The 72,089-nt window shown below is 35.2% G+C and overlaps 1 protein-coding gene across 1 annotated transcript; it reads right to left on the bottom strand.

The window, feature by feature from the left end:
• Nucleotides 1-57,429: 57,429 nt before the first annotated feature.
• LOC141706332 (uncharacterized) lies at nt 57,430-58,707 on the bottom strand. Its single transcript, XM_074509120.1, has 2 exons — nt 58,505-58,707; nt 57,430-57,798 (listed from the first exon to the last, which is right to left on the bottom strand). The coding sequence occupies exons 1-2, from the start codon at nt 58,558-58,560 to the stop codon at nt 57,609-57,611; spliced, it is 246 nt and encodes an 81-aa protein (XP_074365221.1). The 5' UTR covers nt 58,561-58,707; the 3' UTR covers nt 57,430-57,608.
• Nucleotides 58,708-72,089: the final 13,382 nt, after the last annotated feature.

Here is a 72,089-nt window from a genome sequence, read left to right as displayed (position 1 = left end):
TAGTGATCATCCGTCGAGATGAAATTTTGACTTAGCCAAAATTTCATCTATGACTGAAAAATCAATTAAATTTCTGGCTGCATTACAACTTGCAAATTAACTGAAAAGATTTAAGAGTAATTTAGCATACATAACTCACTTACCAACCTTGAAAAGGTAGATTCATCCAGTGGCTTGGTAAATATATCTGCAAGCTGCTTTTCACTTGGAAAAAAATGTAGTTCCGCAGTACTATTCATTACATGTTCCCTTATGAAGTGGTACTTGATGTCTATGTGTGTTGTTCTTGAATGTTGCACTGGTTTTTCAGTGATGGCAATTGCACTTTTGTTATCACAGAAAATGGGAATTCTTTCCACTTGCAGACAATAGTCTAGCAATTGGTTTTTCATCCACAAAATCTGTGCACAACAACTGCCAGCAGCAATATATTCAGCTTCAGCTGTAGAAGTAGAAACTGAATTTTCCTTTTTACTGAACCAGGACACAAGCTTGTTTCCTAGAAATTGACAGGTTCTTGTTGTACTTTTTCTATCAATTCTACAACCTGCATAATCTGCATCTGAATAACCAGTTAGATCAAAACCGGAATCTCTAGGGTACCAAATACCAAGTTTTGGTGTTCCCTTGAGATGTTTGAAAATTCTCTTAATAGCTACTAAGTGAGATTCTCTAGGATCAGCCTGAAATCTAGCACACAAAAATGTAGCAAACATTATATCTAGCCTACTAGCTGTAAAGTAAAGAAGTGAGCCAACCATGCCCCTATAACTTGAAATATCCACAGACTTTTCAGTAGTGTTTAATTCAAGCTTAGTTGCCGTGGCCATAGGAGTTTTTGCAGATGTGCAATCCATTAGTTCAAACTTCTTCAATAGATCATAAATGTATTTAGTTTGACTAATGAATATTCCATCACTAACTTGCTTAACTTGCAGACCAAGAAAGTAAGTTAGTTCTCCCATCATACTCATTTCATACTTACTTTGCATCAATTTGGCAAACTTTTTGCAAAGTTTTTCATCTGTAGAGCCAAAAATAATGTAATCTACATAAATTTGAACAAGTATACTAGAGCCATTAACATTTCTAAAGAAAAGAGTTTTGTCTACAGTACCTCTAGCAAAGTGATTCTCTAAAAAAAACTTTGACAAAGTGTCATACCAGGCTCTGGGTGCTTGCTTCAGTCCATAAAGTGCTTTCAAAAGATAGTAAACATATTCTGGAAAGTTTGGATCTTCAAAACCAGGAGGCTGACTGACATAGACTTCCTCCTCCAAATCTCCATTCAGAAAGGCACTTTTGACATCCATTTGATAGACTTTGAAATTGGCATGGGCTGCATAGGCTAAGAAGATTCTGATGGCTTCAAGTCTTGCAACATGAGCAAATGTTTCATCAAAATCTATTCCTTCTTGTTGACAATAGCCCTTAGCAACCAATCTAGCTTTGTTCCTGACTACTATGCCATTTTCATCCATCTTGTTTCTGAATACCCATTTGGTGTCTATTGGATTCTTTCCTTTAGGCTTGGGCACCAGCTTCCATACTTTATTCCTCTCAAATTGGTTTAGCTCCTCCTGCATAGCTAAAATCCAATCAGGATCTAACAAAGCTTCTTCTACCTTCTTTGGTTCTTCCTTAGAAAGAAAGCTGTTGTATAGACATTCTTCTTGAGTTGCTCTCCTTGTTTGAACTATAGAAGATACATCACCAATGATGAGCTCAAAGGGGTGATCCTTTGTCCATTTCCTTTATTGAGGTAGATTGGCTCTAGATGAAGAGGCCTCATTGTTGCCTTGTTGTGTGATTGAATTTTTATTGTTAGAAACTCCCCCTGAGTTAATGGATCTTTGATTTGAGAAGGGAGAGCTTTCTGTAAGTGATGTATTCTGACTTCCAGCTTCTTTTGATGACCTGACGGATGGTGAGTTTCGAGTACCGACGGATGAGGCTGGTTGTCTCCCGACGGATAAAGTAGATTGTCTCCCGACGGATGAAGCATTTTGCAACTCGACAGATGTTGAATTTTGTGCTTCATTGGTAGTGGATTTTTCTGCATTATCCTTTGATACCGTTTATTGATCACTTTTATCATCACTGTCATCACTAACCATCTCCACATTGTCAAATTTGAGGCTCTCATGGTAATTTCCATCGTGCAGTCCTTCAATCATTTTATCTTCAAACACAACATGTATTGATTCCACAACAATGTTGGTTCTTAGATTGTAGACTCTATATGCTTTACCAATGGCATATCCAACAAAAATTCCTTCATCTTCTTTAGCATCAAACTTCCCATTCTGATCAGTTTGATTTCTCAAGATATAACATTTGCAGCCAAAGACATGAAGAAAATTATTTAGAGTTGGCTTTTTGTTCTTGAACAATTGATAGGGAGTCATGCATTTTGCTTGATTAACCAGAGAAATATTCTGAGTGTTGCATACAGTATTTACAGCTTCAGCCCAGAAATATGTTGATAATTTAGATTCTTCAAGCATTGTTCTGGTAGCTTCAATAAGTGATCTGTTCTTCCTTTCTACCACTCCATTTTGTTGTGGAGTTCTTGCTGCTGAAAACTCATGCAAAATCCCATTTTCTTCACAAAATGCTCTCATGACAAAATTCTTGAACTCAGTTCCATTGTCACTCCTGATTCTTCTAACTTTGAAATCAGGATTATTATTGACTTGCCTTATGTGATTGATGATGATTTCACTAGCTTCATCTTTAGACTTTAGGAAATATGTCCAAGAGAACTTTGAGAATTCATCTACAATTACTAGGCAAAATCTTTTCCTTGAAATGGACAACACATTGACTGGTCCAAACAAATCCATGTATAGCAGTTGCAAAGGTTCTTTAATTGTTGAATCAAGCTTCTTTCTTAATGATGCTTTAATTTTCTTTCCCTTCTGGCAAGCATCACACAGTCCATCCTTAGAAAACTCCACTTGAGGAATGCCTCTAACCAGTTCTTTCTCTACTAGTTCATTCATGGTCTTGAAGTTTAGATGGGATAGCTTCTTGTGCCATAACCAACTTTCATCCTGACTTGCTTTGCTGAGAAGACAATTAACAGATTCTGCATTTGATGAGTTGAAGTCAGCTAGGTACACATTTCCTTTTCTCACACCAGTGAGAACCACTTTGTTGCTCCTCTTGTTAGTCACAACACATGCTTTTGAGTTGAAGGTTACTGAGTTGCCTTTATCACAAAGCTGGCCGATACTCAACAAATTGTGCTTGAGACCATCCACTAAGGCAACCTCCTCAATGATGACATTGTCTTTTGAAATCAAGCCATATCCCACAGTATAACCCTTGCTGTCATCTCCAAAAGTAATACTTGGGCTAGCTCTCTCCTTGAACTCTGTGAGCAGGGTAGAATCACCAGTCATGTATCTTGAACAACCACTATCCAAGTACCATAGATTCTTTCTATTTCCTTGCACACATCAAAATCAAATCAAGTTGATTTCGGTACCCAAGTTTCCTTGGGTCCTGCCTTGTTATCTTTCTTTTTCTATTTCTTAGGCTTTATCTCATTTGACTTAGGGATATCATATTCATCCTTAGTCATTTGAGTTGAACCTTTGAAACCATTCATTACAACATAATTATCATGCATATTTTGACTGACAGGAAATGGCATGCTATTAGTAAACATATTATTCCAGTAAGGCGTGCTAAATGGCATTTGTGGCATACTAAATGCAGCATAATAAGGATTAGATGCAAATGACATATTAGCAAACTGTGCATTCATATTCTGTGTAGACATAGCATTCATAGGCATAGAAGGCATGACATTCATGTTGGGAGAATGAGGTGGCACAGATGTGGAAGTAGGCATGGCAGTTTTGCAATTAACATACAAATGATTTACACTACCACACTTGACACAGATTTTTCTTGGTGCACATTTATCAGGTGTGTAGTTGTTATACTTGTTAATTCCTACTTTACCATCTCTATTTTTTTTCTTTTTAACCTCTATTTTAATCTCAATCTTTTCCAGTCTGTCACTCAATTGTTTGACAATCATATGACCAACATTAGCCTTTTTCTCCTTCTTCACTTGACTGGATTCTCCTGGAACAAAATTCTTGGAAACTGATCCATATTTCTCAATTAACTTGACAAGTTTGGCTTTACTTACAGGCTTGATCACAGTCGACGGATGAGGATTTATATCACTCGACGGATAACCCTTTTTGTTATCCGACGGATGACCATCATCATCCATCGAGTCTACATCTGTTAGAAATCCTTCAACCAAATTGGATTCCAGCTTCTCCTTATTCTTCTTCCAGGCTGCATCACAAAAGGACTCAATACCTTGAACTTTGGTGATTTGAGCATGAACATCTCTAGATGTTTTCCATGCCTTAATCACCTCATGTTCTCGTTCAAGCTGCTTCTTCAAGATCTCTTCTTTCTTCAAGGACTCAGTTAATTCATCCTTAGCAATTTTACACTCAATTCTTAATTTTTCAAATTCAATGAATGAGACTCTAACACATTATTCCTCTCACTTAGAAACAAATTGTTTTCTTTAATTTTAGCATTTTCTTTAGTAAGAGACTTAAGTGTAACACGCAAGTGATATAATTCTATAGACATGTCATTTATGGCATCATTACACTTAGCTTTAGATAAATATGCAATGTTAGTGGTGATTACCTGATTACTTGAAGAACTTGTCTCTGTTTCATCAGACTTGGCCATTAGGGCTAGATTGACATAGCTGACATCCTCATCCTCATCCAGACCATTTGCTGCCCAGTCATTTTCTTGTGTAATGAAAGCCCTTTCCTTTTGTTTGAGCAATTCAAAACATTTCTGTTTATAATCCACAGGCTCAAACTTTTTCTTGCTGGAATCTGACTTTCTACACTCACTGGCAAAGTGCCCTGCCAAGCCACATTTGAAACATTTGAATTTTGATTTATCCACCATGTTTCTATTTGGCTTAGCTGCTCCAAAGTTCTTCTTGAACTTGAGCTTGTCAAATCTTCTGGAAAGAAATGCTAGATGTTCATCAATATCTTCCATGTCATCTTGGCTCAAAGAATCTTTATTTTCTGCTACCAGCCCTTTGCCCTTGTTTTCACAGACCTTTGAAGTTGATTCAACATCTTCCATCTTCATCTCCTTCTCTTTCTCTAACTCAGCAACTAGTGCAATGGATCCTCCTTTTTTCTTTCCTCTCTCCATCCTCTCATCTTGCTCTATTTCAAGCTCATAACTTTTCAGGATGCCATACAGTCTGTCCAAGGTAAATTCCTTGTAATCTTGAGAGTTTCTCAATGAGACTGTCATAGGTTTCCATTCCTTTGGAAGAGATCTAAGAAATTTAAGATTAGAGTCTTTTGTCTGATAGACCCTTCCATGCAACTTCAGAGCATTTAGTAGTTTTTGAAATCTACTAAAAATGTCAGTGAGAGACTCACTATCTTCATTATGAAAGTGCTTATATTGCTGAATTAGCAGTTGCATCTTATTTTCCCTGACTTGTTCAGTGCCATCACAAATAATCTGTATTGTATCACACACTTCCTTGGCAGTTTTGCAATTGATGATGTTGTCAAACATGTCACCATCAACTCCATTGAACAAGATATCCATGGCCTTCTTATCTTTCCTGACTTGTTCAATATCAGGATCAGACCATTCATGCCTTGGCTTGGGGACAGATGGCTCATTTCCAGTTGCAGCTCTCATTGGTACATGATGACCTCTCTATGCAATCTACATAGGCCTCATCTTGAGAAAGTAAGTGAAGATGCATTTTTACCTTCCAGTGATGGTAATTATCTTTATCCAGAAAAGGAATCTTGACTCCAGCATCCTTCTTGTTCATCTTGTTATTTTCTTGTGATCTTTAAACTCTTTGTTTATCAAGAGCTAGCTCTGATACCAATTGTTAGTCCCTAACAATGCAACAAGAATTACAGAAGGGGGGTTGAATGGAATTCTTGAACCTTTTTCACAAATTATAAAAGTGTTCTAACTTAAAATATATATCTGTGTGAATTGGTTTGCAAAGTGCGGAATAATAACTTGGAATGGATCAAGACACAAGTAATTAAAAATACAAGTCTTTAAAAACTTTCTGGTAGATTTGAATGTATCCACCAGAGATATATATATTATATCTAGAGAACTCTGTGTAGCAAGATTTGCTCACAGCTGCTTACAAATGTGAACAACTAAGTTTACAGAGAAATGCTAAGAATACAGCTTACAAATGTTTCTCTGAAAAATTTCTTGCTTAGTGTTCTTGTTGTTCTATTTGCTACTTCTTGGTTTATATATCAACAAGATTACAAAGTAATAAGACAAGATAATAAAACAAAACCTATCAAGTCTAATACTATGCTTCTTCATTACTCTATTCCAGCATCTTTAAATATCTTCATAATAGCATGGAAATGGTAATGCTTCTTTGTTCTCTAAAACCCAGTTGAATAGGCTTCCACATTCCTTTTGCATACACTCGACGCATGTGACTGTGTTGTCACTGTCAACTGATGTTTGAATTGATTATCCGTCGAGTACATGATCATCCGTCGGGTTGCCTTGTTGATTATCCGTCGGGTGCATTATCTGGCACTTGACTTCATTTCATTTATGCAGAATTACAAGACATCATCTATGTACAATTAATCAACCTATTCTGCATATCTAATTAAAGTCAACATGACTTGAGTGCTACTACAGAAACTAAACAAGGTGTATGCAGAATTGTGCTACAGACTCATTATTATACAAGCTACTCACTCGATGGATAATTGATCATCATCCGTCGGGACTATATTGAGTCATCCGTCGGGACTATATTCCTTATTCGTCGAGTGCTACATTTTTCACTAAGTAAAATCTACTAAGGCATTTTGTTAATGAAATCATCAAGTTCACAACATATTCACAACACTTGTAACTGTGTAGTATATAAACACAGATTAGAGTTTACACTATATGTGTTATCATTCACGAGAATATTATTCATTGTAACCCTAGCAGCTCTTAGTGATATCATACATCACTGAGAGAGTAGATTAAACCTACTGTAACAGAATTTGATATATCGAATAAACTTGTTTTCTGTTACATACTTGTGTTTATAATCGAATTGATTGTAGATACTATATTCAACCCCCTTCTATAGTATTATTGAGGCCTAACAAGTGGTATCCGAGCCAATCTGTTAAGCTTACAAACAGTTAAGATCCAAACAAACAATCAATCATATCTGATCAATAAAAAACACAAGACCCTCAAGAACCTGCAAAGGTTCAACCCATTCGAAACACCAGTAGATAGACCATCAGGGTTCCTATACTCAGGGTGTCTGAGTACCCTGTATGGATTGTGAAGATGGCCATATTTTTGGAAGCTACAGATCCAGAATATTTAGACAAAATTTATGATGGTCCACACAAGCCCACAAAGCTTTCTGTTGCAGTTGGGAATGAACCACAGAAGATGATTCCCAAAAAAAAGAGAGAACTCACCACTTAAGACATCTCTTCACTAGGCAAGGATGCAAAAGTAAGACACTTGCTTCATAGTGCACTTGACAATGTCATGTCAAACAGGGTGATTGGATGTAAGACTGTAAAAGAAATCTGGGATGCATTGGAAGTGAGATGTCAAGGAACCAATGCCATCAAAAAGAACAGGAAGACAATGCTCACACAGGAGTATGAGAACTTTGACTCAAAATCTGATGAGTCACTAATTGATACATATGCCAGATTCACAAAGCTGTTGAATTATCTGTCACCAGTGAATAAGGAATATGATCCAGAAGATTCAAATCTAAAATTCCTACTAGCTCTTCCTGAAAAGTGGGATTTGAAAGCTACTACAATAAGAGACAACTATGAACTTGCTGATATGTCTCTTGATGAAATCTATGGGATGCTCAAGACTCATGAACTTGAGATGGAGCAAAGAAAGAAGAGGCATGGAGGGAAGTCTAAGACAGTTTCTTTAAAGACTGAAGAAAAACCAATTGTCTCTAGGATGGCAAAAGGAAAGGCTCTCATCATACAGTCTGATTCAGAGTCATCAGATTCTGATGATGATGATTCAGAACCTGAAAATTAATCTGAAGTGGATGTTGATGCAAAGATGATGCAACTGTGTGCTCTTATGGTGAAGGGTATCACAAAGATAGCCTACAAGAATTCAGAAAGGGTAAGAAGTTTTCCAGGAAAGGTGGAAGTTCTGATAAGAAAGGGTTCTGAAAGGTTACAGACATGGTAACATATATGAAGCCAGACTTTCAACAAATTCTGATGGTTCTGCAATCTGTCTGTTAAGCAGAGCATCAATTGAAGAAAGCTGGAATTGGCACAAGAGACTCTCTCATTTAAATTTCAACAACATAAATGAGCTACTAAAGAAAGATCTTGTGAGAGGACTGCCAAAATCAATATTTGTTCCTGATGGTCTCTGTGACTCATATCAAAAGGCAAAATGAAGAAAATCTTTATTCAAGAGCAAAACTGAATCCTCAATTCTTAAGCCTTATCACTTACTGCATGTTGATCTATTTGGTCCAGTCAATGTCATGTCTATTGCAAAGAAGAAATATGCTATGGTTATAGTGGATGAGTTCATAAGATACACTTGGGTGTATTTCTTGCACAAGAAGAATGAAACTGCATCTACTCTAACTGATCATGTCAGACAGCTGGATAAGTTAGTCAAAGATTCTGTTAAAATAATAAGAAGTGATAATGGCACTGAGTTTAAGAATTCAATCATGGAAGAGTTCTGCAAAGAGTAAGGAATAAAGCATGAATTTTCTGCACCTGGAACTCCACAGCAGAATGGAGTTGTAGAAAGAAAGAACATGACTCTTATTAAAGCTGCACAAACTATGCTTGATGAAGCAAAGCTACCAATCTATTTTTGGGTTGAAGCTGTGCAGACTACTTATTTTACACAGAATGTTACACTCATAAACAAGCATGGAAAAATACCATATGAGATGGTGAAGAAAAAAAAGTCAAATCTCAAATACTTTCATATATTTGGATGCAAGTGTTTTGTTCTTAAGACTCATCATGAACAGCTGTCAAAATTTGATCTAAAAGCTGATGAAGGAATTTTTGTTGGATATCCACTTTCCACAAAAACCTTCAGAGTCTACAATTTAAGAACAAGGGTTATCATGGAATCTATCAATGTATCTTTTGATGATAAAAAGATTACTGGACTTGAATATTTCAATGATCATGATCAGCTGAGATTTGAAAATGAAGATGTAAATTCTGATTCTGTAAATTCTGATGACCTAAATCCTGATTCTGTAAGTTCTGACGGGTTAAATTCTGATGTCATTGAAACTGTGATAACTGCTCCAAAGGAAAATGCACATATTCAGGGGGAGCAAGCTGATGATCATACCACATCTCAAGACTTTCAAGAAGCATCAGAACCTATCACTGGCTCTTCAAGTTCTGATTCATCAAGTTCTGATGAGCCAAATTCTGAAAATTATGGAAACTCTAATTCTTCAATTCCTGAAGGATCCAACTCAAATACTGGAATCTCAGAGAGCATAACTTCAGGGGGAGCATCAAAAAATGTTGATGGAGACAACATGGATCATGTGGGAGGATCCAGTTCTAGAGATCAACTTCCATCTGCAAGGAAGTGGACTAAATCACACACACCTGACTTAATAATTGGAGATCCTGAAGCAGGTGTCAGAACTAGAACAACAACAACAAATGAATGTCTCTATCATTCCTTTCTATCTCGGACTGAACCAAAGAAAGTGGAAGAAGCTCTTCAAGATGCTGATTGGGTGCAAGCAATGTAGGAAGAGTTAAATGAATTTGAAAGAAATAAAGTCTGGACCCTAGTACTAAGACCAAAGGACAGATCAATTGTTGGTACAAAATGGGTGTTCAGAAATAAAATTAATAATGATGGCATAATTACAAGAAAGAAAGCAAGGCTGATTGCTAAAGGTTACTCTCAACAGGAGGGTATTAACTATAATGAAACATTTGCTCCAGTTGCTAGATTGGAAGCCATAAGAATCTTTTTGGCTTATATTGCTCACAAGAAGTTTAAAGTCTTTCAAATGGATGTGAAAAGTGCTTTTCTCAATGGAGAATTGGAAGAAGAGGTATATGTTGAACAATCTCCAGGCTTTGTAGATCTAAAATTTCCAAATCATGTCTACAGGCTTGACAATGCACTTAATGGCCTTAGAGCATGGTATGAGACTTTAGCTCAATTCCTTCTGGAAAGTGGATTTCACAGAGGCACAATTGACAAGACTTTATACTACCTCAACCATGGAAATGACTTACTTTTGGTACAGATATATGTTGATGATATCATCTCTGGCTCTACAAATACAAAACTTTATGAAAGATTTTCCAAGTTAATGCAGTCAAGATATCAAATGAGTATGATGGGAGAGTTGAGTTATTTTCTGGGACTTCAAGTCAAACAAACTGAAGAAGGTACTTTTATCGGTCAATCCAAGTACACCAGAAATCTACTCAAGAAATTTGGAATGCAAGACAGTTCTACTGCATCAACTCCTATGGCCACTGTCACCAAGTTAGATAAAGATACTGGAGCATCAGTAGATATTACTAACTACAAAGGTATGATTGGCTCTTTATTCTATTTGACTGCATGTAGACCAGATATCATGTATGCTACCTGTCTTTGTGCAAGATTTCACGCTGATCCAAGAGAACCTCATCTAATAGTTGTGAAAAGAATTTTCAAGTACCTCAAGGGTACAGCTGATCTAGGATTGTGGTATCCTAGGGAATCAGATTTTAAGCTAATAGGTTACTCAGATGCAGATTTTGCAGGATGCAAAATAGACAGGAAAAGCACTAGTGGAAGCTGCCAATTTCTTGGAGGCAGATTGGTTTCTTGTTTTAGCAAGAAACAGAAATCAATTTCCACATCAACTGCAGAAGCAAAATATATTGCTACAGGAAGCTGTTGTGCACAGATTCTTTGGATGAAGAATCAGTTACTGGACTATGGGTTATAATTTTCTAAAATACCTATTTACTGTGATAATCAAAGTGCTATTGCTATGACAGGAAATCCAGTTCAACACTCAATGACAAAGCACATCAGCATTAGGTACCATTTCATAAGGGAACATGTGATGGAAGGTACAGTGGAATTGCAGTTTGTTCCAACAGATCAACAACTAACAGATATCTTCATAAAACCACTATGTGAAGATACTTTTACAAGACTGGTAAATGAACTTGGAATGGTTTTAGGTTCTTTCTCAAAATCTGTTTAGTTTTTGTTCTCATACATCAAACTTTATGATCAGTGTTTACAAATTTTCTTATCTCAATGTAATTTGTGCTTAATTTGTAACATATTAAACACTGCTTATTATCTGATGTGATTCTATAAACTCTGAAAGTGTTTTGAATGTTCTGTGACTATTCAATCCAATGAGGATTATCTTGTTAGATGCTGACTTAGTAGTCTTTAACAAACTATGTATCCCATGTTTGAATTAGTTATTTATGTGGAAATCAATAATACAAGCAAATTCTGATTTTGATCTTAGTCAAATTTACTTCCTGTATCTTATTACTAAGTCACAAACTAGATTATTGCTTCTTATCTGTCAAATTCTAATGTAAGTAAATCTTAAGGATGAACTATATGCTTGATAAGCCTCACTTATCTTTTGAAAATAAAAGAAAAGAAAAAACTTGAAATCAGGTACTCCTTTGAGATCTAGAGTAATTTATGTGAAAGGGAAGATCCAAGTGCATTATTGATATTAAGTTATATGCATTAGAAAAACAAATTAATTTTTCTTGGTGACTTTTCACATTCTCTGATTACTGGAGAAATATTTTTGATAACAGCATTAATTCTGATGGCAGTTGTAACTCATTTACACTGAGAAGCCCTTGTCAAAAGAATTTCAAAAGATGTATAAAATAAGCACAAACAGTTGAGGTGGATTCTTGCATAACTTTATTCTACAGTAGACTTCACAATTCAAGACAGATTTTCAGCATTTTTCTTAGTTATGTCTTATTTCTAAGATACACTGAAGTTTATCAGACTTTAATCTTTATCTAATCATTTGCACATACACACACTATCACTCCATTTGAATGATGAAAATTATTGTGGTGATTAAGTTGTTTCTGATAAACTGGTTAAGTATTATTTGCATAAATTCTGAGGACAAGTTCTAATTATGTTCTGATTATTAAACTATGAAGAAACCAGTCAGTATTTGTGTGAAGAAACACAGAAACAGTCATTCATTTTTTGAGTACAGAAGCCATGTTCTGATGACCGTTAAATTCTGATAATAGTCAAGTTCTGATGCAAATCCTGATGCTTGCGTGGCATTATTTTTTTACTTAACTTATTTTTGGTATTTACTGTAACGGTTATATTTCAGAGAAAAATAATTAGGTGAGATAAAAATAGTCATAATCATTTGTTAGTGGGTTGCGTGTTGGTTTTGGTATGTGCATGTGTGCAATAATTACTACATGTTTACCGTGCCCACTATTTATGTTTTGACTGATTACACGCTGCCAAGTGTAAAAACTGCCGGTTCTAATTCAAAAGAGATGTTACCATGTGAAGAGTATAAATATCATAGATAAAAGATTATACAATCTTTTACCCACTCTTTTACTCTATTCTCTCTCTCTCTCTCTCTCTCTCTCTCTCTTATTTTCTTACTCTCTTATTTTCTGACGTTCTCTTACATGCATTTTATCAAACACTTTGCAAACACAAAATTTTCACTTGATTTTTCAATAGAAATGGCACCAAAGGATGTTATTTTTAATGGAGCTAAGTTTGTCCCAAATAACTACTCTGCTATCTTGAACAAGGATGAAGCTCCTTCAGAACTTTACTTTGTTCAGGATTTCTTGGCTCACGGTGAGATTGGGTATGCTCTGACCCAACCTCAAGCTATCTCTGGTAAATAAGTGCTGGAATTCTGGAAGACTGGAATCTATGATGCTGGAGTCCTGATAAGCCACAAGTGTTCAGTGACCTAATGGAACCTTTTAAGTTACATAAAAGGGCATTTACTGACTTGTTATCTGCTAATAACAAGAAGGAAGTACTAAGACCTCTCCAAATACCCCAATCTGTCAAATAATTCTTAGTCAACACTATCCCAGGCACTTACACAACCATATTCCCTGATGTAGCACCATTACAACCATCTACTACTCAACAACCACAGTCTACCTCCCAACCACCAACATCAGCACCTGTTGTTAGCACTTCACAGTCCAGACCCAAATCCAAACCAACCTCTAGTACTTCTCAAAAGGTGCCAGTTGTAAAATCTGACACATCCTCCAGACCCAAAACCTCAAGAGCTAAATCTGTTCCTCAATCTCCACCAAGGAGAAAGATAAGCCTGATTCTGAGAGATGAAGCAGATGAGGAAGAATAGGTCCAAGTTCCTGCATCAGGACCTGTGACAGAAGAAGTTGAAGAGTCAACTATTCAGAAGGAGAAAGCGGTTGAAGCTTCTGGCATTCAGAAAAGAAAGAGGTCTTCACATTCTGATACAGATCATGTCACCCATCCATCTAGAAAATCAAAATTGAGGAAGGTGAGAGCAGGTGTGCATATTGCACAAACTCAATCTGAGGATGCTGAAGATGTTGAGGAAGGGGATCAGGAATCTCTGATCTCATCAGAACCTATTGTGATTGAAGCCCTTCCAGCAGCTGAAGAAGTTCTGATTCAGGAATCTGTAATTCCTAAGTCCACCGATCAGAACCTGTACAAGAATCTGTGATTTCTCCACCTCACTCTCAATCAAAGCTACAGATGATATTGAAGAATAAAAGACAAGTCCTGAAATAGATATTCATAATTTGAATATACCTACTGTTCTATATCTGGAAGCTCCAACTAAAAAACAACCAACTCATGTTACTTCTCCAATTTTACAGGCTGAGATACCAACAACACCAATTCTTGATCTTGGAACTGAAGATCAGAATTTAGACAAAGCTGCAACTGCTTCAGAGTCTCCTACAGCCACACACACCTTGGTGCTATCTGAAGATGAGGAGATTCTAGCAAGTTCTGGAGAGTCAGCTCCAGTAAACACTCCAGTGCCTACAGGAAATGAGGCATTATTCCAGTTTGAGGAAGAGGCTGCTCCAGTTCTATGGGAGGAAACCTTTAGAGGGGCTGAGTGGATGCATAAATGGAATGATACTGATTTTATTCCCAGCCCACATATTCTGACAGAACATGTTTTAAAAGTTGATGAGTTGCTGACAAGTTCTGACTTCAAGCATCAACTAAAGGTCACTGCTCTCAGTATAAGAACTCTACAAGGTCAACACTTCAAGACTAATGCAAAGGTTGATAAACTTCAAGAAACAGCTAATAAGCTAGCCATGATGCAAGATCTAGACAAGAAGAGGTTTATCAAACCAATTCAAGAAAAAGTGGATGTTATTGAGCTTGTTCAAGCCAAGCAGCAGGCCCAACTGGATGAGGTATTACAAAATCAAGCTGCTCAACAGACTCAGTTAAATGAGATCCAATCTTCAGTGGAACTCCTTCTTTCTCTACTCCTGACAGATGATGCCAAAAAGGAGGAGAAGGTAGTTAAGTGCAAATGCTCACCAAGCCAAACACTGAAGAAAAAGGATGATCATGGAGATGACCAGGGAAACTCTGAAAAGAGTAGAGGTCAAAGTCAAGGGAAGCAGCTGAGCAGAATTCCCACTCAACAGACAAGTTCTCATCAGAGAATGTCTGGTAGCAAGAACTCTGATAGATCTGCTATGCAAGGGAGGAATAAGGAAGGAAAGAAGCCAACAGATCAGGATGTTCCTTTGTTGATCACAAATACTGATACTTCAAATACTGATGATCAAGTTTTGACAACTACTTCTGATGTGATAGTCCAAGCTGGAAGCCAAGAGTCACAAAAGTTTTTGCAGACTTTGAAATTCAAAGGAAAGAAAGCAACATTATTCTACAAAGATCCCAAAATTCAATCTGTTGATGAAGAATTGGCCAAGAGACTATTCCTTAAGGATAATCCAGGAATGGATTTAGAGGAATTAAGAGAAGAAGAAGCTAAATTTACTGCTGAGAAGAGCAAACCCAAGTCAAAAGCTTCTGATGCTAAAAAGCCACCAAGGCCAAAAGAAAAGGGGATTGTGATAAAAGAAAGATCTTCCACAGAGATTCCTAGATCAAGGACTAGATCTCAAACTACTACTGATCCCAAAGACAAAGGAAAAGGAAAAGTTGGGGAGATAGTCAAGAAACAGAAGATGAAGATTCTTCAAATTCTGATGGATCATGTGTGCAAGATGGTTCAAGTCTTTGATGCTGCTGCTGCTGAAGATGAAACAGTTGAAACTCTGAAGAGAAAGAGGATGATAGAAGAATCTAAGACAACCTCTGATATAGCTCAAGTTGTTCAAAGTGAAGAAGTTCAGAACTTAATAAACCCTGACCAATTATCAAGACATCAACCTCTGACACTGCTCAAGTTGACATAGACAGCTTAACATTAGAAGACAAGAAGAAGCTGCTATGGAACAAGTCTATTCTAGTTCAGCCTAAGATAAATCAAATGTTGAATCAACTTGCAGCATTTGGGGTAAAAGTCAAGCAAGCTAGAGATACTTCTGGATTAGGTTCTGACAGAGAGAAATTCCAGACTGGGATAGAAGTTGATATTAGAGATCCATTCACATTGACTGACAAACCATATGAAGAGATCACACAGAAGCACCTTGACAAAGTGCTTTCTGCTCAAGTAGTGATGGATACTCATGATGATTATGAAGAAAAAGAGAAATTGATCTGATTTCTGATTGATGGTAGAACTTATAGATTATCTGACTCTGATGTGCTGAAGAAATCTTTCAAAGAACTCCAATATATTCATTATCTGATGAAGGTAAATTCTGATGTTACCAGGAAATGGTCAGAATATATTCTGAAAACAATAAGAGATTTACTCAGAATTTCTGGTGCAAGAATGACAGAGTATACTCCAATGATGACTAAGGATGATGGAAGAGAAATTCCTATGAGGAAGAATTCTGCTAAGGTAGAAGTAATTCTGAAAGGAAGATGCTTATGCTATAATGAAGATTCTACACATCTAAGGGTAATCAGACTGGGCGATGGACTTGAAAAAAATCCAATTTCTGCACTCAGAGCTGCCATATATCAGATTGGTGATACTGAAGATGAAGAACTGCAGCAAGTCAAAGCTCAGTTACTTGAAGTTAAAAGAAATGCAGAGACCAAGCCGGTATCAGACTTTGTAAGGAATCATTATGGATTCAGGCTGATTCATGGACTATAAGTTGTATTTAGTTGTACATATACTCTCATTGCATTTGAACTTAAATGTTTTTGACATCATCAAATCTATAAACTTGTATATTTTTATAATTTATAAGTTGGGGGAGATTGTTTGATATATTTGTGATGTCATGTCTAATCTGATTTGTTTAGTTTCAAAACTTACTATCAGAACTTAACTGGAAATCAGAACTTAGTGAAGACAGAAAGTTATCAGAACTTAAGCCATTAGGATTTACATCAGAACTTAAGTGCGGATACACTTCAGGGATGAAAAGCGGCTGATTTACAGGAGAGGATCTGGATTAAACAAAACAAGATATGCTTGGAGAGTTGTACAGCTAAAAGACTACAGTAGATAATCTCTGATTGATGTATTTTAGGAAACAGAACATATCATATCAATTAGGAGATATCTTGTAACTATGTAGTATATAAACACAAATTAGGGTTTACACTATATGTGTTATCATTCACGAGAATATTATTCATTGTAACCCTAGCAGCTCTTAGTGATATCATACATCACTGAGAGAGTAGATTAAACCTACTGTAATAGAGTTTGATATATTGAATAAACTTGTTTTCTGTTACATACTTGTGTTTATAATCGAATTGATTGTAGATACTATATTCAACCCCCTTCTATAGTATCATTGAGGCCTAACACAGGCAGTGAAATGTTGAGCTTCCCCATGATGGCCCCCAAAGCAACTGAATTCTGCATTTGAAGGTGCTTATGAGAGTCCACCAGGGTCTGGATGTCAGTTTGTTGACTCTTGACTAGGGAAGTCAAGGCTTGGACTTGTGCAGTGAGAGTGGCATTAGAAATCTGCAATTCTAAGACTTGATTTTGGAGAGACTGGATTTACAGATTTGTAGAAGTGGACCCAGGCTGATAAGAGCTAGTAGATATTGAGGAGCCAAAGGTTGCTTCTACAACCTGTTTGGTTCCATCCATGAGCAAAGCTAGAGGCTCATATCTGCTTTGATGAAGTTGCTCTAGCTTGACTTTTGTGTCATTTGAATGAGTGATTTGATGTTGGAGCACTGTATGAAGAGAGATGAAGGATTGTTTGAGATTTTTGACTTCCTTTTCAATGGTAGCAAGATCCATTCTTGACATTTGATCAGCAAAATGCTTAAACTTGGAAGTGATCTGTACTTGAGATGGGATGATCTCATCCATTTTGTCTTTCACTAACTTCCTTATTTTGTCCTCATGACCAGTCATCTTGACTTCAAGAGCTTTACCAAAAAGGTGAAAAGCTTTGAGTTGAGTTTTGTACACTTCTGTGACTGCATCATATACATCTTGTGGAGTCAAGGCCTAGGAATTGCTTCCCAGAATAGTGATGTATTCTTCCCTAAACCTGGCCAAGACTTAATCCATTTCTAATACAAAGTCCTGAGATAGCCATGCATCCACATTACCATCTTATTCTGCATCATTGACTATTTTCTCTTTTTATTTCTCAACTTCTTCATTGTATGTAAGCATGATAGCTTGATAATCTTGATTGCTCATGTTTGAAGTGAGGAGGTGCTGTGAGATGTTAGCTAACCCAGAAAGATGCTCAACTAGGAGATCATCTACTGATGTAGGTTGAGAGTCTGATTCTCGTAGCCATTGTGAAAGGAGATGTGGTTGTTGAGGTTGTGAGGTTGAAGGTTATTGTGAGGGATCGGAACCATCTGTGACTGAAGTCACAGTTTTACTCATAGATTGCTTTGTGTTTATGACCAGTTGTTGTTCCATACTAGTTGTGGGATCCTCTATTTTAATTGGAGGGGATTTGACTGGGTTACTGTCATGTGTACCAGTCTCAAACCCTTGTGTGTCTTGTACCACACTGGCACCTGAATGTGCTATTCTTACCTCCCCCATAGCAGGATCATAGGCAATTGTACTCCTAGCATCAAATGCTGTTAGGTCCCAATGTGTTTGTAGAAGGGGGGGTTGAATACAAACAATACCGAATAATCGAATTAAATGCGGAATAAAAATGTGAAACAAAATTCAAGTTAAATAAGAATATTATTAAACTTGAAAGGTGTTACAACAACTGTATCGATTACAAGGAATTAATCTCAAATTAATTATCACAAATCTAGAATAAATTCGACATGAACTTTTTCTATTTTTGCAATAAAAAGATTCAAATGTTAAACGCAATTTGAGATTAAGTTCTAGGGATTTTGATCCGCTAGATTGTTACATAAGAGCAAGATAAAGATTTCTAGTGGTTTGGATTTAACAATAAAAACTAGAAATATGAACTTGAAATATGCAGATGAAAAGATGAAATATTGTTGCTTGTTTTTCTTTTTTGCTTTGTTCTTGACTTCTGTGTGTTGGATGATTAAAATTATATGAATTGCTGCTTGTCTGCTTCTTTTTGATCAACAGCCGAACTGAAATGAACTAGAATGACAATCTCTTTGGCTCAGCAAGACTATCGGTAGGACTATCAAATTCCAATAGAACTTTCGGTAGGACTATTGTTTAGAACTAGCAAGACAATCAGAATGAACTAGCAAGACTTTCGGTATGCCAATCAATTGTCATACCGATTGTCATAGTAGTTCAAACAGATTGTTTTTGCTGAAAATAAATAGATTTAAATCCTATAATAATTCTGGTAAGACAATCCTTTTGAATTAGCATGACTTTCGGTATGACTATTGATTGTCATACCGATTGTCATACTAATACAATCAATTGTCTTGTTGAATTAAAACAGATTTTTAAACCAATTTAAATTCTGAAAATTCTTAATATTAATTCAGAATTAATTAATCAATTAATTCAATTAATCAAATAAATTAATCTTTGCAGATATAATTTATTTTCTTAATTAAATTATATGACTTAATTAATTAATAGAGAATTAATACTAATCCTGAGTAGCAACCATTCTTCTGAAAATCTTCTGAAAATCACTGAGAATTATGAATCAATTCCACCACTTCAATGTTGACACTCGATGTACTGTCTGGTTCATGAGTGACTAACTTCCGTGACGTTTCTTCATGTCTTGACTTTGATAATTGATTTTCTTCAGATTAAATCATTGTAATTAATTGATACCCTGACGAGATCTCTGTCACTTGATTAAATCCATAATCTTGATTTATATCACTGAGGCATGATCAATTTCTTGAACTTCTTCCAGTGAATAAATTCCACAAGTCTGTAGATGAACCTTGTTTCTGAATCCTTTGACATATATTACTTTGCGAGATCTCTTTGACGGTAGATCCACTATTTACTTATTACATTCTTATCTGAGTTGAGTTAAATCCTCGAATATACAAATAGGCCTATGACATATGACTTACAATCTCCCCCTATTTGTTTGTTAGACAATAACACACAAATACCTAGAGGATAACTCAACTAACAAATAAGAAAAAGATATAAACTGAAATGCAAAGTAAATAGCAGAAAAGTTTCTGGAATAAATATAACATTTTCCAGCTTCCAAATAAGATGTTCCTCTTGACTGAACATATCTTCAAGTAGTTCCATGTTCTTTTGTACAACCACATTTCCTGTTGAGAATCACATATCTCTCTTGCTTCTCCCCCTATGAGAATCAACTGATTAAAGAAGATCACCTTGTGTTTTACCACCTCTCCCGTACAATAGGATCCGCAGATAAAAACCAATGGTACTCCTCATTTAGAAAACAGCTTCGTAAAGCAAATGTACAACCACATTTCCTGTTGAGAAGCACATATCTCTCTTGCTTCCCCCCCTATGAGAATCAACTGATTAAAGAAGATCACCTTGTGTTTTACCACCTCTCCCGTACAATAGGATCCGCAGATAAAAACCAATGGTACTCCTCATTTAGAAAACAGTTTCTTCCCTTATCACTAGGAAATCACCTTGTGTTTTACCACCTCTCCCGTACAATAGGATCCGTAGTTACAAACAACAATGGTGTGGTGTAGTGTACATTTACTTTACCTTTTTCTTACTCCCTGTAATTTCTCCCCCTTAGTTGAGGAATCCTCCAAACTATTACTTAAGCTTTTATCTCCCCCTTTGTAATAACCCCAATTTTTGAGAAATTTTGAAACCCTTATGAATAGTGTTTTTGCTGAACGAGAAAACTTTTCATGCCACGCTATGTAGGGGTTCTGTTATTGATCTTATGGGATATTATTAGTACTCTATGAAGTATATAAGTGTATGTAAAGATCGTCAGAATCCAATTCCGAACACTTTGGTTTTTCCCGGAAATCCACAAGATACGGAGAGAATTGAGTATAAGGTAACAGGATAAAAAGGATTTAAATTAAAGGATTATAATAGAGGATCATAAAAAGGAATATAATGTATTGAGAAAGGTTAAGGGAACCTAAGTAATAAGATCCAGGGTATGATCCTTCAAACGATAAACGAGAACGAAAGTTAAGCGAACCGTATAACAGATCAGCGGTCATTAGGCAAACGATTAGGAAGTTAATCAAAGGGATTAGTGGGAAGGATGTCATCCAACCAATAGAAAGAGGACAAGGAAGGGAGGATGACATCATGAGGATGACACAAGCATGACAAGGGAAGGAAGAAGGTGTGGTTGAATGAGAACCACACAAATTCAAGGGCAAGAAGGTAATTGACTAAAGCAAGCACAAAAACCAAGCAACCAAGCCAAGCAAAAACCATTTTCATCAAAAATCAAAAGCAACCAAGGCTTGTTCATGAAGCTCTCGGGTGGTTTTCTTAAAAAATGAAAGTCCAAGCTCCTCCACTTACTATTTAGCAAGGTAATTATCTAAGCTTCCCCATGGATAGTTACATACTTCCTATAAGTTTAAGCTTCTAATTCCAAGCCAATCTTTTTCTATAAATCATGAAAGAAGATGGTGAATAGTGTTTTCAAGAACTAAAATTTGTGTTCTTGAAGTTTTGTTTAGAATAAGCTTGGATAAGGGCTTTAAAGGTGATTCCAAGCCATTCTCTTGATTCTCCACTCTCCAAGGAAGGTATAAACTACAAACCCTAGCTTTAGTTTTGAGTAATTAGGATTGAATGTGTTTGATATAGCATATGTGAAGCATGATGCTTGAATGGTTGAAGTTTGGTTGAGTTTGTAGAGATTAGTTGGTTTTGTTGCATTGTTGGAGTTGTAAATCTTGGTAATTAGTTAAAGAACCTAAGTAAAGTTTTTAGTTCATGTGAGGAATAAGTATAAATGGTTAATGTGGATTTGTTGGGGTTGTTATGATGTGATAAGGATGGATGTTTGTTGTATGATGGATTTGAGGTTGAATTTAAGGTTGATTTGGAATGGGTTTGAATGGTTTAAACATTGGTAATCGCGTAAACATAGCCGTCGTAACGTCCGATTTTCTTTGGACTGTTTTTATGCATAACATTAGGACCCAAGAACCCCCTGCTAGATTGTGACCACTTCCATGTTTAGATAGCTCATGTTACGAGCTTCGTTTTGATATGTAGTTCGTTCGATTCCGATGCACGGTTTAGGAGAAATGACCATTTTAAGTAACGGCGTTTCGCGAACGAAACTTTTCCCCTCGCCTTACTTTGAAACATAGGTTAAAGACCATATAGGGTTAATTAATGTATGAAACATTTATGGTAAGTGTGTTAGGCAGTTGGGAAGACACTCGCGAAGGAATCGCCTTAAAACTCGTAAAGGTTAAATTATTAAAAATGGTGGAGCCGAGGGTACCCGAGTGACTTAAGCGAATCAGTGAGCGCAAAACGAGCGTTAGAGTCTAAGTTAGTTAAAGTATAGATTTACAAGTGACTTTGGTTTAATTCCAACTTACTTGTTGCTTATAGGTTACCAGACTCGTCCCGAGCCATTCGTAACCCCCAGTCGCTCAGGCAAGTATTCTATCCGTTATACTGTTGTTGTGATGTATACGCTTGTATATGCATTATCTTGCGATAGATGCATGTTGGTTATTTAGCAAATTCTTGCGATATATTGTAGCATGTGATATGGTATATATGCATGCCTATTTCATATTCTTGAAATATATATCTGTTGGTTCAGTTGATAATACCTATGCTAGAGGATAGCGGTATCTTGCATACACCCTTAGTATAGGGACCCAAAGGTGAAAATATTTTCTAAAACCGGGAGTCGAGGATCCCGAGTAGAGTTTATATGGATATGGATATATATATATATATTTATATATTTATATATATATATATGGTTATAGTTTTTCCAAACTATTAATCGAATAAGGTTTATTCGATAACTTTAAACTTTATTTTATTATCGAGTATTATTTCGAATATTATTCGAAGGCGTATGACTCCTTTATATTATTTAATGAATATTATTTTGAATATTCATTCGAGGACTTAAGACTATTTTATATTATTTAATGAATATTATTTGAATATTCATTCGAGGGTTATGACTCAGTTTATTTTATTATTTCAATATGATTTGAATATTCATCGGAGGACTTATGACTCCTTTATTTTATTTAATGAATATTATTTATAATATTCATTCGAGGTATTATGACTCAGTTTATTTTATTTATTGAATATTAATTGAATATTCATTTGAGGATCTATGACTCCGATTATTTGCTGAAATATATTCTTTATTTTATTAAAGAATAAGGTGTTAATAATCAAACTTATTTTCGATTATTTAAATAAAGATAATACTTTCATATAAGTATATCTTTGGTTATTTAATACTCGTTTCAAGTATAAATTTTAATACTTCTACTTCAATTATTTTTATAAAGACTATTCTTCATGGGAATATTATTTAATTAATAATATTCAGATATTTTCTAATATTCTGGGGACTGATTTACTTCATTAAATCAGCCTTACTCCAAACACTCTTTAAAGTGTTTTCGAGTCTTCAAAATGGTTTTTAAAAGTCAGAGCGGATCCCAAAACTCATTTTTATATTTAAGATCTTCCTTTTTAAAGGGGATTTAAATACCCGCTCAAAACCTGGGAAATCCGGCTCTGTGGTGTATTTTATATTCGCAACAAGGTTGCAGATTTGGTAAATGAATTGATTACTTGCCCAAAGTTCGGGAAGTAAGCCCCTCTCATTGAGTCGGCATAAGCGACAGGCCGAGGTACGGTCTATTATTGTGTAAGTGGCTCAGTGGGAGTCCATCAAATGCATAGGTGGCTGAGTGGCAGTCCAGCATAGGTCTTAATTATGACCAGGGTGATGACCAGTGGGGAATTCGTCCATCTACTAGTAGAAAAGGTTACTTATTGGTATCTTTGCCTGATCAGCGAGATATCGGGTTTATGCCAAAATTCTTTTCCTTTCCAAAATTCATTGGATGTTTCGAACTCTGTTCATACTTCACATAACAGAGGTTCCAGGAAATGTTTTCGGGATATATATATATGTGGATATATATATATATCGGGACTAAATAAAGTATCTCATAACTTTTTTTTCATTCAATAATATTTCAAAGATTGAATCTATTCAAGTCTTAACTTGTGGTCTCATCTATGGGATGTTTTTCTTAAAACTAATTATAACTTGAATGGTGGTAGTTCAAGTAGTATTTGGAAAAGATATAAGTATATTGGAGTATTTTGTAACTTCATCTTTTAAACTTATATCTAGTAAATGATTATCTTATGCATGACAAAGATTTTCAGAAAAACGTTGAGACAAGGTTAGATATATGAGATCACCTTGCAACGATATTTTTATACAGTTATACACTGGAATTCTGTGTGTATTATGCTTGGAAGAGGACTTCCAATATTTTGAAAAGTATATATGTATATATACTGAATATTTTGCGACTTTATCGCATTAAGATATCAAACTTGGTTCATTTCTTTTGACCAAGACTTTCATGAGTATTATGAGTAGGCTCATATATTGTAAATCATTATACATATTATTTTGGTGGGCTTGCTGCTCACCCTTGCTTTATTTCTTCATCACACAACAACAGTTAGGAAAGATGGCCAGACTCCAGCAGACCCAGCGCAAGCGCGTGGGAAGCGTCCCGCGTCTTCCCGCTGATATTGTAGCTGCTATAGCTGCAGAGGTAGATCCATTGTAGTTTAGACCATCTACTTTTGAGAATCCAATTATGTATAATTATAACTTGTGGCAGATAATGGCAATTAACTGTAAATTATCAAGTAATCATTTTGGGTTGTAATAATTTTAAATTGTGGATTCAAAGACTTGTACTTATTTCAATTTCATCTCTGAGACTATAACGAGTTGTGGTGTGTGTTAGTGTGGGGTCACAGCATGAGGGTATTTATTATTAATTAAGTAAAGTGATATTGTGGAAAGAAAGACCGTGACAACCCGGATTCCCGACCCCGGATCTGGGGGTGTTACAGAAATGGTATCAGAGCTAAGCGTTATAAACCTCAGAGATGATGGGACGTTAAGATAATAAGTTAACTAAGATAATAAGAACTCTTGCCAAGTTCATAGTCGGGCTACCTAACGTAGCACTGACAGTTAAAACCCTTATGGGAACCCTTATAAATGTAGCGATAGAAGCGTAGTTCGTTATCGTATAGAGTAGCGGGACTCCGAACCCTGAGGTTGAGGAGTAACAGCGCGATGATGTTTTATTACTAATTGGAGATCGGATTGTGGATCCGATAGAGTGTCCTAATGCAGGACCGGATGATGTTGATATTGAGGATATAGCGGTTGAGGATGTTGTCCTAGAAGGGATAGTTGTTGAGGAGGATCCCATGGAGGATCCTGACAAGATTTGGATAAAGAACCACTGATGAATTGATGACCATGGTTAGGTCGACTACCAGAGGTAGGATTGGTCGGTCACTACCGGAGGTTCGTTCAAGTTTGTAAAGATAGTAGCCCCTTTAACGTGGCTCACTCATAAGACTGAGAAGTTCAAATGGACAGAGAAATGTGAGAACAACTTTCAAGAACTGAAGCAGAGGTTGGTGATGGCCCCTATGCTGGCGTTGCCGGATGGAAAAGGAGATTTTGTGAAGTGTAGTAACGCTTCGCACAAGGGCTTAGGGTGCGTGCTTATGCAGCACGGTAAGGTAATCGCGTACATGTCAAGATAATTAAGGTAATATGAAATTTGATATCACCGCCCATGAGCTTAGGCTCGTGGCAATAGTTTTACCCTAAGGATTGGAGGCACTACTTGTATGGAGAGAAGTGCGAGAATTACCTAAGCCATAAGTGCTCTAGTACATTCTTACGTAGAAAGAGCTCAACATACGCCAGAGGAGGCGGTTAGAGCTAATCAAGAATTATGATTGGCAGATTCTTTATCATTCGGGGTAAGCCAATATGGTGGCTGATGCCCTTAGTAAAAAGGAGAGACTCAAGATGATAATGTCTTTTGGAGAGTTTATAAGAGATTTTGAGAAAATGGAAATAGTAGTGAAGGTAACCGGAGCCGGTACCGAAAAGCTGTTTGAGATAGTAATACAGCCCGAATTATTGGAAAAGATCATATTGTGCCAGAAAAAGTTATGAATGAAGGCAGAGAGCCAACAAATAGATAAGAGGTTAATATCGAGAAAGATGATAAGGGAATAATGAGGTATTCCTATAGAATTTGGGTTCCGAAAGTTCAAGAGCGTAAGGATGAGAACTTAGATGAGAGCCATAGTTTGAGGAATAAGATTTAGAGCAAACCCTGAACGTGATAGTCAGGGAGGTCGCCATCAAGATAGAAGGAACCCATGACATAATGGAGTGGAAAATGAGGATTTTAAATTAAAAGATGACCCCAATTATGGGGAGTAGGATGAAACATTTCATACTAAGGAAACAGAAAGTCGAGTAAGGAAAGGAGACCCGAGACGGTACTCCTATACGGCAATTCATGGACCTTTCTAGACAGAACTTAGACTATTATTCCCAACCACCACCCTGAGGAAACAATGCGGTGAGAAATTCTTTCAGGACCTTTAAGTCGCTAAGCTCTCAGAGTTCCAAGGAACAAGCTGACCCAGTCGAGGCAAGAGCCTGGCTAAAGGAAATACAGGAATCATTTGAGATTCTAAATGATTGACGAATCACGAAAGACTATTTTTGTCACTTACCCTCCTAAGGGAGAGACCACCCGCTGGTGAAAGACCAAGAAAGGCATGGAGCCAGAGATTATAATAAACTGATTTAAGTTCAGTCAATTGTTTTCAGGAAAGTAATTCCCAAGGTTATGGAATAGTGTAAAAGCTTTAGAGCCAGAACAAAGGCAGACAAGTATGATAAATTATGAATCTAAGTTGTAAAAGTTATCAAGATTCGTTCTGAAGACACGAATCCAGAATGACGGGATGTTTGAAATCAATGCTTATGTTGTGTTGGTTCATGAAATAACGATAAGAGAAAGGAATATAAAGGCAAGAGAGTTTGAGGAATGATAAGGGAGTTGGGTATGAGGAAACCCTAAAGACTTGTAGAAATAGAAATAGAAAAGTATGTAATCGTCCGGATGAGAGTGATTCACCATGAGTTAAATTGATGGTTGAAGGTATAAGAGATACATATATTTTATCCCCTGTAAGTTGGGAAGATTCGAGGAAACCTTGAGATAATTCGAAGGATAAATATGAGACGCGGATAGACTGAGGAGACAAGGAAGTAAGAAATTAGGAAAATTGGATGAAGGAAGTGACCTTCAAGAATGTGAAATGTAAGACCGGTGGCTCGATACCCAGAAAGGGAGACGCCAGGTATGAAAGATATCCCAACATTGAGGTGACTGTTGAGATAAACAACAAAAGTAAATAAGGAATTATTAAGAAGAAGTTCACGTTGAACATGACCAATATCTTCCAGAACATCCATGTTATCATTACCAAATCAGGAAAGAAAAGCGGATGACCATTGTTATCTTTTAGAGGCCATATGGATTGACCTCAATTTGAATAAGGATGCTATTATGAAGTTAGGTATAGACTATCGAGGTGCGAATGATGAATATGATAATCTATCAGGGATATATGACTTAATTTATCCATGGAAGGATGCATGTACTTTTTCTAAAGGTGGAATTAAGGATTAAAAACATCGGTAACTGAAAATGAATCCCAGGGGAATGCATAAAGGTTGGCATTTCACCCTTAATAGGGATAGTATGAGTTTTGACAGTATGAATTGGAAAGGATTAAGGTAATAATAACCTTTAAGGATCAGTGGAGAAATTTTTCAGAAGTAAATAGACAATGGTTCTAGTATTAGTAAATGGTATTTTGATATGCACTGTATATAGGGAATACAGGAGGAACGATTGAAGGATAACCTTAGAGGTTTTATAAGGAAAAAGGTAATATTCGAAATTCTCAAGAATAAAAATGTTGATAAAGGAAATATGACGTAATTATATTAATGCCAAGTGAGGCACGTGTTAAACCACGAGAAAGTATGGATCGAACCAGTAATGGTCGAAATTGTTCAGGGCAAGTAGGACCTAAGATAAAAGATGTTCTAAGTATGATTGAGAGTCAGTCGTGACAGTGATTAACCTCTAAAGATTGAGGCAATAACTTATGGAAAAATGGTGATATTTTTTTTTTTACTTATCAGATTTTAAGGAAAGCATTTTCACATAAGCTGTGATTGAAATAAGGTAGAAAATTTATTTGGAGGTGGTTAATGTGACATTGACTGTAAGGAAATTTTACTATCCGGAAAGGCCAAAGAGGTGGCCGACACTTTAAAGGTAAGAGGGTAATTATAGGCACTTGTGCCAAAGGAATACAGTGATGATGGTTAAAACTGTGAAGGTTGTATTATGGTTTGGAAGATTGACATTCCTTCTGATGACTGTGCAATACCCGACCGTAATAGTAGTTAGTAAAGGTTTAATTCGTGTAATCGCCATGAACGGGCTATCTATCTTAGGAGGTCCTATCTTGAGATAAGCCAGAACCATGTTTCAAAAAGGACTAGATGAACCTTTGAGTTAAGTCTTCTATTTAAGGCATATGATTAAGAATGGTATTAACCTGCTATCGTTGCTTTGATTGAAACTCTTCTGCAATTTTATCTGCTTCATGTCATGAAAGTACGTCAGAGTTTGGAGTGTTCTTCATGAATTGTGATTGGTGGTTATGTTAACTTCTTAGGAGAATTAGATACGAGATGTATGGACTCCGTATGGTTAGCTATTAAGATTTCATGGAAAGTGAATGATGACAGTGGGTCAGTGGTGGACCATAGTAAGGCAGCAATGATTCTGCGAGTAGTGAGCTGATTATAACCGTGAGAGTTGTATTGGAATGGATGTTGAGATTGAATACCACTAATCGGGTAGTGGTAGTGTATAAGTTATCATTGATAGACTAATTAAGTAGAGTATCTACCTATTGAATATTTATTCTTTCTTATCAATAGAGAGCCGTATTATTATACGAGGAAGGTTGCGGTGCAAGCATAGAATTCAAGTAACGAAGATGTCTAGAATGAGATCCCAGATTCGATTTTCAATGTCGAGGGAGTTTCAAAGGTAATTGTGTATAAGCTCGAGGAAGAGCATGGGTCCATAGAATGATGGACGGGATAGCGAAAATATTTAGGCACGTGAAATGCGATGCTATAATACTTGATGTTGATATAAATGCATATATGTTTTGTTCTTCTATGACAACCCTCTATAGTTCAGAGGTAGGTTCCAAGCCAGATATTTTGTGGCAGTATATTTTTTCATATATACAATTCTCTTCAGTTCATTCTTTTCTCTTCTTTTCATTTCATGTAAGCTGAGAAGAACAACCCTTCCAGAAGGGGAGGTATTGCCGAATGACTATCTATCTTTGTGATAGAAGCCTAGTAGGATACCACATGTTGTTTAATTGCTTGTCAAGTACTAAAGGCTGGCCACCTTCTGTACTAACTATGCGATATAACAAGTATTCATGATCATAGTGATCTCTCAACAAATTCCTTTACTTCTATTTGATTGATCAAATTTTTGGAAAATAGAAATAACTGAAAAAGGAGTAATAAAGTGGTGGTAGTATGCGGAATGGGAACACATTCGTGATACTAAGGTTGACGTGGTTATTAAAAGGTTATAGAACGCTAACGAGCAAAAGTATAACCCGTATAATATTAGGAACGGAAGGTAGTAGCGATTACGAACTGGAAAAGAATGGGTATTAAGAAGCAAAAGCTATAAATCTAGAAGCTATAATGAGAGTCTGTGCAATAGACTTGAAAGAAATTGGAATGATCACATAACGCGGATTGAGTTTTCTTACGACAATAGATCATATGTCATTATCGAGATGTCGCCTTATGAGATCCTTGAGGGAAGACAATGTCGATCTCCCTTATGTTAGGATGAAGTTGTAGAGCGCAAGATGCTCGGACCCGCAGTAGTCCAAAGGACCAAGGATATGATAGATCTAATCAGAGGACGGCTGGTAGTAGCCCAAGATGGACATGATAAGTATGTTGATTTGACACGAAAGGATAAAGAGTATGAAATAGGGGACCTAGTAATGATATAGGTATCCCTTGGAAAGGATTGATGAGGTTCGGAAAGAAAGGAAAGCTAAGTCTACAATTCGTTGGACCCTTGGATATATTAAGACGTTTGGGAAGTTAGCATATGAGCTAGCCCTAACCCCGAACATGTAGCAGGTCGTAACGTGTTTCACGTATCAATGTTAAGGAAGTGTAATTCAGATGCCAGATAAATAGAGGCATATGAGCGCATAGATATACAACCCGACGTAACCTATATGGAGCAACCAGGAAGGGTTATAGAGTAAAAAGGAACAAGTGCTTAGGAGAAGGATTATCAAACTAGGCAGAGTTTGGTGGTAGAACCACAATGTGGGAAAATTGACTCGAGAGTTAGAAAGTGTAATGCTAAGAAAGTATCCCCATTTGTTTTCTATCTGATTCCGGGACGGAATCCTTTTAAGGAGGGGAGACTGTAATAACCCCAATTTTTGAGAAATTTTGAAACCCTTATGAATAGTGTTTTTGCTGAACGAGAAAACTTTTCATGCCACGCTATGTAGGGGTTCTGTTATTGATCTTATGGGATATTATTAGTACTCTATGAAGTATATAAGTGTATGTAAAGATCGTCAGAATCCAATTCCGAACACTTTGGTTTTTCCCGGAAATCCACAAGATACGGAGAGAATTGAGTATAAGGTAACAGGATAAAAAGGATTTAAATTAAAGGATTATAATAGAGGATCATAAAAAGGAATATAATGTATTGAGAAAGGTTAAGGGAACCTAAGTAATAAGATCCAGGGTATGATCCTTCAAACGATAAACGAGAACGAAAGTTAAGCGAACCGTATAACAGATCAGCGGTCATTAGGCAAACGATTAGGAAGTTAATCAAAGGGATTAGTGGGAAGGATGTCATCCAACCAATAGAAAGAGGACAAGGAAGGGAGGATGACATCATGAGGATGACACAAGCATGACAAGGGAAGGAAGAAGGTGTGGTTGAATGAGAACCACACAAATTCAAGGGCAAGAAGGTAATTGACTAAAGCAAGCACAAAAACCAAGCAACCAAGCCAAGCAAAAACCATTTTCATCAAAAATCAAAAGCAACCAAGGCTTGTTCATGAAGCTCTCGGGTGGTTTTCTTAAAAAATGAAAGTCCAAGCTCCTCCACTTACTATTTAGCAAGGTAATTATCTAAGCTTCCCCATGGATAGTTACATACTTCCTATAAGTTTAAGCTTCTAATTCCAAGCCAATCTTTTTCTATAAATCATGAAAGAAGATGGTGAATAGTGTTTTCAAGAACTAAAATTTGTGTTCTTGAAGTTTTGTTTAGAATAAGCTTGGATAAGGGCTTTAAAGGTGATTCCAAGCCATTCTCTTGATTCTCCACTCTCCAAGGAAGGTATAAACTACAAACCCTAGCTTTAGTTTTGAGTAATTAGGATTGAATGTGTTTGATATAGCATATGTGAAGCATGATGCTTGAATGGTTGAAGTTTGGTTGAGTTTGTAGAGATTAGTTGGTTTTGTTGCATTGTTGGAGTTGTAAATCTTGGTAATTAGTTAAAGAACCTAAGTAAAGTTTTTAGTTCATGTGAGGAATAAGTATAAATGGTTAATGTGGATTTGTTGGGGTTGTTATGATGTGATAAGGATGGATGTTTGTTGTATGATGGATTTGAGGTTGAATTTGAGGTTGATTTGGAATGGGTTTGAATGGTTTAAACATTGGTAATCGCGTAAACATAGCCGTCGTAACGTCCGATTTTCTTTGGACTGTTTTTATGCATAACATTAGGACCCAAGAACCCCCTGCTAGATTGTGACCACTTCCATGTTTAGATAGCTCATGTTACGAGCTTCGTTTTGATATGTAGTTCGTTCGATTCCGATGCACGGTTTAGGAGAAACGACCGTTTTAAGTAACGGCGTTTCGCGAACGAAACTTTTCCCCTCGCCTTACTTTGAAACATAGGTTAAAGACCATATAGGGTTAATTAATGTATGAAACATTTATGGTAAGTGTGTTAGGCAGTTGGGAAGACACTCGCGAAGGAATCGCCTTAAAACTCGTAAAGGTTAAATTATTAAAAATGGTGGAGCCGAGGGTACCCGAGTGACTTAAGCGAATCAGTGAGCGCAAAACGAGCGTTAGAGTCTAAGTTAGTTAAAGTATAGATTTACAAGTGACTTTGGTTTAATTCCAACTTACTTGTTGCTTATAGGTTACCAGACTCGTCCCGAGCCATTCGTAACCCCCAGTCGCTCAGGCAAGTATTCTATCCGTTATACTGTTGTTGTGATGTATACGCTTGTATATGCATTATCTTGCGATAGATGCATGTTGGTTATTTAGCAAATTCTTGCGATATATTGTAGCATGTGATATGGTATATATGCATGCCTGTTTCATATTCTTGAAATATATATCTGTTGGTTCAGTTGATAATACCTATGCTAGAGGATAGCGGTATCTTGCATACACCCTTAGTATAGGGACCCAAAGGTGAAAATATTTTCTAAAACCGGGAGTCGAGGATCCCGAGTAGAGTTTATATGGATATGGATATATATATATATATTTATATATTTATATATATATATGGTTATAGTTTTTCCAAACTATTAATCGAATAAGGTTTATTCGATAACTTTAAACTTTATTTTATTATCGAGTATTATTTCGAATATTATTCGAAGGCGTATGACTCCTTTATATTATTTAATGAATATTATTTTGAATATTCATTCGAGGACTTAAGACTATTTTATATTATTTAATGAATATTATTTGAATATTCATTCGAGGGTTATGACTCAGTTTATTTTATTATTTCAATATGATTTGAATATTCATCGGAGGACTTATGACTCCTTTATTTTATTTAATGAATATTATTTATAATATTCATTCGAGGTATTATGACTCAGTTTATTTTATTTATTGAATATTAATTGAATATTCATTTGAGGATCTATGACTCCGATTATTTGCTGAAATATATTCTTTATTTTATTAAAGAATAAGGTGTTAATAATCAAACTTATTTTCGATTATTCAAATAAAGATAATACTTTCATATAAGTATATCTTTGGTTATTTAATACTCGTTTCAAGTATAAATTTTAATACTTCTACTTCAATTATTTTTATAAAGACTATTCTTCATGGGAATATTATTTAATTAATAATATTCAGATATTTTCTAATATTCTGGGGACTGATTTACTTCATTAAATCAGCCTTACTCCAAACACTCTTTAAAGTGTTTTCGAGTCTTCAAAATGGTTTTTAAAAGTCAGAGCGGATCCCAAAACTCATTTTTATATTTAAGATCTTCCTTTTTAAAGGGGATTTAAATACCCGCTCAAAACCTGGGAAATCCGGCTCTGTGGTGTATTTTATATTCGCAACAAGGTTGCAGATTTGGTAAATGAATTGATTACTTGCCCAAAGTTCGGGAAGTAAGCCCCTCTCATTGAGTCGGCATAAGCGACAGGCCGAGGTACGGTCTATTATTGTGTAAGTGGCTCAGTGGGAGTCCATCAAATGCATAGGTGGCTGAGTGGCAGTCCAGCATAGGTCTTAATTATGACCAGGGTGATGACCAGTGGGGAATTCGTCCATCTACTAGTAGAAAAGGTTACTTATTGGTATCTTTGCCTGATCAGCGAGATATCGGGTTTATGCCAAAATTCTTTTCCTTTCCAAAATTCATTGGATGTTTCGAACTCTGTTCATACTTCACATAACAGAGGTTCCAGGAAATGTTTTCGGGATATATATATATGTGGATATATATATATATCGGGACTAAATAAAGTATCTCATAACTTTTTTTTCATTCAATAATATTTCAAAGATTGAATCTATTCAAGTCTTAACTTGTGGTCTCATCTATGGGATGTTTTTCTTAAAACTAATTATAACTTGAATGGTGGTAGTTCAAGTAGTATTTGGAAAAGATATAAGTATATTGGAGTATTTTGTAACTTCATCTTTTAAACTTATATCTAGTAAATGATTATCTTATGCATGACAAAGATTTTCAGAAAAACGTTGAGACAAGGTTAGATATATGAGATCACCTTGCAACGATATTTTTATACAGTTATACACTGGAATTCTGTGTGTATTATGCTTGGAAGAGGACTTCCAATATTTTGAAAAGTATATATGTATATATACTGAATATTTTGCGACTTTATCGCATTAAGATATCAAACTTGGTTCATTTCTTTTGACCAAGACTTTCATGAGTATTATGAGTAGGCTCATATATTGTAAATCATTATACATATTATTTTGGTGGGCTTGCTGCTCACCCTTGCTTTATTTCTTCATCACACAACAACAGTTAGGAAAGATGGCCAGACTCCAGCAGACCCAGCGCAAGCGCGTGGGAAGCGTCCCGCGTCTTCCCGCTGATATTGTAGCTGCTATAGCTGCAGAGGTAGATCCATTGTAGTTTAGACCATCTACTTTTGAGAATCCAATTATGTATAATTATAACTTGTGGCAGATAATGGCAATTAACTGTAAATTATCAAGTAATCATTTTGGGTTGTAATAATTTTAAATTGTGGATTCAAAGACTTGTACTTATTTCAATTTCATCTCTGAGACTATAACGAGTTGTGGTGTGTGTTAGTGTGGGGTCACAGCATGAGGGTATTTATTATTAATTAAGTAAAGTGATATTGTGGAAAGAAAGACCGTGACAACCCGGATTCCCGACCCCGGATCTGGGGGTGTTACACCCTTAGTGAAGGAATGTATGCCGTCGTCTGAAGGAGTTCTCATATTTCACTTGGTTGGAAAAGAAATAATAAGTAGTTTATGTTTCTTCCTCACTGTGAGTGTGTGATTCTGTTTAGTGTACCTCACATGTGTTTCACTCTTCTCTCCACTCGTGTTTACACTCATTCTCACAAGTGTATCACTCCTCTCATAGCTCCATAATCCAGCTGTACCTGCAAGGAAAATGACCTTAGCCATCCTTAAGGAGGTCACAGGTGGTGCAATGGGAGTTCACAAATCCCCATCCTTGTTAAACTCGTCAGATGAATCTGAGTCATAATTTACAAGTTGCTAGTTTCCCTTTTAGGGTTCCAGATTTGAATTCTGGGAAGGTAAACAATGATCCATCGAATTAGCATAAAGATCAAAGTTCCCTTCTAATGTCTGTGAAGACATTTCCTTGTGACTCATCAGGTAATATCTGAATCATTGTCAACAAGTTGCCGATCTGCACCTATGTCAGATCCACTATCCGCAGATGCATCCAGGGGATTTAAGCCTGGGGAGGTAGACACTTACCACTAACATATGGCTTTTGGATCAGTATCCTCTCCTAACACCTGTAAAGGCAATTGGTCCATTAACGAACCTTGAACAATCGAATCTGACCTTAAAATGGTCGAAACTCTTGTTTCCGTCAACTCATCCTTTGTGTGTGTAACCTTTCCTTGCGCATTAAGAATTGTTTATGTTTGAAGTGGTGACACTACATCGGATACCCTGGCCGACAGGCAAATTTCAATAGACGCACCCTGTTGAGAGAATGAATCTAGTAACTGTTTTTGAGCCTTTTCAGCCATTACATCTTTTTGAGAAGATGTATGGGGGCTAGCAGTTGTCTCGGTTTAAATACTATCATCTATGTAGGAGACAGAGCTACTGGGTTGACTACAGAACCTTCCTTATGCGGTGCACTAAGGCACTATCTCCCTCACGCTCATTCATACTACATTTAGTGGTAAGAGAGTGTTGGTTGGTTCTGTTTCTGTATTTGTCTTTACAGTCTGGGATAGATGTTGTGGGTTTTCAACCTCATGACTGCCAATGAAAGAAAGCCATTGGAGACTGAACCTGTATCACAGAATATATGGCACTATAGAGAAAATGATGTACAATAGTGATTTCAAAAGATTTTACATGAAATAAGAAATCACTAATGTAGAAAGAAGTTTGATATTGTTTTTTTTAATATGAATGAGTTTTTGATAAAACATTGATCACTTAGGGTAAAGTCTGAGTAATTCTCATTCATGTCAAAAGCTCACAAATATCTGCAACATAATGTTAACAAAATATCATTGACCGATACTTGTCAGGTACTTTAGATACCAACTGTTATGTTGCATAAAATTTAAAATAAAATAAAATAAAATAATAAAAACAAAAAAATGATACAAATAATAATAATAATAATAATAATAAATATCAATGAATTAAATACCAAATATCTATCAAAAAGATATCAGCATTCAATTTCATATATTATACAATATTTACAATTAAAGAAAATACAAATAAAAACTTATATAACTATTGCAAAAATATAGAAAATATTTACAAGTTCAATGATAACATTACCAGCTTGAAAACAGCCATATCCCTCGGATAAACCTTTGCTGTTATCTCCGAAGGTAACCATGGGGCCAGCTTTCTCAACCACATTTGATAGCAGGGCTCTATCTCCGGTCATATGTCTTGATGATCCACTGTCAAGAATCCACACTACCGGTTACACCTGTTTAATGCCCTACACTACAAATGGATTAGACCTTCTTCGGAACCCAAACTTGGTTGGGCCCGGCATACTTGTAGAATTGTCCTTTGTCAGGCAAAACAACATTTTTAATTTTAATGGTCTCAACTTTCTCACTGACTGAACATTTGACCTTATAAATAGCCTTAACAAATTTCTGTTTAGGCTTAGGCATAAATGTCTCCTTTCTAGCCTTAGAAGGACTAGCAGTCTTAGACCTATCATGCTTCTTGTTATTCACATGCTGACGAGGAGTAGTCTTAACATTAGAAACATGTTTACCATTAAAATAAGCATACATCATATTAAAAGCACAAGACATACAATTAGAAACACCACATGCTTTATGAGAGTGATTAACAGCAGGCAATTTATGCATGGTAGTCATGGCATTTTTGTTTTCCAACTCATGTGTGTCTGAGTTAGTCTCAGTTGCTTTCACAACTTTGACTGGAACTTTCGACACACTCGACTTGGAAACAACCTTCTCATTAGCAAGATCTTCAGCACACATTTCTTCTTGAATAACAGAAGAGGTCGCATCAAATGGTTCAGCAATTGATGGTTTATAGAGGGGTTCATCAACACCCTTAAGCACATGTGGTACTTCCCTCCCTTTAGCACAGACATGAGGAGGGGAGTTTATGCCTAATTCTCCAATAGCAACATTATAATCATAACCTATTCCAGATGTTTGATTAACAGATTGCTTACTGTAGAACTCTTTAGCCTTCGAACAAGAATTAAAGTAGGCTCTAACCTTAGTCTCAAGACCGGTGATCTTGTCTTTAAGAATAGTTTCGAGTTTTCTATAACAGTCAACTCTATTCTCTAGAAAAGATACTTGTTCTTTTAATTTGTCTTGATTAATATGCACAAGTCTTAATTCATTGACCTCTTTCTCAAGGTCTTTGATCTGTAAACTTAACAGTTCATTATCACGACGTGCATTATCTAAGTTACCTTCTAGATGATAAACCAATTCAGCATCAATATATTTTACCTCTTTTCTTGATGATGAAGCTTTTCCATCAATAGCCATAAGAGCAAGATTCCCTTCTTCTTCATCTTCACTATCAGTATCATCCCAGCTTCTTCCCTTTGCCAGATAAGCCCTTTCAGGGTTACTCTTCTGATTTGAATCATAAGAGTTCTTCCTTACTTGCTTTGGCTTCCTACATTCTGTGGCAAAGTGTCCCAACTCATTGCAGTTATAGCATCTGATGGTGCTACGATCAACCATCCCTGTTTTGTATCCACCACTGCTGGTGTTAGAGGATGAAGATCCACCTTTCTGGAATTTGTTGTCGTTGGACTTGTACTTAAGCTTGGGATTCCTCTTGAATCTGACATTGGAGAATCTTTTGACAATTTGGGCCATTGACTCATCTTCCAATTGCTCCAGCTCTTCCAATGAATAAAAATCATCACTTGATTGATTTGTAGTAGGAGGATCATATTCTGCTACTAACACATTTTCCTCAGCCTTGGAAAACTGTACCATTCTCTCCAACTGTTGAGATTGTTGTTGTTGTTGACCTTCAGCTACAAGAGCAGTAGATGTGCTAACCATTCTATCTTTGACGTAGACTTCCTTTTGCTGAATCTGCTCCAACTCATAGGTTTTTAACACACCATAGAGTCTATCCAAAAAAATCTCACTCAGATCTCTAGCTTCTCTAATGGCAGTGATTCTATGTTCAAGATGAGTTGGCAGTGTTAAAAGGAACTTTTTGTTGACCTCCCTGATTGAATAAAATTTTCCATTTATGTTCAGGTTGTTGATCAACGCATTGTACCTCTCAAACACTTCAGTAATTCCTTCTCCTGGATTTGATTTAAAATGTTCATACTCAGAGGTTAGGATCTCCAACTTGTTCTCCCTAACTTCCTCTGTGCCTTCATTAATCACCTCAATAGTTTCCCACATGTGTTTGGAATTTTTACAGTTCATCACATGTCTGTTCATCAAGGGATCAAGGGAATCAATTAATATTAATTGAAGGCTGGCATCCAAGGAGGCTTCTTCCTTCTCAGCAGGAGTAAAATCTTCAGGCTCTTTTAGATAGGTTCTAGCTTTGGTAATCACAACATCATCTACTATCACCTCTGGTTCAATAACCATTGGAGTTTTTAGACCCTTCTTTAACAAGTTCAGATATTTGGGATTTGCAACTTGTAAAAATAATAGCATCTTCTTCTTCCACATGATATAATTTTCTTTATCAAATAGTGGAATTTTAACGGTTCCAACTTTTTGTGAAGTCATTATGAATTTTTGAATAAATAAAAATTCAAGGAGTTGAAAAATCACAAAAGTCTAGGATCTTGATTTGTTCGTTAATCAGAAGGCTCTGATACCAATTGTTAGGTCCCAATGTGTTTGTAGAAGGGGGGGTTGAATACAAACAGTACCGAATAATCGAATTAAATGCGGAATAAAAATATGAAACAAAATTCAAGTTAAATAAGAATATTATTAATCTTGAAAGGTGTTACAACAACTGTATCGATTACAAGGAATTAATCTCAAATTAATTATCACAAATCTAGAATAAATTCGACATGAACTTTTTCTATTTTTGCAATAAAAAGATTCAAATGCTAAACGTAATTTGAGATTAAGTTCTAGGGATTTTGATCCGCTAGATTGTTACACAAGAGCAAGATAAAGATTTCTAGTGGTTTGGATTTAACAATAAAAACTAGAAATATGATCTTGAAATATGTAGATGAAAAGATGAAATATTGCTGCTTGTTTTTCTTTTCTGCTTTGTTCTTGACTTCTGTGTGTTGGATGATTAAAATTATATGAACTGCTGCTTGTCTGCTTCTTTTTAATCAACAGCCGAACTGAAATGAACTAGAATGACAATCTCTTTGGCTCAGCAAGACTATCGGTAGGACTATCAAATTCCAGTAGAACTTTCGGTTGGACTATTGTTTAGAACTAGCAAGACAATCAGAATGAACTAGCAAGACTTTCGGTATGACAATCAATTGTCATACCGATTGTCATAGTAGTTCAAACAGATTGTTTTTGCTGAAAATAAATAGATTTAAATCCTATAATAATTTTGGTAAGACAATCCTTTTGAATTAACATGACTTTCGGTATGACTATTGATTGTCATACCGATTGTCATACTAATACAATCAGTTGTCTTGTTGAATTAAAACAGATTTTTAAACCAATTTAAATTCTGAAAATTCTTAATATTAATTCAGAATTAATTAATTAATTAATTCAATAAATCAAATAAATTAATCTTTGCAGATATAATTTATTTTCTTAATTAAATTATATGACTTAATTAATTAATAGAGAATTAATATTAATCCTGAGCAGCAACCATTCTTCTGAAAATCTTCTGAAAATCACTGAGAATTATGAATCAATTTCACCACTTCAATGTTGACACTCGATGTACTGTCTGGTTCATGAGTGACTAACTTCTATGACGTTTCTTCATGTCTTGACTTTGATAATTAATTTTCTTCAGATTAAATCCTTATAATTAATTGATACCCTGACGAGATCTCTGTCACTTGATAAAATCCACAATCTTGATTTATATCATTGAGGCATGATCAATTTCTTGAACTTCTTCCAGTGAATAAATTCCACAAGTCTGTAGATGAACCTTGTTTCTGAATCCTTTGACATATATTACTTTGCGAGATCTCTTTGACGGTAGATCCACTATTTACTTATTACATTCTTATCTGAGTTGACTTAAATCCTCGAATATACAAATAGGCCTATGACATATGACTTACAAATGCTAATGCAATTTCTGCTAGGGTTGTGAGGGGAGTTGTTCCTATATGAGGAACCTCCAAATAAATTGGAGAGGATTTAGATAGCTCCCCCTCAGGAGTACTACCCTCAAACCTAACAACCTGTGAAGGTTGATTTACATATGAAGGTGCATTTGAGACATCCATGGGGTCTTCAGTAAAAACTGATGAATCCCCCATATTTTTGATGGTGTCATCAAGCTCTACGCCAGCTAGTAGCCTCTCACCATCTAAATATAGTGTCTGGGTGGTGAATAATGTTTCTTGAACCAAGTCACTTGATTTAGCTTGTACTTGGGAAGTGGATTCAAGTGCTATAGGTAGAGAAGAAATTTGAGAGATTAGAGATTGTTGCTTAGATGTGAGTGTTGGCAGCTCCCCCTGAATGGATGAGGGAGCTTCAAAAGATGTGCCCTCACTATGTATGACATCCTTATTTCTCCCACCATATACTTGAATTGCTTCAGGTGCAGGCTGTGTAGACTCTATACAAGGTGCATTGGAGTGAATGTTCTTTTCAATTGACACACCCTGTTGAGAGGATGTATCTAGAGTCTGTTTAGTTTTGGGAGGATACAGAGGTGGTTTGAGTGGTCTAATCAGATTTATTACTCTTCTTTGATCTCTTGACCAAGGGTGACTCGGTTTTTTTTTTATCCTCACCACTATCAGTTAGAACATTTAAGGTTACCTCATTTCTCTTCCTTTAACTCACCTCATCCTTTTGAGAAGATGAGGTGGTTGTATTCCTAGCTACTACGGGTTTTGAAGAAATGGTTTCATCTTGGGAAGGTCCCTGTGGGTGTTCCTGTGTTTGTACTTCCACAAGTTCAAGGACCATAGATGTGCTAGATTGTAAATTGGATCTCATGTCAGGCATTGGGTAAGGGTAAGTCCTAAACCTCTCCAACATGAATGAAGTGAGTTTCAGACTTACATTTACCTTGTTCTTTGTAGTAAGTGAACCAAATATTATTTTGGGACATTTGCTTACAATTGCCTATTTTAGTGCTATCTATACCATTTAACAAATGTATGGATACTATTTTATGATTTAAAGTGGACATAATAAATATAGGAAAGAAAATTTCCTTACATCTAGCAGACAGGGGCATGGTCAGCCTAGTTGCAAGTTCTTCCAGGATCAATAGACCAACATTCAAGTATCTTTTGTCGGCTATTGAGTACACCAACTTCTGCACCACACTTGAAATATTGTCATACCCTGTATTCCTGCATGTGAAGGCCCTTACTACAGAATCAAACACAAAGGACCATTATTTCCTCAAGTTTGTCCTGTTCAACCTTGACAAGTTGATTCTCCCACCATAATTGATGAAGTCCATAAACTCAGTCAGTTCATCCTGGGTTGGCACCTCCACCAAGTTTGCAGTTGGAAGACCCAATGCTATGTTCACATCTTGCTCATTAAACTCAATTTGTTGGCCTCCAACTGGGCAAGTTACCACCGGAGATACAATATTATCATTTATAACATTTCTTACCACAGTTGTTGTCCAAAACTCATGCAGCACATCTAGGTACAACACTGGGTTAACAGTTAAAGCTCCTGCAAGGTAAATTCAGAAAAAAGTTTTACAAACCCCTTGAAACTATCAGTGGCTTGGGTAGCATCAGGAAAAGCTAGGTAGTTTGTTCCTTTCTCTGGGATAGTAGCTCTAACAATATTGAGTGCCATTGTTGATTGGTAAGTGTGAATGGGTAAGAAAAATTAGTGAGAAAGGAGTAAAAATGAGAGAGAAATCGATTTTGGATTGAAAAGCTAGGTCACTTGAGATCTCGAAAGTTGTAAGTATGTATATGTATCGAGATGTCTGGGTATTTATAGTAAAAGCAAATGACTTGTCGAGAACTCAAAAATAGACGTTTGAAAATAGTCTATCGAGAAGTCATTTTAAGAAATGAAATTACATATCGAGAAGTCATTTTAAATTACTCTCATAGAGAACTAAAAATTGACTTATCGAGATGTCAAATAAATACCCAATTTGTCCAAAAATGAACTGAATTAATTCCAACTTTTATTTAAATAAATTAAAAATAAAATTAGAATAAATTTGCCAAAAGTATTTTATCGAAATAATTTATTAACTTAAATTATTTCAATTTTGAGTTATTGATAAGTCTAAAAATTATACTTGTAGAGAACTCTGTGAATTAATACTACTAGAGAACTCTACAAGGACTTATCGATAAGTCATAATAAAGCTTATCGAGAAGTCACTCGAGAAGTAAGTGAGTTGACTTATCGAGAACTCACTTGAGAAGTCTAAAAATGACTTGTCGATAAGTCAGTTAGACTTATCGAGAACTCAGTTCTCTATATACTTTTGATCAACTTAATTATGCCTTGTGTTAATTTTACATATTAAGGATGTAAATTAACAACTGGGCAGTTTACTTAGAATTTGAAAAATTCCAAGCTAAAATTTTTGTTTTGAAAAATAAATATGCAGAGATTTCTGAAATATTTATAACTCATATTTCAGTTATTTTCCAATTAAATCAAATTAATTTTGATTTACTAGAAATTAATCTGCTGCAAAATATTAGCTGAGTTCTTACCTTTAGGATGAAGAATTAAGCATTCCAATTTCACCAACAAGTCTAGTGAAAGTTGCTTCATCCAAAGGTTTAGTAAAAATATCAGCTAATTGTTTTTTCGTTGGAACAAAACTGAGCTCAATGGTACCATTTGTAGCATGTTCTCTAATAAAATGGTATCTTACATCAATATGCTTTGTTCTAGAATGATTAACTAGATTATCCACTATAGATATAGCACTAGTATTGTCGCACATGATAGGAATTTTGTGTAACACTAGGCCATAATCCATTAGCTGATTTCTAATCCAAAAGCACTTGAGCACAACAACTTCCTGCAGCTATGTATTCAGCCTCTGTTATAGAAGTTGATACAGATTGTTGTTTCTTGCTATACCGGGATATAAGTCTTTGTCCAAGAAATTGACAGCTTCCACTAGTACTCTTTCTGTCAACCCTACATCCAGCAAAATCTGCACCTGTGTAGCCAACAGCTTCAAAACCAGTTCCCTTAGGATACCAAAATCCCAAGTTTGGAGTCCCCTTCAAATATATGAAAATCCTTTTTACAGCCATCAAATGTGATTCTTTTGGATTGGCTTGAAATCTTGCACATAGACATGTTGCAAACATGATGTCTGGTCTACTTGCAGTTAAGTAAAGCAATGATCCAATCATTCCTCTATAGCTTGAAATATCTACACTCTTGCTTTTTCTATCTTCATTCAACTTTGTTGCTGTAGACATAGGTGTAGAAGAAGGTGAACAATCAACCATACCAAACTTTTTCAATAAATTCTTGATATACTTAGTTTGGCTGATGAAGATTCCATCACTTCTTTGACTGACTTGTAGTCCAAGAAAGTAACTTAATTTCCCCATCATACTCATTTCATATTCACTCTGCATAAGCTTAGAAAATATTTGGCAAAGCTTTTCATTTGTAGAACCAAAGATGATATCATCCACATAGATCTGAATTAGGATCATATCTTCAGCATGTTTCTTGAAGAAGAGAGTCTTTTCTATAGTACCTCTAGTGAAACCATGTTTTAGTAGGAATTCTGACAATGTATAATACCAAGCTCTAGGTGCCTGCTTTAGTCCATATAGAGCCTTGAGTAACTTGCACACAAAATCTGGAAATTCTGGATCTTCAAAGCCAGGTGGCTGTTGTACATAAACCTCTTCTTCTAACTCACCATTTAGGAAGGCACTGTTGACATCCATTTGATTCACTTTAAAATATGAATGTGCGGTAAATGCTAGAAAAATATTTATTGCTTCAAGTCTTGCAACTGGAGCAAAAGTTTCATCATAATCAATTCCTTCTTCTTATGAGTAGCCTTTTGCAACCAACCTTGCCTTATTTCTGGTAACTATACCATTTTCATCCATTTGGTTCCTGAACACCCATTTTGTTCCAATAATGCTTCTATTCATTGGTACAGGAACTAACTTTCAAACTTTGTTTCTTTCAAATTGATTCAGTTCTTCCTGCATGGAAGATATCCAATCAGGATCCATTAGAGCTTCTTCAGTTCTCTTAGGTTCTACTTGAGACAGAAAGCATGTATGTGCACTCATTAGCAGTTGCACTTCTAGTTCTCATACTAGCAGTAGGACCACCAATAATTGCTTCTCTAGTATGACTTCTATCTCACTTTCTTGTGTGAGTTTGTTGACTTGTGCCTTCGTCATTTTCTTCATTATTGGTATGACTGGTAGATCCTTCTTCTCTTTCTCCTCCTGAGTTTATGCTATCAAATTCGGGTGTTTGAGATGAGCTTCCATTCCCATAATTTTCCTGTTCAGTAGTCTCTTCATTTATCATATGTTGTGCATCAACATCTTCTTCTCTATACGAATCACTATCAATGTTGAGGTTTTCAAATGCAGGGGCTTCAACTTCATTTTCATCAAGACATTCCAAGCCTGGACACTTGTCATCATCAAAAGTCATATTTGTGCTTTCCATAATCTTCTCTTGATCAATCACATAGACCTTGTAGGCAGTTCTCTCCAATGAATATCCCAGAAAAATTGCTTTAAAAACTATTGAGTCAAATTTTCTCACATATTCAGAGTTGTCTTTCAAAATGTAACACTTGCTTCCAAACACATGAAGATGCTTTACAGTAGGCTTTCTCTTAGACATGATTGAGTATGGTGATTTTTCATGAGCCTTGTTAATGAGATATCTGTTTTGAGTGTAACATGCAGTGTTAAGCCTCTTCCCAAAAACTTGTTGGCAACTTGGCATCTTGCGACATTGTTCTAGCAGCTTCAACTAATGTTCTGTTCTTCCTTTCAATTACTCCATTTTGTTGAGGTGTTCTAGCTACTGAGAATTCTTGAACAATGCCTTTGTTTTTGCAGAATTCACTCAATGTTGCATTCCCGAATTCTGTTCCATTGTTACTTCTCAATCTCTTTACACAATTGTAATCTTCAGCCTGTTTTTCTATCTTCTTGATGTGCTCAATTATGATGTGCAGAGTTTCATCTTTAGAGTGCATGAACTCTACCCAAGTGTATCTTGAGAAATCATCCACCATCACAAGTGCATATTTGTTTCTTGAAATTGATAAGACATTTACTGGTCCAAACAAGTCCATGTTAATAGGTTGCAATGGTGCACTTATAGAATCACAGTTTTTGACTTATGACTTGATCTTTTCATTTTTCCTTTCTGACAAGCTTCACAAACTTCAACTTGAGCAAACTCCAGATTAGGCATGTCTCTTACTAACTCCTTTTTGACCAAGGTGTTAATTGCCTTGAAATTCAAGTGAGACAACTTTTTATGCCATAGCTTGCTTTGTTCTTCTGATGCCTTGGTGTAGAAGCAACAAATACCATCCTTATTTGTTGAGTCCAAGTCTGCAACAAATAAGCTTCCTTTTCTTGCTCCTTTCAGAGCAACTTTACCAGTTTTCTTGCTGATAAAAGTATATTCTTCTTTGTTGAATAAAACTTTAAAACCTTCATCTGCAAATTGACTAACACTGAGAAGATTCACTTCAAGACCGGCTACCAGTGCTACACCATCAATGACAACATTTTCAGAAACAATCTTTCCATATCCCATTGTGAATCCTTTGTTGTTGTCTCCAAAGGTCACCAAAGGGTCAACCTTCTCCTCAAACTATGATAGCAGGGCCTTATCACCTGTCATATATCTGGAACATCCACTATCTATGATCCATATGACCTTCTTCATTTTGCCCTACACACAATGAGTTTTAAATGTATTAGCAACCCAAACAGTGTTGGGTACTTTCTTCTTGTTAACTGATTTAACAGAAGTAGAATGAGTTGTTTAAGATAAAATATAATTCAATGACTGTTGTGCATTTTCCTATCTGTTGTAGACCCAATTTTTATTTCTTTAAAGTCTATTCTCAGTTTGTGACAACTCTTCATTACTTTCAAGTTACAAGGGATGCAATCAAACTTGTCACATAATGAGTATAGATCATTTGCATATGTTTCATTATATTTACAGGTTCCTTCAGCTGGCTTGCTAACAACCTTTTTAGAAAGGTGAGTTAGGTGATTCACAGAGCCACATTTCCCATATTTCTTTCTTGGAGCATCTGCAACATAAGCAAAATTATTACTTTTATTTATCCCTATTTTCCCATTTCTATTTTTCTTTTTCTTTCTTGCATCTTCAGTTTTGGTTTCTTTGACAGGTGTCTTGGAACCTTGATTATCCATGAGCTTCTCTTCAGTTTTGAAAGATTAAGTTGCTTGTGCATCTTTCTTCTCATTGTCTTCATCAATAATTTCTTACTTGATAATTAACTCTGCTTCACTGAAGTTGACTTCACATGCCTTGAACATAGGTGAATCAATCCTTTTCAGGATTGTTGGAATATTTTCATTTTCTGTTGCTTTCCCTTTATCACCTATATTTTTCTTCTTGTTGTTAAAGGCATCATAATCAAGACCAATAGAAATATTTGCACATGCCTTGTTCTTCTCATTGTATTGTCCAACCAACTCAGATGCATTCTTGAAGGATTTCGACTTCACCTCATTCTTTTCTAGCTTCTCCCTTAGCACTGCTTCAATTTTACTTGCACACTTGAGTTTGTTCTTCAGATATGCATTTTCTTGTCTTACAGTTTCAAGCTCCACCAACAACAATTCAGCTTCTCGTTTCTCAATTTCAAGCTTTTCATTTATCTTTGTCAGTCTGCTAACTTATTCATTAGCAGCAACCATACTTGTAAGTATGCGAAACATTTATGTGCTCATCTTCTCTACAGTTTCCTTATATTGACTCACATTTAAATCAATGGTAGTGAGAGTTGGTACCTGTGATTTTGATGAGGATGACTCTTCTTGTTCCAAGGTCATTAGTGCATAATTTTCAACTTCCTCATCTTCATTATTATCAGAATCATCCCAACTTTTTCCCTCTACAATATAAGCTTTGCTTTGCTGTTTCTTCAGAAGAGCTTCATACTTTGCTTCCAATTCAAGATAAGCTTTATTTTTATTTTTTTTGCTTTCTTGGGTTTCCTGCATTTTGTAGCAAAATGACCTAGTTCATCACAATTGAAGTACCTTATCTTTGATATGTCAACAGATCCAGTTTTGTAACCATTTTTGATATCAGATGTGTACTTCCCTTTTCCTTTCCAGCTGCTGTCTTTGTTGAATGATTTTCCTTTACCCTTGAAGTATCTTGGCTTCTTTACTCTAATGTTAGAGAACTTTCTTTCCAGATAGGCCATTGACTGATCAAGCTCATCAAGTTCATCCAAGGTGTAGAACTCATCTTCTTCCAATTCCAAAATGACTTGTTCTTGTGAATCATTTGTTCTTTGCTCACTTGTTGAGACAACTGGAGTTTGGGATCTTGGCTCATCATTAGAGATCTGGCTTTCATTGATAATTAGAGCACTTGAACCATCTACAACATGCCCTTGACCAACTCTTAATGACTTTCTTTGAATCATTTTTAATTCATATATTTTTAAGATTCCATAAAGAACTTCCAGTGTTATCATGCTTAGATCTCTCCCTTCTCTGATTGCAGAAATGTTCCAAATGGTCAGGAAGTGTAAGCAAAAATTTCAGATTCACTTTTTCGGCTTCATAGTATTTGTCAGGGAGCTGCAAGTCATTTATCAGCTTATTGAACATTTCAAACACATCAGTGATACTTTCTTTTGTCTTGGGCATGAAACCCTCATATTGTGAAATCAGTATCCGTCTTTGATTAGATCTAACTTCCTCAGTTCCCTCACAGAGTATTTTAATCTTTTCCCGTATCTGCTTGGCAGTGTCACAGTTGACAATATTGTTGTACAATACATTGTCAAGTAACTCTATCAATATCAGCTGCAAGCCACAATCCAGGGAAACTTTCTCTTTTTCAGGCTTAGTGTACTCAGAAGGATCTTTTGGAGCATAATGAGCTGGAATGACCATATCACCATCTGTTGATTCCTCAACTCTAACCATAGGAGTGAAGAACCCATTTTTGAGAATCTGAATGTAGAATGGATTGGTCATCCTGATAAACAACAACATTTTCTTTTTCCAAAGAGTGTAGTTAGCTTTGTCAAAAGTAGGAATTTTGATACTACTGATTTTCTGTGTATTCATTCTTCCAAGATCTTGAATCTGTTTACTTTTAGAATTTGCTCTGATACCACTTGTTAGGTAATGAATTACACACAGAGGGGGATGTATTTTTGTGTTTTAATACTTTTCTTGAACTATTTTGGTTATGAACAAAGTAAATCAAATCTTGTAGTGAAATGTGTTCATACAGAAATTAAACATGCAATAATAAAGAACACAGATTTTTCAAAACTCACTTAATTTTATATTAAAATTAAGAATATTTTACTACAAAATTTCTAGGCTCTTTGTTGATAAAGAACTTAGCTTCTCTCTTTAGAGAGTACAAGAGATCCTGATCTAAATTGTTACTTCTAACAAAGGACCAGTGTTAACTTTATAATTTAGTTAACTGCTGGTTTATACAGTGTATAATAAGACATGCTATTAACTTTAGTAAACTGTCACTTGTCATTTCCATTTTAGGAAAAGTATATCTTCCATTTCTGGCTTAGCATATCTTTACATACCGTGTTAACTTTGATCTTCCTTTGTCAGTTAATCTTCATACTTGATCTTGCACACTCTTCAAGCTGCTTTTTATAGACTTGTCAATCCAGCTGGTTGGATTATTTATTGATTGTAAATCTAGGATATTGAACTGGTCTGCAATTTTATACTTTGAGATTTTACCTCGAGATCTCCAGTTTGGTCTATAGAGAATTTGACATCTCGTTAAGTATATTGGCTTATCGAGATCTCTAATACTCCATAGTAAATTTGACTTGTAGAGGTCTCTAAGTTCTCTATAAGAGAATTTGGCTTGTCGAGATATCTAGTCTTCATATCTTCACTTTGACTTATCGATTTCTCTGAGTTCTCTAGTGGCTTATTGACTTGTCGATAACTCAGAGTTCTCTAGTCAAATTTTACTTGTCGATAACTCAGAGTTCTCTAGTGAGTTTTGACTTATCAATATCTCTGAGTTCTCTAATGGAATTTGACTTATCGATAGCTCAGAGTTCTCTAATGAATGTTGACTTGTCGATAACTCTGAGTTCTCTAGTGAAGAAATGACTTGCCGATATCTGCAATTTTCATATCTTCAACTTGGCTTGTTGATATCTCTGAGTTCTCTAGTAGCTTTCCTGAGTTCTCTATAAGTCATTCTGGAGTTCTCGAATAACTTCTCTATAACACTAAATCTGTGACTTGTAAAGATCTTGACTTAGAATATTTTCCCAAAACAGATTTATTCAACTCCAAGCTTCTTCATAATTCTTCCGAGGCATGATCTTCTTGATTTTTTTCCAGATAGAATTCTTAGGCTTGATACTGTTTAAAAGAAAAAGACTCCAGTCTGCTCTTTGATATTTTTACAGACTTTAATGTTACAATACAAAATGCAAACTAAGATTACAATACAACTTACTTAGGGTTGTCAATTTGACTTAGTCTTGTTAAAGTACATACATGTCTTGCACAACATATAATAGTCTAAGTGGGTGTGCTTAGAATGAGAACTAATAACATGATTAGTAGACATGAAAGTAACCCATGTATTTGTTAGTGTTTGTGCCCTAGAGACAACACTATGATATTTTAGTTTAAGACATTTGGATTATTAATATTTACTATTCTATAACTCGTGCGATGCACGAGCTGATTATAACATTTGTAATTTAATTATTTATACCATAATTAAATAATATGTATAAAGTATATCATTTTTATTACAAAAGATACTATTATAAAATATAATATATTGTATTAAATACCTATAATTGAAATTATTGATATAAATATGATTTATATTACGTTATTTACTTACACAAATTTTAGATAGTTAAAATATTAAAATTTAAAATATCATTATATTGACTTTATTTGTTATATCAATTATATTGACTTTATTTGTTTTAAAATTTAGCGATTGTATCACAAATCTGTACTATCCATATCTACTATCTATCAATAGCCGAAACATTGAAAATTTGATTTAAAAATTCTCGGTCACTTATTTAAAAATAATAAAGAATTTACCAAACATACTATTTTTCTAATTTTGTTTACGATTTTACTTATATTTTATTTTATTACAAAAATACGGTTTGAAAAATACCCGTGTCACCAATTTTTTTTACCATTTTTTGAAAAATATTAAGTTTCATGCAAAATGACTATTTTTTTGTTTCATTGGAGTATTCACAGGGTTGCATTTGAGGTTGAATTGGGTTGCAAAATCGTTTTTTTTTGTAAAAAACTATTGAATGGTGCATTTTTGCAAATAAAAACTTAAAAAGATGTATTTTGCAAAAAAAAAACTTAAAGAAACGTACTATTCAAAAACCTCAAAATTTTATTATTACTAATAAGTTACCAATTACCTTTTTCAACTAAAATACAAATTATTTTTTTTACTAATAGATATTATCTTTTCAATCTTACCAAAATCCAAATATAAAATGAGCAATTTTATTTAATAAGGTAGTATAATAATATTATAGTTATTAATACTTAACAAATTAATTTTTTCAGCTAAAAATATTTTTTTTTCATTTTTTCTAACAAAACCCTTTTCCCCCAAAATAGTTCTATGCAATAATATAATATTATAATTTTATAATTATTAATAATCAACTAATTATCATTTTTAGTTAAAACACATTATCAATTTATGTTAAATTATATTAAATTTGCAATTCAGATTAAATTGAAAATAATTTAATATTATTAAAATTGTGTGCATTACACTGGTTGTAAAAGAATATTATTAAAATCAAAATATTAAAAATTTGATAGAATATTATTCTTATTTAAAACTTACAATTTAGGTTCTTTATTTTATTTTTATGATTATGTGTGTAGCTTAGGAAATAATCATCATAATGCGGCCTGCGGGGGATTCGAGTCTGTTTGTGAGTCTTAGTAGTGGTTAGTAGTGGTGTAATAATACTTCTTGTTCTCTGTTTTTCAAATTTATTCTTTTTTTAGTTTGTATGTTTTTCCTGATTTATTAATTATTTTATTATATTATAATTCAAATTAATAAAATTAAATTTTGAAGTGTTCGGTTCTCTACAAAAGAGATAAGTAAGAAGTTGAGTGCGATTAGAAATTAAGTTGGATAATAATTCATAGAGTTTAAAATTATATTAGATATATATGATTTAAATTTTTTAATTAGATTAAGTTTGTTTTAATTTTGTAAGGTGTTAACATATTTTTTAGAGAATGTGTTAACCAACCGACCAAACGAAATCACGTTTCGGTTATAATAATATAAAATAGAAATATATAAATAATTTTTACTTTAGGTAGGAAGTATTGCACAATATTTTTATTAACCTGGATAGCACGCGTGAAGTTCTAGATCTGGTGAAATCGCAGGCGAATTATTGTAGCTTCAACTTTCATATTACAAAGTTAATAAGACGTGCCAGATTTTAGGTTTGCGAATTCTTCTAACTTAGTCAGTCGGGAATTAGTTTTGTTATAGAAGTGTGAATCTGAGTCCATTAATAATTATAAAATAATTGAATAAGTAAAAGTCGACATTAAAAAATTAATATGATATTAATATTATACATTAAATAATAAGGCAATCAAATAATTTCAGCAAGTACCGACCGACTACCAAACTTAATGTTTCGTTTATTATAATATAATACTAGTTTAGAACCCGTGCGATGCACAGATTGTTTTAAATATTATATATTACTTTGCTAGAAAGAAATTGAATTGAAAATTTCAAAATATGATATTTGTTCATATATCTTATTATTTTATTTTACATCGGATCAAAGTAAACATTATTTTATATGAGTTGGTCAAATTTTTTTTCTTCAATTAATTGTATACTATTCTTTTAGTGCAGACGAATCCATATCTTACATTAATTTGTTTTAGTACGACGCTATCATACAAATTAACGATTACTCTATAATTTCGTTTTAATAAAATATTATGGATAAAATAGATATTAAAGAAACCCTGTAATAGTATAAGCATGTTATATCAACTAAATCCAAGTAATTATATAAATTTAGGTTGTTTCTAATTTTATTTTAATCTGGTGTGAAATATTATTTTATCTTAATCCAGTTACAAATATTATTTTATTTTAGCCCGAATGAGTATTATATATTATTTCGTTTTAGGTTTTAGCCCGATTTCATTATGTCGACCAATGAATTACCTTTCAATTATAAGGTAATTGAGAAAATAACGTGTTTTAGTTGAAAAGCAAATGGTTTATATATTAATTAGAATTTAAAATAGATTTAAAATAATAGGTTCCAAAAATAATGAAGGGCGGGAAATTAATTAAAATAACATGAATAATTAAATAGGGGTAACTAAGTAATTTTAGCAAGTATCCAAACTTTTTTAATGTTAGTTTGTAAAGAATATTTTAATTAGAGATGATAATAGGGAGATCAATGAACTTGGAAAATTCGATAATGAACTTGGAGAATTCAATGAACTTGTAATTGATGTAGGAAGCAACCTTGATTTTAAGAGATTGCATGGATGTACACTGTCAGGGGAGGTAAAGAGATTCTGTACAAAATCAATTATCTGTATAGGTTTGATGAAGAAGTAAAATTTTATTCCGACATAGAATTCGTTTAATAGTAGTCTATTTAGATATGAATTTGATTGGATTAATATAATTATAATTACCTAGTAAGGGTAATTTTGTAATTTCAGCAAGTACCGACCGACCGACCGACTACCAAACTTTTAATATTTCGTCTATTATAATATAGTATAGATGTTATATCGATTATTTCTTTTATAATTTATTAATTCTTAATTTACTGTGATATAAATGTTAGATTAATAAATGTTATTGGAATATAATATGTAGTTCTATATCTCTAAATACGTGACTTAGAAATGAGATTATGAGAATAATATCAATATTTCTAAAGATCCCTAGTCGAGTATTATTATAAGGGACAATAATAATGCATTAAGATTAGTATGTTTGTTGACTTGTGATCACATCTCATTGATCATAGGTATTAGGTATGGTGATACTATAGTCAAAATACAAGCACATGTATTAGATACATGGTGCTGGATTGACCCGTTCTGAAATACTACATGTTTATAGTGTCATACGTTATTCTCACAGTGATAATGATGTAATGGTCCTTAGACCTGAAGTCATTATATTTCTATACGAGAATTAATATACTTTGATTCCATTTAAAGTTATCATTGACCGAGTAATGATAAAAGTGGACATTGGGTATATTATGAATCATATGAGAAATATGAATAATCTAGATGAGATTTAACCATCCTATTTTAGAAGTGATATTATTGGCCTCTTTTGTGAGCTATACTATGAAATGTGTGGCCACGCTCAAATGTTGATTTGATATGATAGTCTACTCATTGATCAAAGAAACTTGGAATAAACTATAATGAGGATGACACATTACATGCTTCTAGTTTAATCTATAATATTTGATTAAAAGAATTATATTACATTGTACATTATCACGAAAGGTTAATCGAATCACTGATTAAATTATTATTAATTCGGTAGCAATGATGTATTACTAGATGTCGCTCATTGTATATAATTTTAAAATAAAATATTAAAATTATTATCAACGTAATAATAACCTACTAGGTCACACACAAAGAACGCTTGAAAGAGAAATAATTTAAATTATGAATTTAAATTAAATAAGTAATTTATTTTATTTATTATATTAATTAAGTATGATTTTATTAATTAAATAAATAAAATAGAGAAATTACTTAAATTAATTCCGAAATAAGTTATTAATTAATTAAGTGTGATTTAATTAATTAATTAAGTGTGATTTAATTAAATAATAAATTGGGATTTCAGATTAGTATTAATTATAATTAGATTATAATTAGAAAACTCACCCGTCTCTCTATATAAACTCTTTGAGGGCTGATTTATATCGGAGGATACATGATTTACAAAACCCTAGTCGTTCAAGGAGAAAAAGAGATAAAGATGGAGTTTTCGGGTGATTGTACACATCAATCTTTCAAGAAAAGCGTTCGTGTGGATACCGTAGAGCGTAGATCGCGAGAGCAGTATATGTGGTGATTTAACAAGGGTTGGAACTCCATTAATCCTTCATTAATAAACTCTTAAAGCTTCTTTAAGGTAAAGATTCTTACTACCAATTAAATATCTATTTTCGCATAGATGATGCGTAAGGTTTCGATTTTATTCAAATTTTAATTTAATTTTACATAATTTTAGTTGAATTTATGTGCTCGAAACCATTCAGTATTATCGCACAAAAGTCCTGGAGGCTGTGGCAGAGTGACACCAAGTTCATCTAGAAGCTGCTGTAGGCAAACTAACTCGGGGTTATGTAAGCAAGGTTGTTTTAGTGCTGTTACGAGCTATAACACATTGTTTGCGAGAACAAAATAAATAACAAATCCGTACTAAGAACGGTAATTATTAGGATCACACAACCATCACATCAGAGTATGCACGAAGTTGAGGCTGAAGACATGGATGGAAAAGAAGACCATGTTCTATTGTGCCTTTAAGATATTAAAGAATTCGTTTTACTGCCTTCCAATGATCTTTTGTGGGAGAATGCATAAACTGGCAAACTCGATTGACAAAATAAACAATCTCAGGATGAATGATTGTAGCATACTATAGAGCCCCCAACTATTGGGCATAGAGTCGAGAGTCCTTAAAAGGAGTACAAAAAGCATCAAAAGCATCTCAATGACATGTTTTAATTAGTTTTATTTATATTGATACACAAGAGGTCCAATACATTTAAAAATACACACTCATAAGAAAATTATGACTCATCTTTTGTGATTTATTTGGAAAATATTTTTGGAATTTCTAGAATAACTCTTAGAAAATATAAAATTTATAAGTTCTTATAATATTTCTAAATTTGTAATTACAAAAAAAGTATTGTAAATTATAATTAATATATATGCATTTCAATTTCTAATATTTTAAGAGTTCATTCCAGAATCCTAATTAAACATTTGTTTTTAAAATTAAATATATAATGATTAATGAAAATTAAAATTTGAACATTGAATAATTTTGTTAAAATAAGTAACTAAAAAATTAAAAAATATATATTTTAAGTATTGGACTTTAGATCGTTTGGTTTAAATGAGCTGTATGGGCTGGAGAAATTGAGGTATTATTTCATAAAAAGAAGATAAAAGAAAAGTAAAATGTCTTGTTGAATCTGAGTTCTATTGTTCTCCTGAATTTTTGAAATTAACATTTTATTTATGTACGAATATATAATCCAATTAAATAATTGGATTATTAAATATTCTACTTAGTAATTAATTTGTTGTTCAGTAGATTAAAACTGAAAAATTGGTGTATAATGAAAAGTCAAATTAAAAAAAGAAAAAGACATGAGACGCAAAGTCACTCAATATTGCAGTTAATGGAAACATGTTGATAGCCAGTGCATGAAACCTTAGCAAAAGAGAGGCATGTGTATACCAGAACTCTCCCTCGGTATATTCATTGCACCATTATGATCTGTCATCTGTCCACGAGTCTAAATATTTTGCAGTTAGCACAAAGGTAGTTGATCTTTCTGGTGTATGAAGTTTTGGCACTATATCTGGCCTGCAATCAGCATTACATCCTATATTTTCGAAAAAACTGTAATTAAATTTAAACAGACGGAAGAATGATTTAAACAACAAATAAAGCCAGTACCAGTGTAGTTCTTGTAGCTGCTACAAAGAACAACATATTTGAATGAGACTATCCTCTTGGTTTGCAAGTCAAAGTAAATCCACGCGCAATGAGGTAAAGATTAAAAATAAGTGCAACACCCAATGTTGGGATGATGGCACAACTCCTCGTGATCAAAGCAAGCCCTTATCCATTTCTTCATGTGCAGATTCAGAAAACCTCCCATGCCCAGCATAAGTTCCAGTAATATGGATCATAACAAAAAGAGCCGACTACCTAGAGCAACTTTTGAGCCAATAGTTTTTGTTTCCCCAAACCATGATTGCAATAAGGATTCCAAAAAGTGCTTCCAACTTTCTCACACCATAATTCTCAACAAAAAGGAATATGAAGCTGTAAAATGATAACATTCCAACTCAAGTAAATATATGAATTCAGTCTACTATACCTTTACAAAGTCATGGGAGAACAAAAACAATATAGTAAAAGGGCCCCTTGAATCTTGTCAAAATGGTAATTTCTCGACAAGGAACTTTAACCAAAATGATCTTTTTCGAACTACATTTTTTTACTAGCGAAGACTGGAAAGGACAGAGTAGGACAAAATTAAGAATAAGATGAAATGAGAAACAGGACTCAGAACTCATGAACTATGTACCAGTTTCGCTTCAGAGAGGCTAAAAGCTGGGTAAGTAGACTCCACAATCCCATGTTATACTGAACCTCTTGTATATCGGCCCCGATAAGTGCCAGTTCAATCATGAGCCACAACAACCTCCCTGCCCAAGTCAGCTACTCTTCTCTGCAAAGCTCAGCTAAATGGCGTCCAGTTGTTACCCCAACTCGAGCAGAAAGTAGCTGAACTAAAAGGCCCATAGCAGTTGCCCATAAAAGCAACCACAAGAGTGAGTAGCCTGCGATCGCGCCGGCTTGAACATTACCTTCAGCATTACCAGGATCCAAAAATGCAATGCTCATGAGTAAACCAGGTCCAGTAAATAGCCAGAGTTTGTTATTGTAATCTAACACACAAATATATACACATTGCAAACTAATTCAAAGCCACAACTGATGAATTCGAGATTAGCTGCAGACACATTGATCAAGGCTAAACTAAATCAGTTGTAAGGAGCAGATCTTTGTTACTAAGGAAACATCAGCCCGCTCAACAAAACAACTACAGTAGTAGGATTGTCAGTACTATACTATGTGCTTAACATAATTCTAGCTTTGTACATCTGGTCATGAAACTTGGTATTAGTGTAATACTACTTCATTCAGTACAGATGGTCATTTAACGGATCAACGCCTATTTCTATCCAAGAGAAACCAATATTTTGGATTGACCCTTTCACTCGGTTCTTCATCTCTCTGATTCTGAATAAAATAATATGCTTGCTTAATGATAACCACGATTTTTAACGATGGAAAATACACTGTATAAGAGTAGAGAAGGAACCAAAAGCAAAAACACAGTAAGAGTGTACTTCTACCTATTACAGAATTGTTTCTTCATTAAAAAACTATTGAAATGAAAATATATAAGAAATATTTAGTTATTAATCAGTTAATATAATCTTTCAAGAAAGGACTTTTCCGTTCCATGACAGCATTTCTTTGCCAATTCTCCACTGCCCTCTTGACTGTCGCATTTGCCTTTTCTATCTCCTCAGCAGAAAATTTGTGTTCTGTAATTCCCAAAGGGCCTGGTTTCAGTACCTTAACTACAGTCTCCAGTTGCTGCTCTAGCTGCCTATGGGAGATCCATGTATAAATAAAACAGTCATTTTTTTTAAAATACAATTGGCAACTAACACACAAAAAAAAAAAATCATATCTCAACAATCCCACATCGCCCCTTAAACTCAATCGCAGATATGAATGATTATCTTCGATTACAAGGCCAATAAGGTAAGAATTTAAAACAAGAAACCAGTAATTCCATAAGCTCTGTAGGTTATTAGATCTGAAGAGGGTTCTAATTTACAAAGAAAAGTTAAGACATCAAAAAGAATAATGAAGTACAGCTACGCAATGAAGATTACTACTCGAAAACTTGTAGTAGAAGATGACATTAAGATGAGAAAACATAGTGGCATAGCAAAGAAAATGCACATATATACTATATAGAGCCATTCGATTTTACCAATTTGAACCTCCCATCCCATGAACTCAAAACACTACCAAACAAGCCAATATTATCAAAACTTTATTCCAAAATTTCTCCGCACCCAATTTCTAAATCTATAATCATAGTCTATATCAAAACTAATATTAATTTAATTCAATCCCCATGTTAATTTTATCTCACAGCTTCTATTAATATCTACTCCTAAGATTATAATTACAGAATTGCAATTCATAATAAGGTGTAATCAATAACAAGAATCTCAGTAAAAATAGGATAAATAGACAATTGATACATACAAGTTGCATGCATGTATGTATGTATATGTTACCTGAAAATGGCAGAAAAAGGCGAAGAACGACCCAGATTCATGAAAGAAATGGGCATTGTAACGATGATTGAAAGTACGAATTCAGAAATTAGGGCTACAATTTGAGAACTGGACTCGGGTTTATACTGCTTTTTATTCGGGTTGCAAGCTGGCACTCGAGCCCCTAAATGCAAGTTTCTTATTTTTCAGCAGTTTTAGAAGATATTTTTTTGATTACTATTTTCTGGAAATTAAGAAATTTTAAAAGTGTGTTTCTACGATTTCTTTCTTTAATTAAAATAAAATAAACTTAAAATTATTTGCGATGACAAAACATGTATTAACTATTGGTTTACAAGCAATAGTAATCGTCATTTACACGCACAAACCACTCTCCTTTTTTGCCCGAGGTCGGACTTCATATCTCCGAGCAAACTTCAAGTTAGTTATTTAAGATTATAAACTAAAATTTAAGTAATTTCCTGTATAAAAATAGATTATTACTTACACTTATAATAATAAAAAATTCATTTCTCTACTTCACCATATCAAATGCATAACTATAATTTAAATATAATAATAAAAGATTACTATGATACACTTATAAAGAATGTTGTTGGAGTTAACATACAATTAAATATCTGAAAACTCTATAATTCATTTTTATAATAATTTTTTTTAAAAATATGTTAGGACTCTATTTTAGTTGCTCATAAGGCTATGTTTTATTTTTAGTAATGCTTATTTGACCACATATATATAGTTTATATTTTCTGTATTATCTATTTAAGAGGAGCATGACGGTTGACAACTGTAGATGGTGATTTTCTTATCAATTATCGACACACAAAGTGAGGCAAAGATGATCAACATTGAATTTGAGATTGGGGGACACATATGCTTGCATTGATGGCGGTAAAAAAAGTTGCAGAGTTGTTTACGCAGTGGTCATGGTTGAATACAATGAAATAGAGACAGAACTTGGGTTTTTCTTATGGCGGTTACATAATGTTTTTTGCATTGGAGTCCGCAATCGAGACAATAAATTGCTTGTCTAGTTTCACAAATCCAAAATCCTACGAGCTTCAATGAACATTTGTTTGAATAGTTTTGGACATCGGGATTATCGGGGATATGCATCCAGTTCGAGGTAAGTCCCGCGAAGAATGTCATGGGCTCAGGTAATATCAATATGTTGTACAAGACATGCTTGTACATAACACGACTAAGTCACCTTGACAACCCTAAGGATAAGTTGTATGATAAATCCATTGTATTCTATAATTGTATTTATTGAGCCTGTAAAAATGCCAAGTAGATGAGACTGAAGGATTTTTCTATGAACAGTCATCAAGTTAAGGAATAAACTCTGAAAGAAGATCGATCATGATCATGCTTCAGAGAGAAGTGTAAAAGCTTGGAGTTGAATAATATTGTTCTATGAAAAATATTTTAAGTTAGATGTTATGCCCAAAATTTGGTATAAACTTTGTTCGGGTCAAAACCGGATCAATTGGTCATAATTGGGATATTGGTGCCTAAAATTAAGGAAAAGATATGACATCTATTTTATCACAAAGGAAGAAGGCGTGCCCTACAGATATGGGGAGGCGCGCCCTTATGCATACAAGAAGAGTAATGCTGACGCCTTACATAATCAAGGCGCGCCCTCATTGGCGAAGGAGGCGCGCCCTATTGATATATGAAGAAAGGAATTTAACTGATTCTTAGAGCTATCCCCTAAGGTATTAGGGCGCGCCCTAAGTGAGAAATATAGCTTGGATGGGACTTCAACATGGTTACTTCGACGTGCTCTTTGGAAGATTCAAGGAAGATGAAGATTATTATTACTAACCTATTTGATGCAAGTACTCTATTGAAGAACTCCTTCCTGTAGCACATCTACAGGAAAGGCGGTGTCCGTGGTCAGAGACCTCCAGGGGTATGCCTGGACTGAAGGCCTCCTCCTGTAGTCAATGGGTGTCCTCATTGGGGATGTGGGGTGAAATCTGGTGTGTGCTTTGGGAGCTCTGTCTCTGTAGTCCACGGGTGTCCTCGTTGGGAGACTTTGGAGTATCTTACACTTTGCACCCAAAAGCTTGTGATCACTTGTCCTGTAATCTGGTAGGGGCTCCTTATCGGGGGGCAAGGATGCGTCCAATATTTGGGGTGAACCACGACTATAACTGCGTCCGCGGACTAGAGAAACAGCTGGTAGCGGAGGGTTATCCTTGGCCAGGGAGATGTCTTATCCGTGAAGTCTCGAAGCCGCGGACGAGACATGGGCCTTTGTGGTTGGGCCTCATCGGCGGACATTTCTAAAGCTAGTAGAAGACGGTTTCCAGTGGGTTTCCTACTGGGCCTCGGGATAAGAAATCTAAGCACATTAGGTTTCTTGTTCCCCAAGAACTACGTGGGCTTAATTCCCTATAAATAGGGATACGTAGGCAAATTGCAAGGGGTTAGAAGCGAGAGCCTAAGGAGCCACCACTAACCCTAAGCAATCTCAGCCCCCAATAATCTCCACCACCAAACACTGTTCATACTTCCCGACGAACATTGTTCATCGGATCCACCGGGTACTGTTCACGTTTCCGACAAAGAACTATCGTCACAGATCTTGTTTCCGGCTACGAACCTTAAATTTTGTTGCTCCCAAATTCCTCCGTCAACAAATTGGCACTAGAAGGAGGGGCTAATCAAGATCATAATCTCAGGAGGAAGAGATGTCTCGTCACAATGAAGGTTCTTTGACGCAAGAATTGAAGGATAGCCACGGAGGATGTTAGATATATTTGATAATGTCATGACTAATGTGATTTATGTTTAGTTTTCAGATCTTACTTAAACAGGACAAATCAGTACTTAACTGAAATCAGTACTTATACTGAAGTCAGAACTTAAGTCATCAGTACTTAAGGTTCAGGAGATATTTATGAGAAGATAATATCTGGACTTAAAGAAAACGTTCAGATAAGGAAGGCAGCTGATTTACAGGAAGAGAAGATCAAGACAAACGTAATAAGAGATATGCATGAAGAAGGAATTCTATGAAGAATAGAATACTTGAAAGAAAAGATATCTGATTGATATATTTTAGGAAGCAGAATTATATTCCATATCAACTAGCGATTATCTTGTAACTGTGTAGTATATAAACATAGACATACACTATAAGTGTTATCATTATCGAGAAGATTATTCATTGTAACCCTAGCAGCTCTCGTGATATTTGTTCATCACTGAGAGAGGACAGTTCCATACTGTAACAGAGTTTATTGTTTTGAATAAAGTTTGGTTTCTGTTACTTGAGTTATTAAAGTTTGATTTGATTGTGCTATACACTGTATTCACCCCCCTCTACAGTGTGTGTGACCTAACAAGTGGTATCAGAGCTTATCTTTTAACACACAAACAGTTTAAGATCCAAAAACAATCATGTCTGAAGTAGAAACTCCAACTAAGCCCACCAAAACTGAAGAACCTCCAAAAACATAAATCCAAAGCTGATATGAGACAATTAGAGTTTCCATATTGAGACCATCTGAATATCCCATATGGAAGGTGAGGATGACCATGTTTCTGGAAGCTACAGATCCAGAATATCTTGATAGAATCAAGGAAGGGCCTCACAAACCAACCAAGCTCGCTGTTGCAGTTGCAGGTGAAGCAGCAAAGTCTGTACCAAAGGAGAAAAGTGATTATACCGCTGAAGACATCGCCTCAATTGCTAAGGATGCGAAGGTACGACACTTACTGCATAGTGCCATTGATAATGTAATGTCAAACAGGGTAATAAACTGCAAGACTACAAAAGAGATATGGGATGCCTTGGAAATAAGATGTCAGGGAACTGATACGATTAAGAAGAACAGGAAGACAATACTCACTCAAGAGTATGGACACTTTGACTCAAAGGCTAATGAGTCATTGACTGATTTATATGATAGATTTGTCAAACTCTTGAATGATTTGTCACTGGTTGATAAGGAGTATGATCTTGAAGATTCAAACTTTAAATTTCTGTTGGCTCTTCCTGAAAGCTGGGATTTGAAGGCAACAACAATAAGAGACAACTATAATCTTGATGAAACAACTCTTGATGAAATTTATGGGATGCTCAAGACTCATGAACTTGAGATGGAACAAAGAAGCAAAAGGAAAGGAGGAAAGTCAAGGACAGTTGCTCTTAAGGCTGAAGAAGAATCCCCTAAGGCAGCCACCTCAAGGAAATACAAGGGTAAAGCGCTCTTCACAAAAACTGATACTGAGTCATCAAGTTCTGATAGTGATGATGACTCGGAATCTGAAAGCTTGCCTGAGACGGATGCTGATGAAGAGATGATGAAGCTGTGTGCTCTTATGGTGAAAGGAATCACGAAGATTGCATTCAGGAAGTTCAGGAAGGGAAAAAAGTTTTCCAGGAGAGGTGCAAGTTCTGATAAGAAGAATTTCAGAAAATCTGAAGGCAAATGAGGAAAGTCTGACAGAGGAGATTACACAAATGTCAAATGCTACAACTGTGGTGAGAAAGGCCACATATCTCCTGATTGCAAGAAAGTGAAGAGTGACAAAGGCAAGGCTCTTGTCACAAAGAACAAAAGCTGGACAGACACCTCAGATTCTGAAAGTGAGAAGAATTATGCCTTGATGGCAAATGCTGATATGGCAAGTGCTGAAAGCAGTTCTGAAGCTGCTGAGTTAAAGGTACCTCAAACTACTTATGCCTTTCATACTGATGATATTAATGAGTTGAGAAGATATCTTAAAACCATGTTCATTAGCTATAGAGATCAAACTTTAACATGTGAAAGATTAACTTCTGAAAATCTTGCTTGCAAAAAGAGGAATGATTATTTAGAAAAAGAGTTAGTCATGTTCCATCAAACTCAGAAAGATAGAGATGACGCTTTCTATGTTAGGGATGAAGTGCTTAAAATGAATGAATCTCTAAAAGCTGAGTTAGAAAAGGAAAGAGAGATTATCAGGACTTGGACTAACTCTGGCAGAACAACTCAGAATTTGTTAAGTAGTGAAAACTGGAAAGATGGCTTAGGTTATGGAGAGGATAAGAATGATAAATGAACTGTTGATATTAAGCCTATAGTTGTTAAACAATAGCCAAAGTTAAAACTTGTTAAGTTTGTAGCTGTAAAGTCTGATACTGAGAAATCAGAAGTTAAAAAGGAATTAACTTCTGATAAACTAAAACAGGAAAAGACAACTGAAGTAAACGTAGGCTTAATGATAAAGAAGCAGCTTAAGCATAAGCTGAAAGATGTTAAGAATGCAAACAAGGTAAAATCACCTAGGAAAAATAGGAATGGAAAGGAAGGTGTGAATAAAAGCAATGATTATAAGCCTGTTCCTGATGCTCCTAGAAAAACATGTCATAACTATGGAAGTTCTAACCATCTGGCTTCTTTTTGCAGGAAGAATAAGAATATAAACTCCTTACCTTCAAAGTCAGGAGTTAAGAGTCAGTCTGTTAGATATAAGTCACAAAATCCTTGTTTTCATTGTGGTAGTTTATGACATTTCATTTATACTTGTAAGAAATATCATAGTCTGTACTATGATTATTATCAAATAAAACCTTCTTTAAAGAAAGTTAGCATTGTTCTTTCTAGTGTAAGTTCTGATTCAAAGTCTGATAGTGTAAATTCTGATAAGAAAAATGTTAACATAAACTCTGATGCTAAATCCGCTGCAAATGTTAACAAACTTAATAAGGCCAAAGGATCCAAGCAAGTCTGAGTCCTTAAAACTAATCATTAGTGGTCTTTGTGATTGCAGGGCAACAGAAAAAACATCCTAGTTCTGGACAGTGGATGTTCAGGACATATGACTGGAAATAAAGCCCTGCTATCAGATTTTGTGGAGAAGGCTGGCCCAAGTGTTTCTTATGGAGATGGCAACATTGGAAAAACATTAGGATATGGCAATATCAATTTTGGGAATGTCATCATTAAAGAAGTAGCTCTGGTCTTAGGACTTAAACACAATCTGCTGAGTGTTAGTCAAATCTGTGACAGAGGTTATCATGTGGATTTCTTTGAAGAACACTGTAAAGTTATTAGTAAATCTACAGGCAAAGCTGTTCTGAAAGGATACAGGCATGGTAACATCTATGAAGCCAAGCTTTCAACAAGTACTGATGGTTCTGCAATCTGTCTGATGAGTAGAGCATCAATTGAAGAAAGCTGGAATTGGCACAAGAAACTCTCTCATTTAAATTTCAACAATATAAATGAACTAGTCAAGTAAGATCTTGTGAGAGGACTGCCAAAGTCAGTATTTGCTCCTGATGGCCTTTGTGATTCTTGTCAGAAGGCTAAACAAAGGAAATCCTCATTCAAGAGCAAGACTGAATCATCAATTCTTGAGCCTTATCACCTACTGCATGTTGATCTATTTGGTCCAGTAAATGTCATGTCTATTGCAAAGAAGAAATATGCTATGGTCATAGTGGATGAGTTCACCAGATACACATGGGTGTATTTCTTGCACACAAAAAGTGAAACTGCATCTATCTTGATTGATCATGTCAGGCAACTGGATAAATTGATCAAAGATTCTGTGAAGATAATAAGAAGTGATAATGGTACTGAGTTCAAGAATTTGATAATGGAAGAGTTCTGCAAAAACCATGGAATCAAGCAGGAATTTTCTGCTCCTGGAACTCCATAGTAAAATGGAGTTGTTGAAAAAAAGAATACAACTCTCATTGAAGCTGCACGTACAATGCTTGATGAAGCAAAGCTTCCAACCTATTTCTGGGCTGAAACTGTGTAGACTGCTTGTTTTACTCAGAATGTAACACTAATTAACAAGCATGGAAAGACACCATATGAGATGGTGAAGAAAAAGAAGCCAAATCTGAAGTATTTTCATGTATTTGGATGCAAATTTTTTATTCTTAAGACTCACCCTGAACAACTATCCAAATTTGATCTAAAAGTTGATGAAGGAATCTTTGTTGGATATCCACTTTCCACAAAAGCCTTCAGAGTCTACAACTTGAGAACAAGAGTGGTCATGGAATCGATCAATGTCTCTTTTAATGATAAGAAAATTACTGGACTTGAAGATTTCAATGATCATGATCAGCTGAGATTTGAAAATGAAGACTTAAATTCTGATACTGAAAATCCTGACAGTCTAAATCCTGATACTGTAAACTCTGATGGATTAAACTCTGATGTTATTGAAACTGTGGTGACTACGCCAAAGGAAGATGCACCTATACATGGGGCATACTTAAGATACAACCACATCTCAAGAAGCATCAGAACATACAACTGGCTCTTCAAGTTCTGATTCATCAAGTTTTGATAAGCCAAGTACTGATAGTTCTGAAAACTTAAATTCTGAAGGATCCAACTCAGAGAGCATAGTTTCAGGGGGAGCATCAGAAAATATTGATGAAGATAACATGGATCATGGGGGAGCATCCAGTTCTAGAGAAAACCTTCCATCTGCAAGGAAGTGGACTAAATCACATACACCTGACTTAATTATTGGAAATCCTGATGCAGGTGTCAGAACTATAATAGCTACTTCGAGTGAATGTCTTTACAATTCCTTTCTTTCTCAGACTGAACCAAAGAAAGTGGAAGAAACTCTTCAAGATGCTGATTGGGTGCAAGCAATGCATGAAGAGTTAAATTAATTTGAAAGAACCAAAGTCTGGACCATAGTGCCAAGACCAAAGAACAGATCTGTTGTTGGTACAAAGTGGGTATTCAGAAACAAAACTGATAGTGATGGCATAATTACAAGAAATAAGGCAAGGTTGGTTGAAAAATGATATTCTCAACAGGAGAGAATTGATTATGATGAAACATTTGCACCAGTTGCTAGATTGGAAGCCATAAGGATATTTTTGGCTTATACTGCTCATAAAAAGTTTACTATCTTTCAAATGGATGTGAAAAGTGCTTTTCTCAATGGAGAATTGGAGGAGGAAGTATATGTTGAACAACCTCCAGGCTTTGTAGATCCCAAATATCCTAATCATGTCTACAGGCTTGATAAAGCACTTTATGGCCTTAAGCAAGCTCCAAGAGCATGGTATGAGACTTTAGCTCAGTTTCTTCTGGAAAGTGGATTTAACAGAGGAACTATAGACAAAATACTATTCTACCTCAACCATGGAAAGGACTTACTTCTGGTTCAGATATATGTTGATGATATCATCTTTGGTTCTACAAATGACAGACTTTGCAAGAAGTTTGCCAAACTGATGCAGTCAAGATATCAAATGAGTATGATGGGGGAACTTAGCTATTTTCTGGTCCTTCAAGTCAAGCAGAATGAAGAAGGCACTTTTATTTGTCAAACCAAGTACACCAGAAATTTGCTGAAGAAATTTGGAATGCAAGATTGTTCAAGTGCATCCACTCCCATGGCCACTGCAATAAAACTGTATAAGGATACTGGTAAATCAGTAGATATTACTGATTACAGAGGTATGATTGGCTCTCTACTCTATCTAACTGCTAGTAGACTTGATATCATGTATGCTACCTGTCTTTGTGCAAGATTTCAAGCAGATCCAAGAGAACCTCACTTAACAGCTGTGAAAAAAATTTTCAAGTATCTTAAGGGAACAGCTAATCTGGGATTGTGGTATCCCAGAGAATCAGATTTTAAACTAATAGGTTACTCAGATGCAGATTTTGCAGGTTGCAAAATTGACAGGAAAAGCACAAGTGGAAGCTGCCAATTTCTTGGAGGCAGATTGGTTTCTTGGTTTAGCAAGAAACAAAAGTCAATTTCCACATCAACTGCAGGAGCATAATACATTGCTGCAGGAAGCTGTTGTGCACAGATTCTTTGGATGAAGAATCAGTTACTGGATTATGGGTTAACATATTTTAAAATCCCTATTTACTGTGATAATCAAAGTGCTATTGCTATGACAGGTAATCCAGTTCAACACTCAATGACAAAGCACATCAGCATTAGGTACCACTTCATAAGGGAACATGTGGATGAAGGTACAGTGGAATTGCACTTTGTTCCAACAGATCAACAACTAGCAGATATCTTCACAAAACCACTGTGTGAAGCTACTTTTACAAGATTGGTAAATAAACTTGGAATGGTTTCAGGTTCTTTCTCTAAATCTGCTTAGTTTTTGTTCTGATACATCAGACTTTATGATCAGTATTTACAGAAATTACTCTCTTTATGTATTCTGTGTTTAATTGAAAATTGTTTAAGTACTGATTGTTGTCTGATGTGAATTTTTAAACTCTGATAGTGAACTGACTGTTTCTGTGACTATTCAATCCTATGAGGATAACTATGCTAGATGCTGACCTAGTAGTCTTTGACATACTAGAGATCCCATGTTAGCAGTAATTATTTATTTGGAAATCTATTAACACAAGCAAATTCTGACATTGAGCTTAGTCACGTTTACTTTGTCTATCTTATTACTAAGTCAAAAACTAGAATAATGCTTCTCATCTGTTAAGTTCTGATGTTAGTAAATCTGATGGATGTACTAAGTGCTGATAAACCTCACTCATCTAAAGAAAAAGTAAAAGAAAAGAGAATAAAAATCAGGTACTCCTTTGAGATCTAGAGTAAAAATGTGGAAGGGACGACCCAAGTGCATTGCTGGTATTAAGTAATATGCATCAGAAAAGCAAATAATTATTTTTCTTGGTGACTTTTCACACTCTATGATTACTGGAGAAATACTCTGATAATAGCATAAATTCTGGTAAGCAGTCGTGACTCACTTACACTGAGAAGCCACCGTAAAATGGAATTTCAAAAGATGCATAAAATAAGCACAAAACAGTTGAGGTGGACTCATGCATGAACTCATTCAAAAGCAGGCTTCAGAATAATGACAGATTTTAAGTAAAGTTCTTAGTTATGCCTTATTTCTAAGATGTACTGAAGTGAATCAGACTTTACTCCTTGTCTGATATTTTGCTTAATGCACACACTTACACTCCATATGAATGATGAAAATTACTGTGGCGTTCAATGTTGTTTTAGTTGAACAATTTATGTGTCAGATTGCATAAATTCTGAGGACAAGTTCTGATGGAAGTTCTGATAAATAAGTTTTGAAGAACTGAAATCAGAATTTGTGTGAAGAATCACAGAGATAGGCATTCATTTTTCGAGTTAAGAAATCATATTCTGATGACTGTTAAGTTCTGATATAAGTCTAAGTGCTGATATTAAATTCTGATCCTCTATTTGACTTATTTGTGGTTAAAATCTGAAACAGTCTTATTTTAAATCAGAATATGTACGGGTGAGATACTAACAGTCAATACAACTAGGGTTGGTCGAACAGGTACATGCACAGTAATTTTTACTTGTTTCTTGTGCGCATTAAACCCTGTTTTACACTTCCAATGACTGGTTTTCTTCTTCCCAGTCTAGGGAGATGAGGTAGATTTATTTCTACCTGTCCGCATTAAATTTCCTTGTGTCTCCTGGCATTCTATTGCCTATATAAACCAACACCTCATATCAGCCTTCACAACATTTCTTTTCTCACAAACTCACTCTCTTTTCCTTCATACCAACACAATCATGGTCAACTACAATATGTTTTTGAACTATGAGACCTTCAACATGGAGTTGAGCTGTGAGGAATGGCAGCAGGAATGACACGTAACTTTCATTCCTGATGAGACTTGGGACTCAGTTCCCCAGGAGGTTCTCACACACCTCCTGTTCTTTTACATGGACTACCATCGCCATCTGGAGCGATTGGAAGAAGAAAGGATGGAAGCTCTCCGCCAACAAGAGCGAATCATTCGACTCGCTATTCTTTTTGTAGAGAGTCGGAAGAAGAAATAATTTGTTTTCTTCTTCCTGTTTTTCTTCATCGTCAGCTTTGTCCGGCTTCTTAGCCAAGGACAAAAGCTGTTGATGTTAGGCTTTGTAGCTTAGGACAGTCTTGTAATGTTCTGATGTAAATAACAATTTCATGAATATATTCTCTTAATATATTAATAGAATCTTATATTTTTGCAAGATTTTGTCTCTGAGATGTTTTAAATTCTGCTGCATATTTAAATCCTGATATATCCATATTCTGATGACCAGCTTAATTATTGATTTAAATTAAGTTCTGATTTTAAAATATCAGTACTTGTTTACTTGATTTTTTTTGGTCATTCTCACACTTGAATTTTTTTACAGAATAATGGTTTTGCAGTGAAAATGATTAAATAAGTGGGAACAGTTTAAATTTTGAATTAAAACTGACTTACCTTAATTAATGGGATTACTTGGTAAGTGGAACGGTTTTTTCCTTGAAAAACTGCATGTGATAAGTAATGATTACTATTTTCTCGTACCCATTAACTATTCATTATTACTGCATGTCTGACAGGTGTCCAACGGTTATTTTTTTAACCAAGTATAAGTAAGAGAGAGAAGATTATACAATCTTTTATTTACTTTTACACTGTATCTCTCTTTCTTTGCTTTTACTCTCTCTCATCTCCTGACGATTGTTTTTCATACAGACATTTTATCAAACACCTTACAGGCAATCTTAATTTTCAATTTTTCTCATGGCACCTAAGGATTTGATCATCGATGGAGCTAAGTTCATTCCCAACAACTACGCTGCAATTCTAAATTATGATGAAGCTCCGTCTGAGTTGCATTTTGTGCAAGATCTTCTTGCACACAGTGAAATTGGGTATGCATTGACCCAGCCTTCAGTCTTTTCAAGCCAACAAGTTCTGACATTTTGGCGGACTGGGCATTTTGATAATGGTGGTGCAACTGGTACTCCTAGCATTGTTTTTGAAGACAATGATGATGAGTATGTGGTAACTCCTGGAACAGTTCAAAAGGCTTTACATTTACCAGAAGGCTGCATTTTCTCAACACCGGAGGAACCAGCTCTACAGTAGCTCATGGCCAATTTGGGGTATGAGCAGAGTTTGGCTAAACTTGTACAGTTGAAATGAGCACATATCAGAAAGGAATGGAGCTTTTTCTTCGACTACATCACTAAAGCCTTCGGGAATAAGTGTTCCAACTTTAATGCCATTCCAATAATGAGTCAGCACATCGGGTATGCTATTATAAACCAAACTCATTTTGATTTTGCAAGTGCTGTGCTAGGTTTTATAGGGGATAGGATGACAGAGGATAGGAATGTTGTCTACTTTGCTAGATTCTGTCAGCTTATATATAATTTCTGTTGTGCTGATGAACCCCAACCTACCACTGACTTATTTCCACCCTTTAAACTTGCAAAACGTGCTTTTAATGACTTGGTAAATGCTGACCTTAAGAAAATGGTGGTTAGACCTTTACAAATTCCTCAGTCTGTAAAACAGATCCTGGTAAATGCTGATCCTCAAACCTATAGATCTGTTTATCCTGATGTACAACCTACCACCACATCCCAAACACCACAACAACCATCAGAACATACCACACATACATCTATACCTCAACCCTCTCTCAAAACTTATCTCACACCTTCACAGACAGCTCAACCTTCATCCTCAGCACCTATTGTGAAGCCTTCATCTTCCAAGCCCAAGAGGACAAAGATTGTTCCTCAAACACCACAGAAGAGAAGGAGGATTGTTCTGAGAGATGAGTCAGACAGTGAGGAACAGGTTTCTGCATCAGAACCTGTTGTTAAAGAAGCTGAGAAGGTCCCTTCTCAGAAGGATTCTGGAATTGGGGGATCTAAGCTTCTCAAAAGGCTTAGAAGAATGACTTCTGCTGAACCTCCCAAGGAATCCCCACCTTCAAAGAGATACAAGAAACGGAGAGCTAAAAGGCCAGCTTCAGATGATGAGGAAGCAACAGCTAAGGAAGGAGATCAGGAATATCTTATCTCAAAAGAACCGGAATTTGCTGCAGCTACTGCATCTCCCTCTCCATTGTCCCCAACTCAGGAAGCTGCTACAGACAAGGAAAACACACCATCTGTGTCTCCTGTACATGAAACTGTATCTCCTGTAGACCCATGCACAAGTGCTGAAATTAATATTCACAACCTGGTTGTGCCTGAGGGTCTCTACTTAGAAGCTCCAACAACAATTAATCCATCAACAACACCACTTACTGATGCTAATGAAACTCCAGAATTGTCTGCAACACCTTCTCTGCATCTTGATGTTGATGATCAGAATATAGGTGAGCATCAGGATATGGCTGTTGATCAGAACTTGGAAACAAATCAGCACTTAGAGGATGATGCTGAAGCGTCAATTGCTTCACATACTATTGTTTTATCAGAAGATACTGATTCTGTCAGTTCTGATGCTTCAAATGCTGATACTACTGGTGATACTGCTATTAATGCAGATGCTGATGAAGCTGGTCCTTCAGGACATGCACCTCAACAAACTGTTCATAAATCTAAACTAGTTAAGAAATTTGTTACAAGAGCAGCACCGGTACCTTGGAGTGAAACTCCTAGAGGACAGGAGTGGAATAAGGAATGGAACTCAATTACCTTTGTTCCATCTGAAAAGATTCTTGCTGAGCACTTGGCAAAAGCTGATGAAATGTTAATTAATGATGATTTCGAGACACAGCTTTGAGTTACTGCATTGAGTACTAGACATCTTCAAGGTCTCCATTC

The sequence above is a fragment of the Apium graveolens genome, chromosome 2 (genome assembly GCF_009905375.1).
Source record: "Apium graveolens cultivar Ventura chromosome 2, ASM990537v1, whole genome shotgun sequence".
Taxonomy (NCBI): Eukaryota; Viridiplantae; Streptophyta; class Magnoliopsida; order Apiales; family Apiaceae; genus Apium; species Apium graveolens.
This window is presented reverse-complemented; position numbering and strand designations above follow the sequence as displayed.

What these genes read in the sequence shown, in the direction of transcription:
- LOC141706332 (XM_074509120.1), bottom strand. Translation starts at nt 58,560, where the DNA reads ATGCCCATTTCTTTCATGAATCTGGGTCGTTCTTCGCCTTTTTCTGCC. An exon ending in CCTTTTTCTGCCATTTTCAG is followed by an intron (nt 57,799 to 58,504) that starts GTAACATATACA and finishes GATCTCCCATAG; the next exon opens with GCAGCTAGAGCAGCAACTGG.